The sequence below is a fragment of the Abrus precatorius genome, unplaced genomic scaffold, assembly GCF_003935025.1.
Source record: "Abrus precatorius isolate BTA unplaced genomic scaffold, Abrus_2018 Scaffold7, whole genome shotgun sequence".
Classification (NCBI taxonomy): domain Eukaryota; kingdom Viridiplantae; phylum Streptophyta; class Magnoliopsida; order Fabales; family Fabaceae; genus Abrus; species Abrus precatorius.
The window spans coordinates 20,582,748-20,654,836 of record NW_020874417.1 but is presented as its reverse complement, the minus strand read 5'-3'; the positions used below and the strand labels follow the sequence as shown (position 1 = coordinate 20,654,836).

The window sequence follows — 72,089 nt, the reverse complement described above, 5'->3', positions numbered from 1 at the left end:
TACTCTTTATTTTTGAATTATTTTTAAAATAAAAATTAATAATAATGTTATTTTATATTATTTTATTTTTAAATTATAAACTTTAGTTCATATTTAAATAATCAATTAAAATTGTAATTCATATCTCCATATTGAATAGTTCTGAGAGTTCTTCCAAATCGATAAGAGTATTTATTAGTTGTAATTATTTATTCTTTAATTTAATAAATTAGACCGGTCTATTAAGATTGAAAGACACACACACTTGTTGAAAAAAAAAGGAAGAAATGAGAGGAATCTATTATTCATATGGTAGAACAAATATTTATACCAGTTTGATATCAAACTTAAATGACATGGATTCATAACAAAAAAAATAGAATTAAACATTTTGTTTAACACTTCCCTATAATTTAGTTTTTCCTTCTTTCACTCAGCTCTACTCATAAACTTGTCTTTAATTTCTTCAAATTTATTCTTCTTTAAGGGCTTTATAAGGATATCTTCAAGTTGCAACTCAGATTTGTAATATTCCAATCCATCATCCTTGTCTCCATTCCAATTTGAGTCTGTATAACTAAGTAACTCTACATTTGAACTGTTGCTGTTGTTTGGAAATAGCACATAGTTTGAGGTTCCTTTTACATACCTCAAAATTCTCTTAGCTGCAACCAGATGTGAGGTCATAGGTTTTTCCATATACCTGCTGATGAGGCCAACACTGACAGCCAAATCAAGCCTTGTGTTGCATACAAATTTGAAAGATCCCACAATTTGTCTGTATAATGTTGCATTAACTAGTTCACCTTGACCTACTACAGTAAGCATTAAACCAATCTCTGCTCATGTAGCAGCCAAATTGCACTCAGACATGTTGAATTTCTTCAATAGTCCATTGCATACTTGTTTTGATGTATTATGATACCATGTCTAGTTTTCTTAAGCATAATTCCTAGAAAATAGGATAGATGATCCAAATCAAGCATCTCAAAGTGTTTCATCGTGATTTGTTTCAATTTATCAATTTTATCCTTATTACTTCATGTCACAAGGAGATCATCTACATCTAGACAAATTATGATCAGATCTAATTCAATTTCACCTTTCACATATACACCATGTTTAGAATAACACTTGGTAAAACTAATTTCTATTAGGACATTGTCAAGAGGTTGCTTAACATAAACTTCTTCATCAAGAGGTTTATTGAGAAAAGTATATTTCACATCTAGTTAGTATAGATTCCAGTCCTTCAAGCTTGCAATAGTAACTACTAGCCTATCTTGATCTTAGGTCAAATAGTTTATAGCCACTAGTGGAATGATAAATAGATAGAATCATTTGCTCACATTTATGCCTCAACTAATCAGGGATGTGCTTGTAACATAATGAGCCAAAAATCTTGAGATGAGCAAGGTTAGGTTTCTGACTACACCAAGCTTCTTCTGATGTGAATCCTTTCAATTTCTTTGTAGGACATCTATTTAGCATATAAATTGCTATTAATGCAGTTTCATTACAAAGATAATGTGGAAGTCCCTTACACTTTAGTATGCTTCTCATTATATTCAGAATGCTTATGTTCTTTCTTTTAGTAGTGCCATTATATTGACAGGTGTAAAGTAGGACAAGTAATGCCATTATGTTGAGGGGTGTAAGGTGGGACAGTCTCATGCACAATGTAACACCTCAAAATTTTCCATTTTGACTCCTTTAGGAAAATTTAAAAATTATTATTATTATTATCCTAGCTAACCCACGACTTTTAGTATATGTGATTAGTTTATTTCTACTTAAAATATTAAAAAAAATTGAAATCTAACAAACCATTTTCCATGTCATCTTCCTTCTTATGGTGTTAATTTGGATATCTATTACCTATTTACACATTTTAATGTATTGTACAATTAAATTAAAATTTTCTCCACCATGTACATAAATAAGTTATAAATGTCTTATCCGATTCCTTACACGTGTGATTTCATAAAAATAAAAAAAAACATAATGTAGCTTTGGAGGCTGAAAGGAAATCTTGTAGTGCAGAATTTGAAACTTGTAGTTACACCCTTTCATTTACAATTAGTGCAGACTTGGACCTTCCTTTGTTTAGGATAATACATTTCATTCACGCATTAAAGATTGACATATGAAACCTGAATAAGAGGAAGAAACCACTTGCCGAACTTTAATTACATAGTAACAACGATTGAAAATATGAAGGTAAGTGTAAGATAAGTTCATTCAGTCCCCTCATTAAATCACGTACCATGAGATGCAATGATATTCTCATCATTCTCTCTAAAATTAGCCTTACCCATTCTTGATTTCCATTACCACACTGCATGAATTGAAGATACATGACCATGCATCCAATTTACACATGTGATCTTTAGCAACCTGTCTACACCATTTACATTCTTTGTGGCTAAAAGTAATTATGTGACATGACACCTTAGAGTTGACGACCACCTTCTCCCACCCATATTAATGCAAGACAAGACTTCCCTCCAATATGTTAGAACGTCCTTCTTTTTGTTGCCCACTTAGGATGCACTTAATGAAGTTCTGTTAAGCTCCAATTGCAACACCTGGTGTCAAGTATAATGTGTATACATTCACTTCTGACTTTTAGCCACTAAATGCATGGAAACTATATAAGTGACCTTTGTCTAAACCACACGTGTATCTCCCATTATTCTCTCTCAATCTATGTTCAATAGTCGCAGGATTGCAGACTGAGGTATGTAAAATGAAAGAGAGTAGAGTAATATAAATATTCCATCTTCCCATTCAATCCAAACCCTCACAATAGTTGACTCTTACTCGATACCTAGGACACATCTTGCTAAAAGCTAGCCTTATTATTTAGAGGAGAAGTTTTCCTTATCCTTTCACTGTTGGTTGAAGTACTTAGGAAGTAGTGATATCATACACATATTCTATTACCATAACGCAGGACCATCTAACCTCCACTAAAAGTTCCATTAAAATAATATAAAAGAAACTAGGCATTCACTCTCCACCTTCATTAACACTTCACGTTCCCTTAAGAAGGAAGCTCTCAGTCCCCTTGTTCCAACTCTGTAAAGTTTAACTCAAAACACTTCCTACTCTACCTTATTCTCTCTACTCTTTCATTCAAACGAACATCACCTATTAGGAGGAGGCTACCGAGATTGCGTTAAGGCAAACAATATATATTCTGTATTTTCTACATTTAAACTCCTCCTACTCACCTTTCCTTTTTCTTCCATTCCTAGGTGATTCTTGTCTCTGTGTTCCTGTCCCTGCGCTGCCAACATCGAGCCATCCTTAAGCTCATCTTACCTCTTTTCAACAAACCTTTATAGTACTACGTAAGGATGAATCCATTTCATCTTAAATTGGTTAAAACTCTACTTGCATAGGCTTGAGATACCTTTCGAAAGGACAATGAATAATAGTGTGTGATAAAGGTTGGACAACTTTGTTTCACTTTTGCATGTGGTAGTCATGGTATTAAATAATTATATGTGATGTGTATACAACGAGTGAAACTGCGCTGAGGCCAATATAAGTGCTGGATAACCCAAATTCTTCATTGCATGTGAAAGAATATTAAATTTAGTGTACTGCACATTACATATATGTTAATTGTGTAGATGTGGACTTGCTTCTGTATGAAATAAAAGATAAGGGTTAAGTTTGATATGAGTGCAAGTCTATTTCTGCATGTGACAAAAATTGAGTTTAACGTGTGTAGTGGTATGTGCATAAAATTTTGTCTCCATTTGCCACGAATAATGAATATGATATGTACGTGAAGTAAGAGTATTCTAACGACTTTTGACTTTTGCATGTATAAATTTGAGTCTGGCATGTGTGTGTTGTGTAGGTACCATTTTTTTAGACACATTATGCATGCTAGTGCTAACACACTCATGTGCATGTGTTAATTTTATTCCTGCATAACGTAAGTGACATAATTAAATAATATTTTGTACAAAGAGTATACTAAAATTAATTGATAGAACTAGATTTCTTAAAGATCACCACTGTATGTCTATAATAAGTGATAAACTAAAACAGTAAATATGGTATGGTGAGTATTGATTTCTTGTAGATCATAAATAATAAGCTTAGTGCAGGTATATAATTCAACATTGTTGATGTAAATTCTACGTAATATAAATAAGGAACCCAATATGTGAGTGTGGCTAAAACCTGTTCCTGGAGTGCATGAATAATGAAGCTAGCACATATGTAGAGTAGGCATATTCTGATTTCACTTCATTATATCATAAATTTAAATCTAATATAGGTGTATAGTATGTGCTTGTTGAAATTGTCTTGGTATTTGTGATATAATAATTATAGTACATTTATAAAGGCAGTGTTCATATTGTTGTTACCTCTTTGTGAGATAAGTAAAGATAGTGTTACATAGTGTTTACAGGATTGTGTGTAAATAAACAATAAAACTACATATGATTGAACTTTACAAAACTAGAAATGTGCATTAAAAGAACACTCAATATCTGATTTTCTCCCTGCAAGTAATGAAGAATTTACAATACATAAGGTTAGACAAAACCATAACCAAACCTTAAAAAGTACTTAGCAGGGTATTAATAGACCATGAATAGAATAGGAGGAATTAAATTAGAGAACTTAAAAACTAAGTGTAGAATCTTATGCATAAGAAAGAATGGAGAAATTTAAGCTTTAGGGAGACTGAGAAAAAAAAAATGGGAAACTAGATCTATAACCTAAATATTTCTAGGTAACCGTAGAGAAATGAATAATATTAAGAACCTAAAATAGACACACACACACACACACACACACACACACACATATATATATATATATATATATATATATATATATTGTGCATGATAGAACTTTAGAATAGATTAAAAGTTATTGTAAGAGGACAGTTCAAGATTAACAAGCACTCAAACTTAAGAAAGGAAAATAAGAAAATGTAAATGAACTAGTAATAAACAATTCCCTTTGGATATTCTAACCTAGACACACTAAGAGAATAACATAATCCAAACAAACATAAAATGGGGCAGGGTAAAGAGTGACATATATGTTTTGTGAATATTCTACGTGTAACTCATGAAAGGTACAATGTTTGTTGTGTTGAATCAATTGTCAATTAAATGTAACAAACTTGAATTGCATAGATTTACGTAAACATGCATCATACTGTGACCGAGTCATGTCGCTAATAAACCCTTATCAATTCTAACTTGAATACTCGTTACCAAGATCGTGGTAGGTCTATTCTTGAATGACACCCTTGAGACATGTGACTAATGAATGTTTTGGATTAAAATATGCTAGACGTGATAGTATGGAATGGAGCCCTCTGATCACTTTGAGGTTTGGGGTTGATGTGATTATGAAAGAATATAGGATCTGTAACACCTTAAATTTAATTTCAAATAGATAACAATTTCGCAAAATTTGAATAATAAATTTCCATAAAATATTTCAAAACGAGGAAGGATTACAAGATCATATCAAACAACTGCCACAGGGCTAGTTTAAATACAACAAATTTCAAAATATTATCCTAAGCCCTATAACAGTTCATCCGTCCCTTCACTGTGTTCAGCGCTGATCGTCTTGACTACCTGAAAAATGAATGTAAGGGTGAGTACTTAACACTACCAAATACAATCAAACATAAAGTCTCACCTTCAAACCATTTAAATATATTTAGCAAGTAGATAGTACATTCACAACATATTCCACCGTTAGTACGTCCCCTTTCACAGCACATTACGCCAGCGATTACTCGCTCCTCTTCACAGTATTTAAAATGGCGACAACTCGCCTCATTCTCAGTATTTATACTGACGACAACTCGCCCCATTCTCAGCGTTTATACCGGCAGTTACCCGTCCCATTCACTTCATTTCACAATACACGGCTCTAGGCCCACATTCATTTATAAAACACAACACATAGCCTACTATTATCCATAACACAAAACAATTTATCCACAGTCATGTCATACCATACGGCACTTAGCCTATATATTCAGTCACAATTCACGGCACGTAGCCCACATTCGGTTCTATTATACGACACTTGACCCACACTTGTTCACACATCATCAAGCACAACAAATTTCATCAAATACTCATATTCTCATCCACACACAAAGTATTCACAAGCCCTGACACATGGCCTTCATCACCTTCTACGAACATTTCCCTTCCCTATACATTTTTTACCTTCCAACTCAGCCACATTTTCATATTCAATCAATTTCCCAATTAATTATACGTAAAAAGAGTAGGGTAGAGTTCACTCTTACCTCGGATTGAAGGCCCATACTTGGATTCAATCTTGGAAACGTTCTCCCCATAGATTTCGGCCTACACACATAGTTAATTTCATGAGAATCCCCTAAATCACCCCAAAATAGAGAAAGGGGAGGAAAAATGAAACTCTAACCATTAAAACTCATCTCCAAGCGTTCCCCACACGAATCTGAGCTCCAATCTTGCTTACGAACGACTTTTGAGGCAATCAATCGGTGGGAAAGGGGTTTCGAGTCGAGAGAATCGAAGGAATTAGGGAGAGAATTTGAGAAATAACCTTCAAATCCCTAAGCCCTCTTTTAAAACTTCTCAGCTCGCGACACTCTCACTATAGCAAGAAATTCTTGCTGCAGCAACGCCCTTTGTCGCCACAGCAAAAATCTCAGACGAAACTGTACCCTGATTTCTGCAGAATCTCGCTACAGTGAGACCCTTTTGCTACAGCGAGTCTACACCCAGAAATGCAGTCCCCACTATCGCTCTCTCGCCACAGTGAGACACCTCTCGCTACAGCGAGAAGGCGACAATTTAGCCCTCTTCTTCCCAAAAGACTCTCGCTACAGCGAGGATCTTCTCACTGCAGCGAGAACACTCTGCACCAGCTACTTAGCCTATTCTTTCTAGCTCAGTCCAGTCATACCCGCATAACATTCTCGTATTCATTCATATACATATACATATATACTTATACATTGCTACCACACATTAAAATGTCATTCGCATTCCATCATTTCGCACTCGAGTGCATATTTCAACATTCATTTTCATATAAATACTCACATATCTATCTACATCAACAATAATGATTAATATTATTAAAATTCAGGGCATTGCAGGATCCCCATGCATTGCATAAGAATGATCAAAGAACTTCATAATTAAACTTGCATCATGCATCATTCCATAACATTGTAAATTGATTCTATTATTGTAATTTGAATGTGATCATATTATGATTGTTTGATATGCAGATCCCTTCTATGTATTCACTATATTAATTTTTTAAAAACTTCTTGAGCTCACCCTTTTTCTTTTAGTTGTTGCCATATTCTTGGTTGGTGTGTATTGTGTGTGTGTGTGTAGATGGGGTTAGACATGGTAAGGATGATGATGCTTCCCATAACCAATGATCTAGGTTCTACGACGATCACACCTAGCAAACCATATACCAGGATTTTGCTAAGTTGTCCCCGGTTCAGTTTTCGAGAGAGGATGGGAACCTCGTTATACCACAGATTTACTTGTAAAAATCACCTTCCCCTTCTTTTGTATGCCACAACTATCTCATTTCCACTTATAGCTGCTAGAGATGGAACAGCTCCTGAAGTCCATATACCCAGACCATTCTCACCTCCCCCTCTAGAACCTGAGTGGAAAGACATTTAGGCAATTGAGTCTACCGTTAAACCTTGTTCACCTTCTCGACCTTTCCATCATAGCCCCTTGCCACCATTACATCCCTCAGCTTCCCACTTATCTGCACCTACACTTAGCGGGTAGAAGATGTGGACCCTAATGCGTCACCTGTCACTTCCTCAAATTTTGATCCCTCAAAGGAGAAATAGAAGTATACTCCTTTAGACTAACACTTTGGAATATTGTTTATTTTGTAGAATGAGACTGTTTAGGTTGGTGTTAGGGTTGACAACATTTTTTACTATATTATATTGTCCCCTTAGTATGTAGTGATATGTCGTACTTACTTTCATTTTTATTTTTATTTTTTTTTTTGCAAAACACTGCTGACATACTTTTACTATTAAATAGCTTATTCTGAATTTTATATTTTATGTGATAATTCCTTGAATGTGTATGCCTTATATGGTGTAGTGTATGATGTATCTTTTATTGTAATATTGTGATGTGTGAAGCAGCTGTTTAATCATGTAAAATTAAATTAAGATTAGCATAACTTAAGTTATTCACATTAACTCTCTTAATAATAGATATATTGGTTATTAAAAGGAAGTGAATATGTATATATATGATTAGAACTATATATGTTGCTATATAGTGAATTTAGAACGTTTAGGTGTCACACACAATGCTTGCTTTTTCATAGAACTCATCAAACAGTTTTGAGGTGTACTCCCCTCCACCATTATTTCTAAGAATTCTTATATGATTATCACTAAGTCTTTCAACAAGAACATTAAATTTCTTAAAGACATCAAATGCATAACTTTTTCTCTTAATCATACAAATCCATAGTTCCTACAAGTGACTCGACTTGAAATGGGCCATATACATCAAAGTAGATTACCTCCAATTTTTGCCTTATTAAAAGATGTTTTTTGAAAGCATTTTTAGCTTGTTTGTACTCTAGGCTTTTTCTCCACTTCTCAGTTGGTAACCTCAGATGTGGTAATCCCTTCATAACTTTGTACAATTGACTTAGGTCTTTGAAGCTCAAGTGACCAAGTCTGTAGTGCCACAACCATTCTTTCCTAGTCACAGTGTCTGTTAGACACTTATGTTTCGTGACCTCAATCCCTACCTTAAAGGTCCTATTGTTAGATAAGGATACCTTTAGAATTAATCTCTTCTTGCTATCAAACATCTTTAACAGTTTGTTCTCCATTCTTATCAAGTAACCTTTCTCTAATAGTTGTCCAAGACTCAAAAGGTTGCACTTCATGCCTAGAACATGGAGTACACCATCAATTGTTGATTGCTGCCTATCCTTTCTCTTGATTACAACCTTGTTAGAACCTTTAAATAATAAAGTGTTGTCATTTATAAATTTTACTTTGTTTTTTACTGAATTATCCAAGCTCACAAACCAATATTTATGACCAGTCATGTGAATTGAACAGCTAATATCTAAGTACCAATGTTCCACACTATCATCTCTAGTTTTGGTAATGACCAATAACAACACATCATCATAATCTAAGTCTCCTTCCTGTGCTAGTTGAGCTTCATCACTTTGATTCTTCTCCTTGTAATAGCATTCATTAGCAAAATGCCCTTTCTTTTCACAAATGTAGCACTCAACATTTCTCTTGTCGAACCTTTTCTTTCCTTCTCTCCCTTTAGAACCATTGAAATTACCTCTTTTCAGATTGTTTCTACTAGACTTCTGCTCACTTTATTCCCTACTATCATCCTTAGAGTGATAACCTTTTCCTCTATTACCTTTCCATTTCTGTTTGCCTCTTTTTCCTTTGCTGCTTTCTTTAGCAGCATTTCTTGAATGTTGTTGGATGTGCAGTGCTTGTTCAAAGGATTCTAACAATCAATTAACTTATATTCTTGTTAAGCAAGAATATAAGAATACATAGCATAGACAACTAGTCTCATACCCCAGTCCAATTTGGAAGAACTGCTCTGATGCTAAATTGTAACATCCTTATTTTATACAAAATCATAAGAAAATAAGTTAAAAAGAAATAATTACTTCAAATTTATTTGCGAGTCGAGTATGAAGCATGTAACTATAGAACATTTCATTAATTTTCCTTCATAGTTACAAAAATTTAGAGAAACAAATCCATGGAAATTAAATAAGTTAAAAAGGAAACATGAAATAACATTAATAAATATATGGTTCTGAAGAGTTTACAGTGGACTAATCTTATCAAATATACATCAAAATACATTAAGACTCACTTTTCAACATTTACAAAATACAAAATATGATAAGTCCTAATAAGTAATATATCCATAACGCAACCAGAGAGACGCTAGTCGTCCCCGTGTCATCCCTCTATCATCGCGATATCATCGAAGCCGAGATCATCATCTGATCTGAGATACAGGTCACCAGGGTCTGCAGTAACCTATGCACCAATGATCCGCTCAAACATCCAATGAGATGGCCTCCTAAGATGATCGTGGTTATAGTACATGAACAGGTAGGTCAAAGCTGTTAGGGTCCTCACAGTACCAGAAAATATATATACACAAATAGTATGATGGATTCTACTTGAAGAGAAATCAAAAGGGACACTAAAAGCTAATTCCATTTCCATCATAATAGTATTACTAGGTACATCATTTACATCTTTAGCAATCCTAAAGAAACAAAGTCTTTGATACTCATTAAATACATAATTCAGTCTATTAGTTACAAAGTTATCTACTAATCTAATCCTCTCAGTGGGTGCCGTCATTTGGGTTCCCTGAAATGTTTACATAAGGATGAGTCTCTATTTATATTACTAAGCATACATTCACACAGTAAAACAAAGATAATACGATAATCAATTATGTTACAAAGTCATACTCATATTCATGCAAAAATCTTTAAGTATTCAACTTATTACTCTTCATCTTTTTCTCAATACTTTGGATTCTCATTTCACTTTCATTGCCCCTGAGATCCCTCGAGGTCTTCCTTAGCATAGATAGTCGCTGGATAGCCGCAGTTACACAGATACAACATGTGCCGACCCGGCCCTTTTTAGCAAAAGCATAGTCAGGAGTATTAGTTAGGAAACGAGTGTGAGGCCTATGGTGCTCCTACTCTCATTTATTTTGCACAATTCAAAATGAGCATCCACCGCCTTCATTTTCTCAAGACTTCTCAGTCGTCTCCATCTTCCACACTTCCAGTGTACCTCTAAACTATCCATACTTGTCCTTATCATATTTCATTCTCATTTCACATTCTTTTTCCATATTTTCCATCTCATTTCTATATTTCTCACTATCTATTTATTCACGAATGATTCATGTTTTTATATCTTTCTTTTACTCTAGTTCATTATTATATCACACATAAATCAATCATTGCCTAGAGTTAGTTCCTCGAACTCAGTCCACTATGTACGTGCATATACAATCAAAATAAAAATCATACACATCATCAAACATCACAAAACAGGCTTCAAATATAACAAAAACATGCTTTCATCCAACATATACTTAAAATCATGCATTTCATCACAACCTCTTTATGAATACAAGCATACAACTTTCTTAGTAACAAAATAGAGCTCTCCTTATCTTGAAATGAAGGTTTAGTAAAGGGTTTTTGAGAGATCTTGCTTAAAAGGTTGAGTTCTTCTTAAATATCACAAGAGTTTCTCTTTAGATAAGGAAGAACAAGAAAATAACCAAAGAAATGGAGAATCAAGCTCCAAAAACTTACCAAAGAACAAGGGAAATGATCCTCCAAGCTTTGATCGGAGAAAAGTTGAGGGTTTTCAAGGATTTGCTGAGAAAATAAGGAGAGAAGTCAGAGAGAACGTATGAGGGTTGTGACTTGGATTATAATCTAAGTTTCTTAACTTGGAAACCCTTAAATACCCCTCAATTTGTGATATTCTCGCTACAGCGAGACCTTCTCTTATTACAGCGAAAAAATCAGACAAAATTGCACTTTGCTGTTTGTCATTCTAGCTACAGCGAGAGCTCCTCGCTACAGCGAGAGAGTATCAGAATGTCTGATTTTGTATGCAGATTTCTCGCTACAGTGAGACACATCTCGCTACAGCGAAAAATCCTACAACTTAAACATCTAAAACTCTCCTAATTTCAAGCAACATATATTAACAACTCATACCAAATACAAAACTAATAAATAAAAAAAAATAAGGATGTTACAATAAGTACCTATGCTTTCACTGATTTCCATTTTGAGTAGCTCAAACTTCCTTCAAAGAGTCTGAAGCCTCACTTTCTTGACCTTTTATGCTCTGCATAGGTTTTGTTCAAGTTGTCCTAAGTTTTTTTAGCCGAGTCAACACTTGTAATTATTTCAAAGTTGAATTCATCTAAATATTGATAGCGAATGAATAGAGCTTTACAATCTTTCTTTTTCATCTCCTTATATGTTGCCTTCTGAGCATTAGTCGCACTTTCTTTCACTTTTTCTACTCCAGATTCAATGATTTCCTACAAATCTTGAAAGTCAAACAACTCCTTCACTTGCACATGCCATCTGTCAAAGTTCTTCCTTGTAAGAATTGGAAGATTTGTAAGAAAATGTCCATTGGAAGTCATAGCTAATAAGGTCGCTTCACTTCGAACCTTGCTCTAATATACCACTGTTTGGATTGGAAGGCACACATACGTGTTGAAAGAAAGGAAAAAGGGAAAGTAAAATATGAAAAATACGAGAGAAAAAAAAGTAAAAAAGAATAAAAAAATAATTTTTTCATACAGTAGAACAAGTATTTATATAAATTTGATATCATACTTATCCGACATAGATTCATAATAGAAAAATAGAATTAACCACTTTACCTAACATGGTCATCTATTAGTTTTCATTATATTATTTGTAAAGATAATTTTGCAATAGATTAAATAGCAAAACATGAAATCTTCTCTTGATGTTCTCTTCTTTCAATGGGATGAATGTCCTCAAACAAACTTTGTTACATTATTTAGTTATCTAATATCTCTTTTGTTTTGTTTTTCTTTTTTCTAGCTGATAAAAAAAATCAAACATATAAATATTTTAAAAACATTTGAGGGAGGGGAGGGAATGAGGCAACTCTTGTTTCCCTTTGCATCTGCGCCTGTTTACCTGAAACATATAAATGTATGTTTGATTGCCTGAAAATATAGTTAGAAGTTTCTCAAAAAAAAAATAAAAAAAAATTGTTGACATGTACATAGACTACGAAGTGATATTACTACATTATCAATTTATTACGCTCGCGACTTCTATTGTCATACAAGTTATTTATTTATTTTTTCATTATTTAAGATTAGAAAAAGAAAAATAGAACATTGGTGTATATAATATAAAAGTATACCAACAAAGAGCTTTGAATTGTAAAAATAATAAATAATTTTTTTTAAAGAATATCAAATATAACGAGCTTTAAATTTAAAGGAGATCTAATTTTCCCAATTCTATCCCCTTTAAACAGTAGGGTTACACTTATGGCCCGTGTCATGGAGGTTGAAGCCATAATTTGTTGCTTGGCATGCATCGAGATTATGGTTGTCCTCAAGTGTAACAATGTTTGCACGTTAACATTTTCTTTTTTGTTTACTTCGATAACATGCATTAAATTTGATTGAATGTGTATTAATTTATTTCAAAATAAATTTGAATGGCTAGTTATTTGCAGCTGCACCTTAGATGTATGCTTTACATACTACGATCGCAATATGGGGTTGGTGTTACTGTTTGTAACAGTGTTTCTGCTTTTTTAGACTTCCTCTTACCTGTAGTTAGTGCATAGTCACCATATATTTTATTGAGTACTCTGTTACTCCAGGTTCAGTAAATTTAAACGTCGTTATCGTACACACTGCACACTAAGTAATAGTTATAGTATATAAATTTATTCATTTTTATTATAACTTTTTTTTCTGTAGAAAAGGTTTGGATTTTAAAAAAAATAGCATAACATGATATCATCTAATTAATTATTTTAGAATATATCAAATATAAGATTAAAAAAATAAGGCATGCTATCTATTATAGATTTGCTATTTTTGTTGGGATAAGCACTGCCTTGACTATTAGAATGTCTCTAGAGATATTTTCCATTATATTATATATTTATATGCCTATTTCTAATAGAATTTTTTTATAAAATAGAAATATACTAAATTTATATGATAAACTTGTTATATTTTGTCAGTAAAATAATTATGAAATATAAAACAAGAAAATATTTGATTATATTTATCCTATTTATGAAATAAAGCTTTAAAGTATAAATGGGTGAGGAAGTAAGTCCCTATCAAACATATTTTGAATGAAAATAGAGTAATTGGTTGGCACATGAATGCTCTCAGGTGAGAGAAAGATGGTGTTTTTGACTAATTCAACGCGAGGCAGTTGTTGAGAGGAGAGTGGGAATCCTCACTGTTATGGATGGATGTGTATTTGATTATGTGATGTACATTGTCAACGCGCCTCACATGTCATGACGATCCGTAGCCACGAACCAGTTATTACAACATCACATGTGCTTTCTGTTACCCCTTTCTCACATCTGCATGCAATCAGCTTCGCACCCTTTGCCCCCACTTATTCATCTCAGTTAAATACATATTCCATATTCGACTCTCCATAGTTAGCCTATAACCACAATGGGAAAATAAAATGTATGTCACTACTATTTTTATATCAAAGTCCCATCATATATACTGTTATAAATATATAATATTTAATCAATAAAACTCCATATCCATTGTTAAAGGGCAAAAAGGCCTTTAAAAACTTTTACGTGAAAGAGAAGAAAGAAACTTTATAATATATCATATGAACTGGAAAATTTTCAGCTGTTGGGAAAATGGCTAAAACTAAAGAGGAGAAATGTACGAATAGAAACAGCCCGTAAGCGTAAGTAAACATAACTAAATGTATCGTAATGTTTAAAAAATTCTACCGACCGGTTATTTAATTGATAAAGAAATTCGTTAAGTATTCATTCATTTCGTTGTATTTAAATTGCAGTTGGAAAATGGTAACTGAATATGGATTTATTAGTATTACATAGTATATTAAGTATTAAATTCATATAAAATTATGAAAAAACAAGGTGGGTAACATTTTAAATTAGCAAAGAGATCATAACAGATGTTTTATATAAAATCCTAACATTTTTCTAAAAGCAAAATTTAATATCATTTCGATGAACGAGTTTAGAAAATATATAATATTATTTATATTATTAATTAATTGTAAAATGTATTATTAATAATATTAAAACAATCTACTATTTAATATTATTGACTACAAATAAATTATGATATAAACCAAATTTTTTAAATGACATCAAAATAATCATTATATATATATATAGACACACATATATTGAATGAATGAATTTATTAAATACTTAGAAAATAAAATTTATGTATCATATAAAATTTAAGGATTAAAATATTATAATTTAATATATAAAATTATTTGTACAGATATTATTTCTTCCCCTTTATATTATAGTAATGACTGAATATATGTAACAATAAATTGATAAAATAAACTTATTTTCACATACCATCATAATGAATTGATTCATAGTACATGCTATAAGTTCATATTATCAGTTAGAAATTTGTCAAATCTAGTAATTTATTTTGATTTTCAATCTTAAATACTAAAAAAATTAAGACAGATACTTTCCTATTTTATTTTATTCTGTTCATTATTTTAAAATTTTAGTTAAATATATTTATTTCGTTAATTTTTCTATTTACTAATTACTATCATCAAAATAAATAAATTTTTAAAGTTAAAGTATATAACATTTTTTACCTTATAAAATTGTCATTTTAGCATTGCAATATATAAAATAGAAATTAAATATATTATTTTTAATTGATACTTACAAAAATAATTATAGTAGAGTAAAAAATTCAATAGATATTATATGTACATTTTTCCATCATAAAATATATATCATAAGAAATTATTATTTATTATAAATATTGTAATTTTTTATAACTTTTTTAAAATGAAACTATAAAATGTATATACTTTTGAAAAAGATTGGAATATAAAAGGAAAAGCGGAGATAAAATAAATAAAGTAATGAATTAAAAAAATAATACAAAAAAAATGTCATATGACATTCTTATCAAAGAACTTTAATGTATAAACATTCTTAATATACTATTTATAATTTTCAATATTTTAATGCTGAATAAGTTATTTTTATTATTTTATTAGCAAATGCACATGCTGATTCCAGATGTTAGGCTTTGATTCGCTATATGTTGTTTGTATATGATGGTGCTGTTGCCCTCTCTCTTAGGCAAATTATTTTATAAAAGTAATGCTATATTTTGTTTATCGTATATTTTTATTAATTTTTAAATCATTTATTAAAAATTAAATATAAAATGTTTATTTTTAAAGAATATAAAATACATTTAAAACTTTTTTATTTAACAAATAGAAAGTTTTATAATAGTTATGTAAGATGATTTAATATATTCCTTTTATAATTCTTTCCACATTACATCCCACCCAACCCACTGATCCCTGATATTCTTTCTTTTTTTCTTGGGTTTGGAGAAAACTGAAAAGAGTCTCTGGTTTCTATGATGTTTACAGTTTACAGATTAGCATGCTATGCATCTTCTTTCTAAATTATTAATTTAATTTATTTTTTAGTTGCAGGATGATACTATTAATAGAATACTCAGTTTTAGCCGCGGAAAGGATCCTATGGAAAGTAACATCCTTGCTACAACTCATGTCTACCTGCGCCTCAGTAGATCAACGCTTTCTAATGTGTGTTTATCTCACAATTTTATCACAGTATCTCGTTCTCACAATTTTGTTACATCATTTCAGTTTCTTTAATTTGTCATTGTTACGAGTATTACACAAATTAAGAAAGTAATTATTATTATTTTTAATTTAGTTATTTCTTATTTAAAATAACATTTTATGTATTGTTTTTTAAAATATAATTAAAAGTAAATTTTATCTTAAAATAATAGATAAATTAAAAAAAATTCTAACATAAAAAAGTGTAAAATACACTTTATACATTAAAGTAATAATATTTTCAATATTATTTACTATTTTTTAAATAATGTATATTGTACACATTGATATTTGTGAGTCAACTCTTATTTTCCCTCTGCAATCAGCTTATCTTACTTCTCTGGACGTGACCCAACTGAACGCGAGCATTAAAATTTACAACTTAGAAGCAGAAAGTTTTACATATAGATTAATTAACATTAAAAATTAAAAGCAAGACTAAGTACAATTACTTCCCACCAAGAAAAAGACCTCAAAAGTATAACTTTCATTATGGATTTTTTTACTAAGTATGATATGATTACGGACCGTTACTGTCGTTTAGATATGTAGGTCGTCCAATTTTCGCAATAATTTAAGAAAAAACTATATTTTGATTTTTCTTCTGTTATATCACTTCCATTTCCTTTACTCAGTGATATAATTTTTTTCTGTAAATTAAAGATATAATTAATACGTCAACGTTTATGTAAATTTTTAAATATTTATTTATTAATTAAAAATAGTAATTAATGTTGTTTTTGTTTGCATCTCTTAACATATAAGTAAAACATTTATTTATTGTTACTTTTGTGAGCATAGCATCAGTCAGGTGTTACAGGCTCACTCTCTCTCTCTCTCTCTCTCTCAAACGCACACAAACACTCGTTATTTCTTCACGCTTCACAGTGTCACCCTCAGCCACGCCACGAAAAAAAATGGACCTCCAAACAGCCACCAATAATGGCGTAAACGTAAGCACAGAACCCTCAAACTCCAACAATGGCGAAACCCTCTTCGAAGACTTGGACAGCACATGCTCCACCCCATACGTCAGTGCCCCTTCCAGTCCCGGCCGTGGACCCCTACCCGGTTTTTTCTACAGTGCTCCGGCCAGCCCAATGCACTTCGCCATAACCGCTTCCGCATCCTACGAAACCTCCCACTCTTCGGCCCCAATCGGTTACGAGTTCGAATTCTCCGCTCGGTTCGGTTCCTCCGGTTCGGGCGGTTCGGGTTCAATGAGCTCGGCGGACGAGTTGTTCTTAAATGGTCAGATCCGGCCCATGAAGCTCTCGAGCCACCTTGAACGGCCACAGGTTCTGGCTCCATTGCTGGATCTGGAAGAAGAAGAAGAAGACGAAGAAGCAGAGGTTGTTAATGTGGTTCGAGGCAGAGATCTGAGGCTGAGGGACAAGTCCGTTCGCAGAAGAACCAGATCCATGTCTCCTCTTAGGAGCAACACGCCTTTGGAGTGGGCGGAGAACGAGGATCATGTTCACGAGGATCGTAACGTGAGTTTGGGGAATCAAATGAACAATAATAATGGTAGTGGTTCCTCGGAAGTGGAGAACCGACGAGAGAAGGTGGATGGTCTGGGTTTGGGTTTGGAGACGGTTCCTTCAGTTTCGGGTTCCGCTTCGTCTTCTCGTTCTTCTTCTGCTGGAAGAAGCTCGAAGCGGTGGGTTTTCTTAAAGGATTTTCTCCGAAGCAAAAGCGAAGGTAGAAGTAACAACAAGTTCTGGTCCACCATTTCGTTTTCCCCTACCAAGGACAAGAAAGCCACTGCTACAGCTAACAATCAAAATCTTCACAAAAACGGGCCTTCTTCCGAAACGCAGAAGCCCAAGGGAAGTTCTCAGGCTTGGGCCAGGAAAATGACCAGCAAGCCCACCAACGGTGTTGGGAAGAGGCGCGTGCCACCCTCGCCGCACGAGTTGCACTATAAAGCCAACAGGGCCCAAGCTGAGGAGTTGAGGAAAAAGACCTTCTTGCCTTACAGGCAGGGTTTGCTTGGGTGCTTAGGGTTTAGTTCTAAGGGTTATGGGGCTATGAATGGCTTTGCTAGAGCCCTAAACCCTGTTTCCTCCAGGTAAATTTCCTCTTTGGAATTTTCCTTAAATTGTACAGATCATTATTATCACTACTGCCACTTTTATTATTATTATTTCTTCATTTTGATTAGTTTTAGCTTTGAGATCCATCCGCCCCATGTGTCCATTGTTCAGAGTAAGATGTGAGGGCTGTTCTTGTGCCTTCCCCATCGTCCCCGTTCTTGTAGACGATGCTCTGATAGAACTTATGATGTACAATATACTAAGTGAACTCGCAGCAGTTTACTATTTACACAGTTGCTGTGCAGTAAATGGATGAGGTTATTTATTAGTAATATGTTATTCACACTTACCTTTCTTAAACTTTATTTTATCCTTAAACTAGGCCTAAGCAGTGTGTGTCGTTATTGAGATGGTGCAATGTTATCAATTTATATGGTTACAGAAACCACGTGGTGTGGGGAGCCCTGATAGTTGGCTCAGGCCCCATCTTAACAGTGCAAAACACATTTCAGCTGCACCCACCCAGACCACAATTGAAAGATGCCTCTGTTTTTGTTTGCATCTTTTGCGTCCTAATATTTTTGTTGCCTATTATACAAATTGCATGAGATAGCTGTCGGGATTGTGGCAATAAGATGAGATGATCTAAAGTTTGCCCATTATTTTGGGGTCCAGATGGTATTAGGTGAAGCGTTATAATTATGCTATGATATATAGATATGTTTGGGTTTAGGAAAAAGATGTTTGCAAATCTATATACGACAAGATGTGGACATAAAGTAGATTGAGATTAATTAACATTGACTTGCTTATAAGTTTGTATATTATAAAGTTGGAGTGGAACCCATGTAATCCCCAAGAGATGTTCCATTTTCTTTTTGGTTGCTTCTATGTTAGTCTCTTTTTTTATTAATTCCTTCTACCATCCTGATGTTCGGTGCACACTCAGTGTTCCAATCTATACCCCACTGCTAAGATTGAGGGATTTATGTGGACTTTCTTAGTTGTTACTGTACTTGAAAAAATTTCGAAAAGGAGCCAAGAAATCATCTACGAGACATGAATTCGCCTGAGAGGACCCAACTCCTTAATACGCTGGGCGGCATTTAAAATTGTTTAGCGGAATCAAATGGCGTGGCAATATCACTCTCACACCACGCTATACGGGCTTCTGTTACGGAATAGTTTGGACCGGCTTTTCAAATTTCCCTTATAACGTTAAGCAATCTTGGTAGATAAGATATGTATAATTAATATAGTTCGTTGGTGTTCCAGAATAAACTGTTCACTCTTCCGTTCAGTCACGTGTTCGCCATCTGTACTGGGATTCTGCTAAGCGGCTACCCTGTACTTGCTTGCTTTACTTAGCCCCGATTTTTTTCCCCACCTTTTTGTCATAAGATTTGCCCTATTCCAATTTCCTTTCGCGAATCACGATTCTAAGTGTAGAGAATCTTAGTTGTAAAAATGAGAACAGTGTTTGTCATATATTTTATTTTTCGAGTGCACGAGGAGGAAAAAAGAAATAAATCCTGTATATCATTATGTATGAATAATTTGGGCAAAATTTTACATTTTTAAATACAAAAACACTGATTTTAGGTACTCTAAATACTTGTTTAAGTACATATATTTTTTAAAAATTTAACAATTGAACAATAATTTTACTCAACTCTTGCATCAAATGTACCCATGATTGTTGTAAAAACAGTCCGTATAAATTTGGATTTTTGGATCACAACTACACCCTTCCTTTGCCTTTCCTTCCCCTTTTGCTGAGGTTTGCATTTAACATGTTCTAGTTAGGATTTACATTGAACACCTCAACTTGACCGAAGTATCGTGTTTTCGTTGCCATAGGGATTAGCTTTTTGGTAATAGAAAAAATGTTGGAAGCAAGTTTTGAGTGGCTTTTGCTGGGGGTATGTAAGTCACAAAGACAGCAGCAGACCAAATAAATTGCTTGTCTTTGAAATATTCAAGTAACGAGATAAGCATGATCGAGGCTACAATAATATCCAAGTTAAACCTGAAGACATTACGATACGAATTATGTGATGAAAATAAATCGTTCCTTTGCTTTCTTTTGAAGTTTTAACTTAGTGCATGATATATGGAAATAAATGATGGGCGTGGATTTATAGGGCATCGCCAGGGCGGGAAGACCTTGGAGATGAGGAATTATAAACCACATCGCCGAGAGCAGAACTCTTAAATGCAATGAATCTTCCATCGTCATGAGATCAAGCAAATGGCGATGCTGAGAGTCAATTCATCTGTCTATGAACAGACACAAAAATTCAAACATGTTCAGACCGGACATCTTCCACATTAATGTCAATGATGAAAGCTTTTTCAGACGCCAGTACATAACAGAAAATTTATATTAGACAACCATCATTTCCTTTATTAGTCAATCCCTTGCTACTTCATATCCACTGTTACAGGCCAAATCTTTCTAAATTATAACTTATGTTAATTGATTACAGACCGTTAGACATGGACATTTCGCCACCGAGCCTCCTTTAACCTTCAATATACTACAGTTGTAAGAACTCCTGACCACAGAATATTTAGCCGCTCAATCTTTCTGACGTTAAAAGAGCATCTTCACTGTAATGTATTGCGTTGTCATAACAAAAACAGTATGAAAAAAAAGAAGAGAAAACTCAGTTCAGTTGAAAATATTCAAGATATTTCAGTCCTATCAAAATTTTCCGAAGCAGAGTATGGGTATTTTATCTGAAATTCTGAACCATTAACTATCCTCCCCAAGACTTTTATGTCATTGGTCTTGGGCCCACCTATAGAAAGGAACCCTGTCCAATCAGATATGATGTGATTCTTGTTCCATGTTAAATATATTTTCATGGATTGGGATCATCACACGATATGCTTCTACTACTAGAGCGAGAAAGATACAGAAGAGGGATAATACAGTTAATAAGCTACCCAACCATGGCAAATTTATTATAATATTATAAATTAAAAAATAATTTATCATTTTATAGCAAATCTGAAACAATTTTTTAATATGAGGTCTTTTTGTCATGTGGATCAATTTTTTGCTATAATAATTGGCGAAAGTAATTAATTTTTAAATTTTTTAATTTTTATTTCGCCACAAAAAATACGAAATAAATAAGATAATAGCACGTGTCAAACACATATTAGTTTCACAACCTGATTGGCGAAATAATTTCTAAGTTTCGCCACAGCCAAAGCGCAATTAATTGCATGTTGACACGTGTCTCCAACAACTATTATTTCGCCATTTGAATAGCGAAAGTAAATAAAATTAAAAATAAATAATAAAAATGAATTTAAAATAGACGGCTGGGGAGATTTTGATACACGTGGCAACATCTGAGATGATTCGCGCTGCTACTGGCGAAAGTTTATTTCGCCCTGCAGTTGGCGAAACCGTTCAGGCATTGACACGTGGCCAATTGTTAAGTAACTTTGACCGACATCCTTCTTCCTCCTCCATGACGGTCCTCCTTCGTTTCTATTTTGCTTTTCTCCATCTCTGCTCCTCCATCATCGTCTAGGCTGAAGTTTCAAAATTTGTTTTGATTTGCAGTGTAAAGGGTCAAATATTGTTACTAATTTAAGAGGTATGGAGCTATAATATGCATTTATATATTATTTTTAGTTTGATTTTGTTAATTGGAAAATCTGATAATAATATTGTAATTTTTTTAAACTGTATGTATGCAGGTGATTTGGTAATTAAGTGGGGGTGAGTGAAGAATTTGCTGAAAGTTTATTAAAGGTTAGTAAAAAGGAATTTAAAATTTAAATAGTTTTTTATTTATTTGTATATAGATTAATATGTTTTTAGAAAAAATGAAATGTGATATAGTTAATTAAAATGTAAAATTATAATTAATTGTTAAGAAGAAAGGTTAAATTAAGATTTATAAAATTTGTTTACAGAAATTATTATAGATATTTATTAAAATACAGAATAATAAAAATTGAGTTAAATAAAATAATTATATAAAACTAAATATAATAATTTATACTTAGTTTGATTGTAATAAATAATTTTTACACTTATATTGTAAAAGAAGTAAAATTTTAAATGCAGTAATCATAATTTATATGAAATGTATATATAAAATTTGTATGTAAATAATAAAAAATTTTACTTTTAAAAACGTAATATTATTTATATAATTATAAACTAAAAGTAATTTATGTAGATTTAAATTAAAAAAATGAAAAAATAAAAATGTAATTTAATTTTATACTAGTAATTAGAGTTTTGTATTTATATAAAATTTATGTAGATTTAAATTAGAAATATAAAAAAAAATGTAATTTAATTTTATACAGTAAGTATAGTTTTGTATTTAAATAAAATTTGTATGTAAATAATAATATTTTTTACTTTAAAAAACGTAATAGTATTTATATAATTATAAACTAAATGTAATTTATGTAGATTTAAATTGAAAATATGAAAAAATTAAAATGTAATTTAATTTTATGCTAGTAATTAAAGTTTTGTATTTATATAAAATTTGTATGTAAATAATAATATTTTTTACTTTAAATAACGTAATATTATTTATATAATTATAAACTAAATGTAATTTATGTAGATTTAAATTGGAAATATGAAAAAATTAAAATGTAATTTAATTTTATGCTAGTAATTAGAGTTTTGTATTTAAATAACGTAACATTATTTATATAAATTATATTAAATTGTATTAAATACAATTTAATATGAACATTTAGAATAATTAAAAATTTATATATCTTTAGTTATATGTATGAAAATGTAAAAAGAATTTATTTATTTAAAATAAAACTGATACTGCATAAATTATAATATGTATAGAATATAGGTTAGTATATTTAAAAAGAATTTATTTATTTAATTTTGTTTATATACCTAATTTTTGCATTTATAATATATTGCAATGAATATAATATGATGTCATTACAATGTGATAATGATTTGTTAGAAAATTTGTTTAACCTTTATAAAATTTGTATTATTAATATGTTAGTAAAATATAAATTATTATTATAATAATAATTATTATTATTAAATGAAATTTTTTTACTAATATTTTTTATTGTTGTATAGATGACATCATCTTCACAACAAAGTAGGGTTATTAATTCCGGGCCAGAAGATCCATCACTTCTTCGGTTTCAGAGTATTCATGTTTCTGAGCATATTTGGGATGGACATGATCACCCGACATTGAGGGTTAGGAAGAGTCCAAACATTTCCGGTGGATTAGAAGGTGTTCCGGAAGAAATTATTCCACATCTGGAGTTAGCGGATTTTGTTGGAGTGGCTAACTTGTCTCAGCTTCCTATAGACGTGGGATTGATTACTGCATTAGTAGAGAGGTGGAGGCCCAAGACACACACCTTCCACATGCCCCCTAGAGAGTGTACTATTACCCTTTAGGATGTTGCTGTTATCTTAGGATTACGCATAGATGGGAGACTTGTTATAGCACCCACTGGGGGTGATTGGACTCAGATTGTGGAAGACAGCCTAGGTATGAGACTAGGATTAGAGGCTTTTGTAGGGAGTTTCTTGAAGATGAGCTGGTTGGACGAGCACTTCACTCATATTGCCATGCATAATCAGACTCCACTGCAGATTACTCAGTTTGCTAGGGCATATATATTGAGGCTTATTGGAGGGTTCATGCTTCCTGATCACTCTAGCAGTAGGGTATCTGTGAGGTACTTGCCTTTGCTTGAAAATTTTGAGTTGACAGGTCAATATAGTTGGGGTTCTGCAATTCTAGGTTATTTGTACCGAGAGCTATGCATGGCCACCAACATTGATCGTGTTGCTATTGGAGGACTGACTGCGTTAATTGTGATCTGAGCTTGGGATAGATTTCCCCAGATAGCACCTACCAATCCTCCCTATACTCGTCCTTATCTTCCGTACGGTGTTAGGTAAAGTTGGTATTGTTATTGTTTTTCTACGCATTTGTAGGTATTCTATAATGTTATTTGTTTGGCTTCATGTTTTTATGGTCAATTACTTGCAGATGGTTATCCCACGGTATCAGAAAGGGAAAGAAAGATGTCCAGTACTACAGATATATTTTTAATCGTCTAGCACGTGATGAGGTATTATAGCCAACTTTTGCTGAGTTACTTATTTAAATAACATGTTATAAATAGGGTATATTACACTAATTAATTTATTATTTTATTATTAATCTTTTTTTTTATGTCATCATACAGATTGTGTGGGTGCCATATAATATGGAACTCATCAATATATTACCACCTATTTGTAGAGACGTTATGGACTTATGGAGGGCAGTGGTGCCACTTATATGTTTTCAGGTATGTGAGTGGCATCAACCTGATAGAGTAATGCGTCAATTTGGTATGGTTCAACACATACCAAGGACTCCTTACCAGCCTGACCAGCTACATGACCTTACCCTCAGAGGGAAGACTGGAGAAGATTGGTCAGCCAAGTTCAGTGCTATGTTAGAAATTTAGGAGAGTAGACAACTTTGGGTATTGACTAATGAGCCTCAGTATGGTTTACTTAGCTAAAATTCAGAGTACATGCGATGGTATGTTAGTCATACTCGTCGTTGGATGACCAAGGAGACAGCAGTATCAGCTTTGTCGGTATGTTTACAGAAATATTTTTTTTTCACTATAACTTTCTGTTTTATATACAAAATTACAATAATGGTTACTTTTGACTATTTTTAGGGTGATGTGATGGAGAGATTGCATTACTTGAGCACTGATGGACAAGATTCTTTTACCTTTAATGAATTAAAGGACTTGTCTGAGACTCTTCTGTCACTGAAGAAAGAGCAAGATCGCATATTAGAGCATGTTTCATCCTCAGATCCTCCAGTACAAAGTGGTAATCCCGTCGATCCAGACTTACACATAGATCAGCCGCATCAACGAAGAGAAGGAAGAGGCTTGGCACGTCGATGGAGACAAGTGCAGGCAGCAGAGTGGGTTGTCCCGGTTATGCTAGAGCAACCTGATGGTGTCTTCCCAATACCATCACAGTTTCCTTTTCAACCATCTAGTTTGACGACAGCCCCGACTTATTTCCATTCATCACAGGTTACACACCATTCATCACAACACCCATCATCACCTTTTACAGGAACAGAAGATTACATCCCACGACCTGATTTCTTTTTCACACCTCCTCACGAGCACCAATCGCTTTTGACTCCAGGTGCCCTATACAGTCAAGTTGACCCTATACCATCAGACATACATCCTATAGAGTCAGGTATTGATCTTAATGCCGAATTTAGTGCAGTTGTTGATTTAGGATATGTTCGTCAGAACCCTCATCGAGGAGCTCGAGATAGACAGAGGCAATGCATATTGACGCCAGAGGATCATCATCATCAGGCACACATGGGGGGACAGCAATGACATGTTTTTATGTAGCAACTTATTTTAGTTAACATATATTACTGTTCGTGACTTTAATGCTTACTCTAATTATTAATTTGTTTGTGCCTTTACTTGATATAACATTAATGGTTTCATTACAATAATTAATGACAATTACGATAAATAACAATATCACAAGATTAAAAAAAAAAATACAAACACCAACATTGTATGATTTGGTTAACCAACATTGTTTTGTTGAGGACAATGATGTCGACTATGACCTACTTCGTTACACTTGGAACACCTTTGTCTAGTTTGTGACTCAACCCAGTCCATTTCATTCCTAATGCAAGTTGATTTTGGTCGACCTGTACCTCTTGCTCTGTCAACATCAGGCACTAACTTCCATTCACAGTTTGTAAGGATGTTGCATTCATTTCCCAGGGGATTCCACTGTGGGGAGTATGCATTTACAACATATTGCATTGAATAAACAGGATCCACATATTGCCAAAAATTGATACTCACGGCTATACAAGCGGCTATCACATGTGAACAAGGAAATCGATAAGACTGAAATCTTCCACATTCGTAGAATCTTCTATCCAATATAATTGTTCATTTGTGTCCACCCATTTGTGTTATTGGATTAAAAGCTTCTTCAACCTCTAAACTTTTTCTTTGTATGTCATACCGACGAACTTGGTGTGATGAAGCTTCTTGTTGATTTTTTTGAATTTGCAACATAACTTTACGACAAAACATGCTTCCATTGTGAAGGTCAGACATGGCCTCTTCTCCACGCTTCACAAAATATTCAACTAATCGTCCATAGGTGGCTTTAACTAGTGCACATATGGGCAGGTTTCTAGCACCTTTCAACACTTTATTTACTGATTCTGAAAGATTTGTAGTCATGTGTCCATAACGTCGTCCTTCATTATCATAAGATAATGCCAATTTCTCTTTTGATATACTATCAATCCACCTTTCTATATCTTCAGATTCATTGTGAAATCTAGTTAACTTTTGCTGAAAGATGACCTTCGATGGTGTATAACCTACATATACAACATTCAAAACATTAAAAGATCTATCCACAGATTCGATGGATATCTAATAATTTAACAATAATTTAGATAAAAAAATAAAATATACCCAATTTAATGAGCTCTTTCTTCAATGCTATATTCTTAAACCGGTGATTAAAGTTGCTGGCAATATGACGAATGCAATATACATGATACGCATTTGGAGGTTGCTACCCAATGTGTTGATTTGACACAACCCCTTTTATACTTTGATGTCTATCTGATATCAAACAAATTCCTGCTCTATCGGTAACATGCAAACGAATCAATGCCAAAAACCATTCCCATGCTGACAATGTTGCTCCTTCAACAATTCCAAAAGCTACTGAAAGAACACAATTGTTTCCATCTTGAGTTGTTGCAATGAGCAACTTATGACGATACTTACCATATAAGAACGTCTCATCCACTTGTAATATAGGTTTGCAGAATTTAAAAGCCTCATGACATTGTTCAAATGACCAGAATAGTCGTTCAAATACTCTACACCTGTTATTCACTTGATGACCAACCACATACTCTTTTGTTTCAAGTTTATAAACAGATCCAGGAGAATGTAATTGCATGTATTCTAACCAACGAGGCAAGGTAGCATATGATTCATCCCAATCACCAAATACTTTAACAATGGCTTTTTGCTTCGCCTTCTAAGCTTTTTTATATGAAATTTTATATCCAAACTGAGCACATATTCGCTCTTGTATCAATGAAATATGTACCGATGGTTCCTCATTCACCATTCCTACATAAAATAAATTTTCTCAAGTTAATAACAATGTCATTGTAAAAATAAAATAAAAAACTTGATATTTTACTTACCAAGAATGCATGAACAAATTAAATCAGAATCTAACTTTTGATGATCTTGAGAAATTCTCATATTGACACATGTATGTGAACCACCCCACCTAGTAATTTTTCACTTGTTTGAATTTTTCAACAATGAAGCCCTCACTTTCCATGGACAACCAAAGGTATGATTTAAGCATTTAACGTACAAACATGTTGGTTTAGACTCAGCCACAAAATAACTTTGATGAATCTTCATTGCGTAATGTTTTAATGCATTCTTCACATCTTCTTTACTGTCAAAATATAAGCCAACAAATAAAGGATCTCCTTCAACCAATGAATTGACTTCTTGAAGATGTTTTTCATTCATTTCTTGATCAGGATATTCTCAATTAATATACTTATACTTTGGAGTAACATTCCAAAAAGAAATTACAGTATCTCCTGCATTATATTTTATCATTAATATATAAATAAATAACCACACAAAAAAATTCTTTATAATTATTTCACATTACCTCCTACATTTTCGGTTACTTGTATATGTAAGTTGGAATCAAACTCGCTTTCAACATCAGTAGAAGAAGAACTGCCTAACAAAATTTCTGCTTCATCATCTCCATCAGTGTAACTCTCATAATCTGAGTGTTCATTATCTTCATCAGCATCATTCCTAACTCCTTTATTTCAACAAATTTATCAGTTTTAATTCAATCAATTACATATATTACTTAAAAGATATTAGAACAAAAATAATTTTACCTTCATTATAATCACGACTCACAAGGGTCCTATCATTTTGTTGTGAAAGTGATAAATTTAAATTCATCGTCTGTAAGGACATTGATGAACTTCCACCAACAGTTAATATCTACGTATAACTCAATAATATTTCTACTAGATTGTTGTTAAAATGCACTTATCATGCAATCAATATCTTCATCATCACATATATCCAAAGCTGTATACTGTCTAATATTTTCATCAATTAAAAAATGAGAAATTAATCTAGAAATCACTTGATTATGATTAAGATTGAGTTTCAAATGAATTTTTCTTTTCAATGTTTCATAACTTATTCATCGTTTTATTTGAATTACTGTTTTACTTCCTTCAAAACTTACTCCTTTATTTCCTTCATAGATTTTACCATTCCAATATATAATAATAACAATCCCACTCATCCTGCATTTTGTACAAATAAACTTTATTTAATATTTAAACTTTACAATAATTAACATAAATAAAATAAACAATACTCATTAATTAAATATAACTAAATTCATACATTCAAAATTAAATAATAAAATTATTAAATAACACATACCTGATTTTCTTCTAATATGCCCTTCTGCGGTGAAAATGAGAGGAGGGTTGGGGTATATATAGTGTTTAAATTTCGCAATTCGAATGTAAGTTTCGCAGTATTGTGGGCGATTTTTTGATAATTTCGCCACTAAAATGAGGGATTTAGACAACCTGTTGACACGTGTCAGTTTCTTATTTGTTTCATCAGTCCAGTGGCGAAATTAATTTAAAAATATATTAAAAATTTTTTTTGCCATCAAATATGCGAAACTGTGTTAAATTCTTATACATTTCGCAATTCGGTTGACGAAATTAATTTAAAAATATATTAAAAAAAAATTTCGACGTCAAATATGCGAAACTTTACTTTACGTGATACGTGTCAAATTCTTATATATTTCATAATTCGGTTGGCAAAATTCAAAATAATAGTATAATTAAAAATTACAATCGTCAACGATTTGTCAAAACTTGTCGACACGTCACTCAAAAATCCCCAAAGTGGGAAATTGTTTCAAATCAGCCATAAAGTGATAATTTGTTTTGTAGATTACAATATTCAGATAAATTACCCACCCAACCATACATGGCAAAATAAAATTTGTCGCCTAGGAATTACGGATGCATTTATATTTTATAATTTTTAAATTTTTTTATTAATAAAAATTAGAAAGCTATAATCATTATATAAATAATATTATTTTCTTTTATTATGTTTAAAATAATTTGGGTTAAAATTAAAATTCACCTTTGCTTTAAAATTAATGTTTCTATATTAGTTTACTAATTTTATGTATTGATAAATTTATCGTCGGAACTGTATCATATCTGTGTTTTGTGTGGTATGCATGCTTCCTTCATTGTCACTTGGCACCAATACGAGTGAAGAGAGACATGAGCAGGCACAACCCTAATTAAACTATAAGCGTATAAAAAGAAGAATGGACAACAACCTTACATTTTCAGTGGCATCGGCTTTGCAATGACCATACATGCAAGACATGATTCAATTAATTTAAGATAGGCATTTCGATAAAAATTTAAAATGCAGTAAATATTGCTCCGCATATCACGATATTGGCAATTTTAGAAATGTGAAGAGGAACAGGCACAACTCAATATATACTCAGGTCAGGAGAAGAATGATTTAAAGTATTGCAGCAGAGTTAGTTGGAATTATAGTTTACACTTAATAGTAACGTACATACTTGAGCAGTTGGAGTCCGTTTTCTGCTATCGAGTTAGTTAGCTTTTTTGTTCCACGGCAGTTATAAAGGAGGCTTTCCTTCTCAGTTAACAGAACAGAACTTGGATTTTTATCGATCTCTCTCTCAAAATCTCTGCAAGCTTCTTGTTACGTTGTACTCCCATGGATGAAGGTTCCGATTCCAATCCCAGTGACCAAGATGATAACACATCCATGCTGACGTTTGAAGATTCCACGCCATCACCACCTGAAAATCCACCTCTACTAGTCGTTTCTCCACTGCTGAATGGCGAAAATTTCTGCTCATGGTCGAGCTCGCTGAAGCTGCTGCTGATTTTGGAAAACGCGATGGGAATCATCGACGGCGGCATCCCTAAACCTTCCCCAACGGACCATTACTTGCCGCTTTGGGAGCAAATCAACACATCGGTGATTTCTTGGATGCGCAGTTCCGTGACTCCACAAATTGCACGGAGCATTGCTTGGAATACCATGAATGCCGCTGAAGTTTGGGCCGAACTCGCGCGTCGTTATTCGCAAGGCGGGGCGAATAGAGTTGCTGAGTTGAAAGAATCCCTAGGCGCTTTAAAACAAGGTGAATTAAGTGTTATGAATTACTATAATTCGTTGAAGCTTATCTGGATCGAATTGCAAGAATTGAGGCCCGTACCACGATGCAGTTGTCGTATTAAATGTTGCTGTGGTGCAGCTCCTTTGGCGGAAGTTTATAGGATGGAAGATCGTGTGATGAAATTTGTGAAGGGACTGGATGCTTCGTATCATAGATTGGGGCTGCAGATTTTGAATGAGCCATTCCCTGCTATCGACGTTGTTTTCCATTTGGTAGTTCTGAAAGAAAGGGAACTGTTTGGAGGATTGGAGCTGCCTCTTATTTGTACGGGTTGTGGCTGGGCTTATGTTGGTGGTCCATTACCTAATACTCAGCGGATTGACCATGTGTTCATTTGTAAAGTCCCTGGAGGAATTGTGTGTACCACATGTGGAAGGAATGGCTTTCATGTACTTATAGAAAGACGAAACGATGATCCACCCAACTAGGAGCCCAGGCCCAAGTAACCCCAATGCTGACGCTTGAGCAAACAAGCCCACCGCCCCAGTACAATTTAAATAAGAGCCCCCCGACGGCATCTAATTCAGTATTCATTGCATGTCAAAACGTAATAATGAATGTAGTTCTGAGGGATATTAGCACCTTTTTTCTCGGTCTTGTCTTTCCATCATTTTTTTCCCCTTGTTAGTTAGTTTCTGCCTGCTGTGGGCTTTCCCAAAATTGTTGATAGCATAAGTAAAAGTGACATCTAATTCAGTATTCATCGAATAACATTTCTCCTTCGAGGAGATTTGTGTTGAGAAAAGTATAATAATGAATGTGGTTAGAGAGACGTATTATAAGGTTGTATACATGTACATGGTAGGGAATTATTTGGTAACTATTCGGAACCCAAGGTTTGTGAAGGCGGTATAAAGGAAACTGAGGGAGAGGGTCCATTACCGCAAAGGGTGTGTACCTATTATAGGGAAGAGGGAAATAAAAGTTCTGGCTACAAGAAGCACAGAAGTTTAATCACAGCAGATCCGGAAAAGGAAGCAAAGAAGCCCGAGATTTGGACTCGTGATCAAAAAGAGAGGGGTGTTGCGAGAATCGAACTCGCGACCTCTCGCACCCGAAGCGAGAATCATACCACTAGACCAAACACCCAAGTCTAGAAATAAATGTGGTAAATATTTATAAATTTCTAAACCTAACTATGGCTGTAGACTAAAAGCAAAGGAATATAACAGTAAAGGAACGAACTAGTTTTACATCCGAATAAGCAGAAGTCAGCCTGATACACAATTTCCACCACTTACCTGATCAATTAAGGAATATTTGATGGAAATTCTAGTGAGAAATGAACGGATGACCAACAAAGTGAAGGGTGAAGTGTATGTAAGTGAGAGATTAGACAGAGGAAAGTGGAGAGTGAAAACAATAAAGGGAGAGAGAGGTAGGTAGCTGGTGAGAGCAGATGTAAGAAAATGGAGAAAATTAAAAGGAGAGAAACGAAGAATAGAATGGGGCGAGGTTTGTAGGGAAAGGTTTGAGTATTTATTTTTATTTTTATTTTAGGATGAACGCAGGATGTAGCAAACGCATTATATGTGGACTAGCTTCTTCCATATTGTGTTGCCTGTGGATAGAGAATGTTGAATCCCAATTACATTATCTGTTTTACAGAAGAAAGGTGGTGTGAATATAAGGTGTCGGTGACTAGGGGTGAACATATGTTGCCTACGCGGCAAAAATCACGTAAATGAAACAAAAGGACAATTTAAAGTTAAGACTTACCAGTTTACGAAAAAAATGAGCGGTCAAAGACGAATCTTATGAACGCATGAGAATATACTGATCAACTATGATTCAGGAAGATTTACAATAATAATTTTATTTAATATTTTTCATCTCTTATTTTTCTTTCATCTTATAACAATATATGATTTAATTAACCATCAACTTCTCTCTTGATAGCATTGGAGATGAAATTGTGGTGACGTTAAGCAAGTGAATGTTTTGTAGGGAGGAGGTTGAGCGGAAAATTCTCCGTCTACTTCACGGTAACAAAACCCGCACCCAACTCACCCAAATCCACGCCCACTTCCTCCGACATGGCCTTCACCAATCCAACCAAATCCTGGCTCACTTCGTCTCCGTTTGCTCCTCCCTTCATCAAATCCCTTACGCCACTCGCATCTTCACTCACACCCACAACCCCAACCTTCTCCTCTTCAACGCCATCATCAAAGCCCATTCCTTACACCCACCCTTCCACCTTTCCTTCCACCTCTTCTACCTCATGAAGACACGCGCCATTTCCCCCGATCACTACACCTTCCCCCCTTTGCTCAAGTCCGCTTCCAATCTCCGCCACTGCTACCTCGGCCAGACTCTTCACGCCCATCTCATTCAACTCGCCCTCGCGCGCCACGCTTCCGTTCGCGTTGGGATTATTCAGTTCTACGCGAGTTGTGAGAGAATGCATGATGCCCACAAGATGTTCGACGCAATGCGTGACAGAGACGTCATTGTTTGGAACTTGATGATTCGTGGGTTTTGCAAGGTGGGTGATTTGGAAAAGGGGGTGAAGCTTTTCAGACAGATGAAGGAACGGAGCGTGGTTTCGTGGAATATGATGATGTCTTGCTTGGTACAGAGTAAGAAATACGACGAGGCTCTTGAGCTTTTTCGTGAAATGTTGGAGCAGGGTTTTGAACCCGATGATGCCTCCTTGGTAACGGTGCTACCTCTCTGTGCTCGCTTGGGTGCTGTGGATGTTGGTGAATGGATCCATTCCTACGCAAATGCCAAGGGATTCCTCAGAGACGCCATTAACGTGGGAAACTCACTTGTGGATTTTTATTGTAAATGTGGCAACTTGCAAGTTTCCTGGGGCGTTTTCAATGGCATGCCTCGTAAAACCGTTATTTCTTGGAATGCAATGATATCGGGTTTGGCTTATAATGGAAAGGGTGAAGTTGGTGTTGAATTGTTTGAAGAGATGGTAAGAGAAGGCGTGGAACCTAATGATTCCACTTTTGTGGGGGTTTTGGCATGTTGTGCTCATGCTGGTTTAGTAGATAGAGGGCGTGAGTTGTTCGCTTCTATGGGTGTCAAGTTTCGGGTTTTGCCAAAACTGGAGCATTATGGCTGTGTTGTTGACATGCTTGGGCGCTGTGGGCACGTGAGGGAAGCACGTGACTTGATTAGGAGCATGCCCATGAAGCCAACTGCTGCTTTGTGGGGTGCATTACTTAGTGCTTGTCGTACTTATGGTGACAGGGAAATGGCAGAGCGTGCAGCCAGAGAGTTGGTTCATCTTGAACCGTGGAATTCGGGAAATTATGTGTTGTTGTCCAACATTTATGCGGAAGAAGGGAGATGGGATGAAGTTGAGAAAGTTAGAGTATTGATGCGAGGGGGTGGCATCAGGAAACTTCCAGGACAGAGTGCAACAGGATAGTCGAAACACAGGATGATTAGTGTCATAAAGATTGGAGGGGAGCCATCAATCTAATTTATGAATATGGCAGAACGAATACCAATCAAGCCCAATTTCAGACAATTTTGACATTTCATTGTTTTCAATTAGAAAGGAACCAATGGTCTGAGATATGTCAGACGCAAAGCTGGATGCAGTGATCCTGTTCTTGAGCGCACGTTACTTTATCATGTATCAATATTTACAATGTTGATTAGCAGATTTTAATAAAGGAGAATCCATGTAGTTTCAAATGAATCTGAAGCACGATTGTTTTTGAAGAATGTTAACTAGTAGAAAATTTTTATGAAGTGTCACAAACACTCCTCTACTATGATTTCCAATGTAGAAATAATATATGAAATACATTACATTTTAACTACTCTTTTTTTGTCTTTCTGTCTCTGGGCGTCTATTAGGTAATATATATTTTGTTGAGCCATTCAGAACTGTTTCTGACTGACCGAAAATATTTCATTTAAAGCTTTGCTTCACACTGTAGGATACCATTTCCATACAGACTTGCACATTAAGACAAGAACCACGCACGATACAAGGAAGTAGGAACCTATCACTATCCTATAAAAAGTTGAAAATAATTCCCTCGAGTATCTATTTCTTACTGCCAATACATCAGATGTCACAGTAAATAAATCGCTGCCGCTGCTAATGCGGTGATGAAAAGATAGAATCTATTCACGATTGGTGATTTGTGAGCATTGTTTGCCTCTCCTCCAATGTAGTCTGCCAAATTGAAGTTCCCTACACGTAGCTATATTTTGTTAAAGGAGTAAAATGTTTAAGAAAATGGGAAAAGAAAAGGAAGTTCAAGCTGATTTAAGTCCCCGTGGAAAGTAACTAGCATCCTAACCTCTTTGTCTGGAGTAGCTGCAGCCAGCATTTAGTGCATATCTCATTTGTTGTACGGTGGCTTTGTTGTAGAATATGAAATTGGACAGTATGTTATCAATGCAATTGAGCACTAATTGTGTTTCAGTTAGGCATGGCCCACTACAGAAAAAATCAGTGGCATCTGGTGGTATGTTAATATTCCCAGAAGGGTTTAATCTATATGCTTCATTACACCCAACATAAATCTGGGAGAGACTCAAAAGCAGCCAAAAGAAATGGTAAAAGAATATCTTAGAAAGAAAGCGAGATTGATGGCCAATAAGATGACCAAACATGCCTGTAATAGATTGAAATTATGTTGTATATGCTAGGGGAGAGTGGAAATAATTAACAATTTTCACTCGAGAAGGAAAAAACAGAATGTTAACATGAAGTCACACACTTCCAACAAATGCAATCAATACTTGTTACTTACGAGCTTATTGTCGAAGCATGATAAGGCCTTTACCGTGCCTTGGCCCTGCAAATCACCCTCTGCAGCATCTGTTCATTTTTTCCCACATACACACGTCATCAAAATTGTAGATATAAGGATCAATAGAGCATATAATATAGAACAAATGGTTAGAAAGAGAACTTTGTTAAATCCACATATGATGAAATTAAAGGGAAATAACCTGAATTAAAGCCAAAAACTGCAAGGGAAACTAAAGTAACTATGATGAAATTTCCCTTTAGCATGAGTGCAAACGCCATGACTATACACGTAGTAAGTGCATGCGGGGAAAGCAAACAGCTGAAACTTAATATGAATGTGATGACGTTGGCATTGAGATTATTCAACTGTTTGTGTTTCTATGATGAAGACAAATTGAGGAAAAGTGGCAACTGGAGCTGAATATAGTAGGCCACCTCACGGAGGTCTAATAATGGAAAACAAGAAAATGAGGAGGAGGTTGGTTAACAAATAGCACCAGCTTATATCATTAATGGATGCAGACAAATTGACTGCTATAAAAAGTGAAAGCAATGTATTAGTATTTAGTCACCAACTCCAGCTTCCTATCTATCTGACTCTTTGAGCATGTGACTTGAGAACTTCGTTCTGGTCATTGGGGAATGGATTTGGTATATGGTATTATTAAGAGTAAGAGAAGATTTTCTACCTTGAAAGACAAAAAGGAAGAATCAACACAAAATTGTAAAACAAAAAAGCACTTTTGGAGATGCGGGGTATCGATCCCGCACCTCTCGCATACCAAGCAAGCGCTCTACCATCTGAGCTACATCCATATAAGATATTGTGTTCGTTTATATAATTAGTTATACACAAAGTAAGGTTTCACATGCAAATTAAACAATGGGCTGGGAATACAGCCGTGAATCTCTGATAATTTTTTTTGTCGTTGCTTTATATGCAATGTGAGTTTGAAAAGATGTGTAATTTCATGGAAATCACAAGAAAATGGATCAAGCATAATAATCTGAGTCAAATTCTTGTGTGAAATAAAATAAAAGACTTGGTATTGAATATTAAATAATTTAAAAGTAAACAATTCATGACCTTTTAATAGCTTAAAATTTTTTTTCAGGATGTTATTTAGAGATCAATACATGTCCAGCATGATGGAGATAAACAGGTATGCCCAATATCTAATCTATTATGTTTTTATATATACAATATTATTTATTATTAGTTAACATGGTAAAGTTCTTAGTTAAAATTAAAGAGTTATTATTATAATAGATATTATTAAAAAAAATTATACTTTAAATTTAAATTGTTCTTTATTATAGGTCAATATATACGTAATATTTTTTTTGGATAAAAATTAATACATCTTATTTATTAAAATTATATATAGATTATACATACAGCAATATGGTCATTGAACTAACTTAAGTAAAAATTTCTAATGGTTAATATTACTTAAACTATAAATAGAAAGTTCCAATAAAAACATATATTATTTTACTTAAATTTAAGATAATTATAGTAGTTAATAGGTTATTTATTATATTTTGATTCGATACACCTAATACCTTTATGTGCCAGTTGAATGATTGTTGGATATAATTAAATTTTTGTAAAGCTAATGATTAATTAAAAAAATTCATCAACTATCGATAATAAATATAAGTTCTATTATAAAATAAAGACTTAGGTCAAGACAATTTGATTAATATAAAAATAAATTTCTTGAGTCATTTATTACATATTAATTTATTGGAGTTTAATGATAATATCATACTCTAAAGTTAACATAGATTTGAATAAATGAAGGAAAAAAATTACATTAATCTTCTAATAATTCTTGAAAGTAAAATATATTATTCTATGCTGGATGAACATTGAAAAGTATTGCTAGATGTCAACTTTAATTACTAAATTAATAATTATTAATTTATTATGAATTTAATATTAAACTTACGAGGTCACACATTAATGAATTTTTTAAATTTACAAAAAAAAAATCTTCTTACTTGATAATTAAAATTGAAGAATTTAATTTTATTAAATAAATAATATTTCTTTTAAGTGAAATATAATTATATCCTTTGCTATTATCAAGAATATTAATAATACATAGAGTATTCTACTTATTAATGGAATTTGATTTATGATAATCAACTAAACTCACTTAAAATGTTGAGACTCCAACTTGTTAGTTTTTGGTCAATGAATTGTTAATAAAAAGAGGAAAAACAAATTTGTTGTTACAATGTAAAGGAGCAAAACATAAGGAAACATAAATTATAATTTTTGAACATGTACATATATGGCATGTTAAACTATTGCAATATGGTGCTTTATATATTAAACAAATTGTTGTATGATCTAAACATAGAAAAGAAAAAAGAGAAAAATTTTATTTTTTTTCTTTACTCATATTTTGTTCTAAATACATGTATTCTAGTGGTGATAGTTTCACAATTAAAGAATTGATGCAAAAGATTGATCTTGGTCTGAATACATGTATTCTGGTGGTGATAGTTTCACAATCAGAGAGTTGATGCAAAATATTGATCTTAGTGTGAATACATGTAACATATCTATATCTTTGAGGGAAGAATTTTAAACTTTCAAGATTATTCTCAGGTAATTTTTTATTCTATTTTTCACTATTATTGTTATTTGTAACATCCTTACTATTATTTAATAGTTTTCCTTAATAATATATATTCTTTTGAATAAAATTTAATAAAATTGTAATAGTTTGAAATGATTTTAAAAAAGTTGTACAAATATATGACCATAAATTAATAAAACTCGATGAACTTTGAAACTCTGTCCCCTAAAAAAAATTCTCATTGCTTCTATATATACAATGTGTTTTATAACTTAGATTTATAATTAGAAAAAAAAAAAAACTAAACTTCATATTACATAATTATATATTTCGAGTTCTTGATACAGACGAACTATTTTTTAGTAAAATAAATTTATAACTAACACCGAATATAAATTAAAATTTAAACAACTAACTGTTAATTATTACACATATACCTTGAATCATCATTTACAATAAGTTTATCAAAATACATTAAGTTCTAATTAGAAACTTAATCAATATAGTTACATTCTTCAAAATAATCAGTCTAACAAAGCAGTTTCCTTCCTTACAGTCTCGTACGCGTATGATCCTTGAATGGATCCATCTTTGGTTATTTCTTCTTTACTGGAAATTGTTTGTAAGGGTGAGTTTCCTTCATCCATCAAGAGATCACAAGATAATGAATGCTTATTCCTAAGATATCATAGATCTTGACATTCAATTCAGATATGAGAAATTCATTCAACTTCTATTTATGTAAACTCTCTAAGTTCACCTTAATTGGATAGTTAATTCAAGAATTGCATTGAGGAAAGAATTAAATATTCAATACAATCAAGAACCTAGAACTCAGATTCACAATCAATTTACAATGTCCAAATAGGTTCCATAAATTCCTAACCAAAGCAAATCAGAACATGATTCTAAAAGAAAAAGAGAGAAAAAAAGTAGAAGAAGAGGTGCAAAAATTCTTCATGTATTCAAGTCCCAAGCCTAATTCTTCAAGGATTAAGCCTTGAAATTCATCCACAATCTTCTCTCTCTAGCTCCCTAAGAATGTAGAAAAGAAGAAAAAAAATGAGAAAAACTCCTTTTAATTTTGAGTTTCTAGCTATTTATAAGTTTTGTGCGCTTTTGACATGATCACTTTTGGTTCAAAAAGTGTTTACGCCCAACCATTTTCTCCAAGACAGCTTTTGAAACACTCACTTTTTACACTGAAAGTGTTCATAAGCATGATCTTCTTGTGATAACTTTTAGAACACTCACTTTTTGCACTGAAAGTAATCATGCGCAAGATCTTCTCTCTTGACAGCTTTTGAAACACTCACTTTTGATGCCAATAGTATTTATGCACACCATATATCCTCACATTTGTTCTCTAAAACTTCCAATTTTGGTAGAGAAAGTGTTAACACGCAACACATACTATCTCAATATCCTCTACAACATTCACTTTCGATAGGGAAAATGTTTACACACAACATATACCTTCAATTTTGGCTATGCAACATTCACTTTCAGTAGGGAAAGTGTTTACGCGCAGTGTATATCCTTTCAAAAGCCTTTCCAATTATCACTTTTGGTGGAGAATGTAACATTTTTTCATTTATTTGTTATTTGATGATTTGTTTGATTAATAATTATATTGGAATATGTTTTAATTTAAGTTTTGAATGTTTTAGAACAAGTCTAGTGCACAGAGTCTCACTTAGGCGAGGCAAGTCTCGCTGAACGCTCAGAACCACAAGATTTCAGGGTATTTTCATTCAAGCGAGATGAGTCTCGCTCAAGCAAGAATGGGATAAGCTTAGTCCAACTGTCCTCTCACTCAAGTGAGAGGTGATCATGCTCAAGCAAGAAGGAATCTCGCCTAAGTGAGAAGAGTTGCTCAAGCAAAGACTCATAAAAAAATATTCAACTCTCTAGATGTCTTCTCACCCAGGCGAGAATGGCTCTTGCTCAAGCAAGAATAGCAGAAAAAGCTTGATGTAACATCTTAATTTAAATTTTCTAAATAACTAAATTTTGCAAAATTTGGAATAATAACAATTCATTCGAACCATTCCAAATACATAGTTCAATAAAGTATTTTAAAATAAAGATGAATTACAAATTTATATCAAATGATTGCTATAGGACTAGTTTAAATACATCAGAGTTTTCAAAATAACTTTCTAAGTCCTATAGTAGTTTCATCAATCCCTTCACTGAAACCAGTGCTGATTGTCTTGGTCTCTTGAAAAATAAATATAAGGGTGAGTACTCTACACTGTCACACACATATACAAGCATAGAGTCTCACCTTACTCATTCCACACATTTTCTAATATAATTCAATCGTGCATCAAACAGGCAAAAGTAATAATTTCAACATTTCATTCTTATTCACACACAGGTGCTCTCAATGCATCATCAAAAAATCCACACACATGTACACTCGCTGCATGTCAGCCACGCTCACTGTGATCACAGATTCCTGATACCCTCAACCTTAGGAACTTACTCAGTTTCACACCATGGATGGTTATTGGATAGCTCCCGCTTCACGGATACAACGTGTACGGTATTGAGCCCCCAAGTAAAGGTGTTAGTTAGAGGCCAAGTCAAGAGAAGAGTGTGTGGCCTGTGGTGCACCCACGTTCATTGTTGGTGTCACCACCACCCTCTCTTCCCCAAGGTATTTCTACCGCCTCCATCTTCCACACCTCCAGTGTATCGCTAAACCATTCATAGTTTTTCAACGACTTTTTTTTATTTAAATATTGTAAAATAAAAAACTATTTCTTAAATTACATATTTTTTCAAACTATTTCCCTGTTTGGGGTAAATTTGCCATGTTGGTGTTGTGTTTCGCCAAAGTGGCTGGCGAAATAATTTTATTTTTATTTTTTTAAATTTGTTTCGCCACAAAAAGAGCAAAAATATAAGATCGTGACACGTGTACGTATCAGGATAGTTTCGCATTTCTGATGGCGAAAATAGGAGCTACTTTCGCCACTTGCAGGGCGAAACTTATTTTTCTTCATTGGACTGGCGAAACTAATGTTTCGTCAATATATTGGCGAAACTTTAATTAACATTCGCCATTTGCAGGGAGAAACTTGCGTAGCTCTTCTTTATTTTTTTCCGTTATCCCTTTCTCTCTTTCAATGCTTGGCCACTCTATTATTGCTATTGTCGCCTTGGAGCCTGCCCTTGCTGCAACTTCTTTCAGTCATATCTTTTTCAATCAATAAAAATGCGGGTTTGGCACACTTGAATCTGGACTTTGATTGGAGACCAACATCAGGTACTAGTTTTGCCTTAGTTTAGTATATTCTTATCTACTTCAATCGAGCCGTTCATTGAGCAGTTGAACAACCAGCCATGTTCAATATTTGCACCCTTCTCCAACTACATACACACCACTTTCATACTGCAAAATTTTTGTCGACTAACACATTTGAAACAAAACAGGTTAGATTTATATTTTTTTTTCTTCATTTCATGTAAATTTATGAATGTAGTTATTGTGTATTTTATTTTAAATAAATAAATTGATTAATAAAGAAGTAATTATTTTGTTGATATTAATTTAAAAAAACTTCGATAGTAATTAAATTTGTTTTGTAAAAGTGCAAAATGAGTGGACATATTATAATGATATATTGGAATGGTAGAATCTATGAAGGGAATAAAGGTGTGAGTTTTGAAGGAAGAAAGAAAATGATTCAGATAAAGTGAGGAATAAGTTTTGAAGCCTTAAAAAGAAAAATTCATTTGAAGCTTAATCTTGATCGTAATGAAGTTATTTCTAGATTAATTTCACGTTTTTTTATTGATAGAAATAATAGATAGTATACAGTTTTAGATATTTGTGATGATGAAGATATTGATTGTATGATAAGTGCATTTCAACAACAATCTGGTAGAAGTGTTACAGAGTTGTATGTGGATATTGCTATTGGTGAGAGTTCATCAGTGCCGTCGCAGGTGATGAATTTAAATTTATCACTTTCATAGCAAAATAATGGGACGATTTTGAATAATGATTACTATGAAGGTAATATGAATTACTTTATAAAATAATTTATTAATATATGTATTTGTTAGATAATAATTTATAGATTTGTTGCAATAAATAAAGGAATTAGGATTGAAGTTGATGAAGATAATGAAGACTCAGATTATGATAGTTACAATGATGAAAGTGATGAAGGAGAAATTTCACTAGACAGTTCTTCTTCTACTAATGTTGAAGGAGAGTTTGATTCCAACTTAAATATACAAGAAAATAAATTAGGTGGAGGTACTATGGAATATTGTTTAATTTTTTTTGGTTTTTCATTAAATATGTTGATAATAATCTTACAAATTTTTACAAATTATAATGCAGGAGATACTATAATTCCTTTTTGGAATAGTACTCCACAATATAAGTATATTAATTGGGAACATCTTGATGAAGAGATGATTGAAGAAAACTCTTAAGATGTAAATTCATGGGTTGAAAGAGATCCCTTATCCGTTGGCTTATTATTTGATGGTAAAAAAGATGTGAAAAATGCATTAAAACATTACGCAATGAAGATTCATCAAAGTTATTTTGTGGCTGAGTCTAAACTAACATGTTTGTATGTGAAATGCTTAAACCATACCTCTAGTTGTCAATGAAGAGTGAGGGCTTCATTGTTGAAGAATTCAAACAAGTGAAAAATTACTAGATGGGGCAGTTCACATACATGTGTCAATATGAGAATTTCTCAAGATCATCAAAAGTTAGATTCAGACTTGATATGTTCATGCATCGTTGGTAAGACAAATGTTTTCTATATGTTCATAATTTTATATTTTAATATCTATATACAATTTCAAATGTTTTTAACTAAATCAATTTAATTTGATGTAGGAATGGTGAACGAAGAACCGTTGGTACATATTTCATTAATACAAGAGCGAATAAGTGCACAGTTTGGATACAAAATTTCATATAAAAAAGTTTAGAAGGCGAAGCAAAAAGCCATTGTTAAAGTTTTTGGTGGCTGGGACGAATCATACGGTATGTTGCCACATTGGTTAGAATACATGCAATTACATGCTCCTGGATCCGTTTATAAAATTGAAACGAAAGAGTATGTGGTTGGTCATCAAATAGATAACAGGTTTAGAGTATTTGAAAGGTTGTTTTGGTCTTTTAAACAATGTCATGAAGCTTTTAAATTCTGTAAACCTATTTTACAAGTAGATGGGACGTTCTTATATGGTAAGTATCGTCACACGTTACTCATTGCAACAACTCAAGATGGAAACAATTGTGTCCTTCCAGTAGCATTTGCAATTGTTGAAGGAAAAACTTTGTCAGCTTGGGAATGATTTTTGGCATTGATTCGTTTGCATGTTACAGATAGAACAGAAATTTGTTTAATATCAGATAGGCATCAAAGTATAAAAGCAGCAGTGTCAAATCCACACATTGGGTGGCAACCTCCAAATGCATATCATGTATATTGCATACGTCATATTGCTAGCAACTTTAATCATCAGTTTAAAAATATAGCATTGAAGAAAGAGCTCATCAAATTGGGTATATATTATTTTTTTTTACATATATTATATTTATATTATTTACCAACTGAATTACACTCACCTAATGTGGTTGATGAATTGAATATTGTGCATGTAGGTTATACACCATCAAAGGTCATATTTCAGCAAAAGTTAACTACATTTCGTAATCAATTTGAAGATATACAGAGGTGGATTGATTGCATATCAAAAGAGAAATGTGCATTATCTTATGATGAGGAAGGGCAACGTTATGGACACATGACCACAAATCTTTCAGAAGCTATGAATAAAGTATTGAAATGTGCTAGAAATCTACCCATAACTGCACTGGTAAAAGCCACGTATGGACGGTTGGTTGAATATTTTGTTAAGCGTGGAGAACAGGCTATGTCTGACCTTCATAATGGAAGCATGTACTCTCGAAAAGTTATGATACAGATTCAAAAAAATCAACAAGAAGCTTCATCACATATAGTGCGTCGATATGACATACAAAGAACTAGTTTTGAAGTGTAAGAAGCGTTCAATCCAATAACACAAAGGGGTAGACAAAAATGGACAATTATATTAGGTAGAAGATTTTGTGAATGTGGACGATTTCAGTCATACGTCCAGCGGAAATTGTGATAAGTTAGCCACTACAATAAAATCGGCTAACTCTAAATGTGAAATAATTTCCTAAGAAACACCTTCTAATCCACCAGGAATATTTTGACTCTTCCTAACCCTCAACATCGGGTAATCACGCCCATCTCAAATATGTTCAAAGACATGAAAACTCTAAAATTGAAAGAGTGATGAATCCTCTAGCCTGGGATTAATAATCCTATTTTGTCCCGAAGATGATGCCATCTATACAAAAAAAAAATAAAAAAAAAATAACATATAAATAGAAATATCAACTTCATTCGTCAAGTTAAATTATTAGTATTTCATGTTTAATGGAAATATAAACATACCCATAATTCTATATAATGCTTGTTATTACACACAAATCATTATCACATTTAACAAAATATCCTAACATAATTAATTAGAACTTTTTTGAATTTATTATAAAATTATTATCACATTTTAATTAGACAAAAATTCAAACAAAAATGTCCTACTATTATAAAAATATATTTTTCTTTGTACATACAAAAATTTAAATTAAAACAACTTAATTAAAAGCATAATATCATAACATATCAAATGTAATTTTATTCAAATTAAAGAAAAAAACATATGACTAACATAATATCATAATTTATTTTTTATATTCACATACAAATTACTAACTTAATTATAATATATTTAATTAATCTTATTTAATTATAATAATTTAATGAAACAATTTTTTTTTACATTTTAAAAATTAAAATAAATTTTTTACATAGTACAATTAATTTTTTTTACATACAAATTACTAATAGTGTTAGCCCAATCAAATTACTAATTACTAATTACTAATAATACATAATAATGAATTTATCTTATATTATAATAATAATAATAATAATTAAATTTAACAGTATTTTACCTACAAATCACATTTACACACGTAATACAATATATTCCATACAAATTACTAATACATACAAATATTTAATTAGTCTTAGTTTTTTACATACAAATTACTAACATATTTATAATAATGAATTTATTTTTATTATTTTTAATAACATAATAAAATAATATCTACTTAATTTTTACATACAAATTTTTAATCCATTTTAATAAAATACAAACTACTTACATATTTAGGATACATAAATTTAAAAAATTTTATAATCTTCCTATCATAATTGAAATTTATTTACGTATACAAAATATTTTATACAATTAAACCAAATATTTCTTATTATTATTAAATTAAAATTATTTAACTAATTTTGTATTATTCTCTAAATAAATATATAACAAATATATTATACAACATCATATTAATAATATTATACAAACATATAATTAACAAATATTATTATATTATTCTTTCTTTACAAATTTTTTTAATAATTTAACATAATCAGTCAAATTTTATTTTCTAATCCATTAATTTAAACATAAATTAATGAAATAAAATTTAAAATTAACTAAATCAATTTTACTAACTTCTAATTCTTCTAACTCTTCTAATTCTCTCTAAACCGTGTTTAATTGCAAAATAAAAAATATTTTTTCAGCATTTTAAAATAATAAACAGAATATAAATTTACATATAAATATAAATAATATCATTATCTTAATTAAAATTTTAAAAACTGTAAAATCTTATCCAAAATTTTTCACTGCAATCTTTTAAAAATGGAGAAGAGGAGGCGTCGAAAGATGAAGAAATGGAAGCAAAAATATGGAAGCAGAAATGGAAGAACGAGGAGCGAATGGGAAGAAGGGGTCGGGACGGTTACTATTCTGCCTACCACGTGTCAGCCTCCTATTGGTTTTGTCAGTTTTGTTGGCGAAACACTCTTTCACTACTCACAGCGCGAAATAAGTACGATGTCGCCACCTGTCTTCGCCACTCCCCAACCGTCCATTTTCTATTTTTCAAATTTTTGTTTTATTTAATTTTACAGATTTCACGTTTTTAGTGGCGAAACAAGTTGGTCGTATCCACATGTCATTTCCCTATTAGTTACGCGGCGGTGGTGGCGAAACTCGTAATTAATTTTGCCAATTAAATGGCGAAACCGTTGATTCGCTGACATGTGCTTCAATCTAATGTATTTCACTCTTCTTGTGGCGAAAAATTTTAAAAAAAAAAAAAAAAAATTTATTTCGCTAGCCGCTTTGGCGAAACACAACACCGACGTGGAAAATTTACCCTAAACAGGGAAATAGTTTGAAAAAATATGTAATTTAAGAAATAGTTTTTTATTTTACAATATTTAAATAAAAAAGTCATTTTTCAACATATTCAAACACATCCACATTCATGTTCAACATGCCATTCCACACACTTTCAACCATTTCATATTATTCAACATCAATTAATGGCATGTCTACACACACTTCACCCACATTCTCAATCACATCACCATTCAATACTCATCATCATCATCATATAACTCAAGCACATAAACACATAGCAATCCATATACATTTATATTAATAAATTAAAAATATTATTATTACAAAATTCGAAATGTTACACTTGAGTGAACCACTATCTGGTATTCTCGCCCAAGTGAGGAAGGGCTCGTTCAGGCAAGAATAGTCTTTCTCAAGCGAGAGCGCGTGAGAATTGAGGGGTATTTAAGGAATTTCAGCTTAGAAACTTGCATTATACAATCTAAGAAAGCTTTCTAACTCTTTTTGTCTAAACTCTCTCTTCCCTCCTCCTAGAGAAAAGCCTCTGAACTTGTTCTAAATTCAAGCTTGAATCTCCACTCTATGGAATCACCAGTGAGTATCTCAGAGCTTGGCATTTCTTTCTCACCTCTATTTTCTCTGTTTTCTTTCTTCTCAAAAATACTCTTCTCTGTAATATGTAGGAAGATCTTAGCTTGTTGAACCACCTTTTTTATTAATTCCATCACAAAATTAATTATTGAGGTAAGAAGAGCTCTATTTCATTGTTAAGAACATAATATGTGTATACTCATGAAAATGCAGTTATGGGATTATTTGATTGTGAATATATGTTTGAATGAAATATGTTTTCCTTATGTTTGATGATTTGAATGATATGTGTGTTGAACATATATGTATGCATGTTTTGGTTGAGTTCAAAAGTAACCAACTTTCGGGAATGAATGATTGGTATATGATATAGTTAGTGAACTTGAATAAAATAGAAAGAGAAAATGATGAACAAAATTTTAGTGTGAAAGTATCAAGTTGAATTATGATGAGAAATTTGAAAAGGGAAGTGGTGATGAGAAACGAAAGATGATAAGGATAAGTGTGGATAGTTTAGAAATACACCGGGAATGTGAAAGATGGAGGTGAATTTAAAATTTTTTGAGAAATGAGAGTGGTGGATGTTTTTCTTGAATTATGCATAACTAATGAAAGTAAGAGCATCACAAGCCTCATACTCATTTCCTGACCTAAACATCTAACCATGTTTTTTCTAAAAGCAGCTAGGTTGGCACACGTTGTATCTGTGTAACCGTGGCTATCCAGCAACTATCTATATCAAGAAAGACCTTAAAGGATCGCAAGGGCATTAAAAGTTTGAAATGGAGAATTTGAGAATAATAGAAAAGAAAATAGCATAAAGTCATAATATTAACGATCATTGTATATATATGAAAATGAAATTGTATTTTTGACTTATTGATGTATTATCCATGCTTACATTGCTTGATCTTATTGTGAATCATGTTTTGTAATGAGAAAAGAGGCTCATCCTTACAAAACTTTTCATGTTAGGTTATCAGAGCTGCTTATTAGTAGTAGACTAGACTTTGTATCTAGGGAATTATATATACACTTTTCTGGATCATGACCAACATGGACGACTAAGTTGTTTTATAGTAAAGCGAATCACGAGTAGTGAATTTGTAGCTAACATAGGCGATCTTGGTGAAGACAAGGACATATCTCCAAAGGAACTGGCAGAGATAGAGGGATGGTTTGGGGATGACGACTAGGATCGTCTTCAGTCCTTTGGTGTGGATATACTGCGCATTAGAATTTAAACTATATTTTGTATCTTGTAAATGAGTCCTAATGCATTTTGAAATTATATTTTGTAAATAATGAGACCAGTGTACATGTTTGTTATTTCAACTTTTTACCTAAATTTATTTATTTTTCATTACTTTATTACTGAGAAATTTTACAAGTTTGAGTAATTTATATGAAAGTTTTACATTCTACACTTTTCATTCTGAATACAAACAAATTTTAATTTAATTTCCTTTTCCAACACAAAATTATTTATTTAAACCATATAAATAAATAAGAATGTTACAGAGAAAGTGACTATGCTCAACATATTTCACTCCCAAAGTCTCTGGAATGTTTACTTTCACCACTAGGAGTGATTACGCTCAACCTCAATCGACTTCTAGGCCTCTAGAATGTTCACTTTCTGCTCTGAAAGTGGCTACGTTAAGCCCAATTGACCTCTTAATACTTCTAAATCATTTGTTTTTTCTTAAATTTTTTTTACAAAACTCATTTAACAACAAAAATTGCATAAGAACATAAACAAAATTGAACTATTTGAAAAATTATCATTTTTGTATGAGATTTTAATCTTCATAACTACAATTTTCTATTAAAAAACTACTTGAAAACTAACTAAAAATCCAATAAATTCTGGATTTATAAAATATTCTATTGCAAAAGTAAGCCAACCACATAATAATGATACCAAATGCCTATAATATAGGAGATACTAAATACCTTAATTGATTTACCAAATAAAAAAGGTATGCTTGCATAGATGGAAGTGTAAGAGTAACATTTGCAAACCATGTTAATATGCAATAATTATTTTAGTACAGATCCTCCTAATATAGTAATTAAAAAAATTTATAGTTAAACTTTTTTCTTATATTCAAGTGAAGTAAAGTAGTTTAACATGCATACATAATAGTAACAATATCAATTTCCTATAATATAATATTTGACTAATAAGTTCTATAAAAGTTATGAAAACATGCCTTCACCAAGTTATTCACCAAGTTATAAGCTAATAGATTTATATTTTTATTGTAGAATATGTGTTTTAATTTGTCTCTGAAGAATAGTTTACAGCTATATTATATTGATACAATTAAATATAATAAGCTAATGGATGAAGATTTCAATTTTAAAGAATCAAGCCAAAAAATGACACCAAGCAATAGTAAAAAAAGTTTTGCAAGAAAACAATTTACAAAGAAGTAAAAAATATGGTATGTTAGTATATTTTATTGGTCTTATTTTAATATAGTAAATTTTTTAAAACTATTTTGATATTCAAATCATGTTATTTTATTGTAAGAGATGAAAATACATATCTTTCTATCAACTAGAAGTTGACAATAAAGTTATCTCTTTAACCAAAACTCAAGTTAATAACAATATCACACTATTATGATATTAAAATTGTAATGAACTCATATTTAATTTGTGTTAATTTTAATATATTTTATTTAGATTGTTTAGATTACAAGAAAAAAAAATCTTTTAGCATATTATTGAATGGTATTCAAATTATAAATAACATAGTTATTATTACTTGATATAATTTATTCAAAAGAGTTGCATTTTTAATTATTACAAATAATAAAAGTTCAACGTCTCAAGGTTATTCTCCTACAAGTGATTCTACAATTAGTAAAGTGAAGAAGGACAAATCATCATTATTTAGAATCAAACACCATGTTTGGATGAAATTATTCTTTAATTGCTTTTATAGTAGTAAACAAGAATGATATTTATATGTTATTATACCATATGAACAATGTTGTATGTCTAATATAACTCAAGTGAAAAATAACCATTTGTAAAATTTTGAACCAAACTTTAACGTATTAGAACGTAATTTTCTAATATTATTTTCATTCAAAATTTGTCAATAAATTTAATTTTTTTAATCAAATATTTTTAACTTAAACTAAAATATAGGTTTGTGGTGATCATAGTTGTTGACTCTTTTGAATTATCAAGAGATATTTGTCAATTTATATCTAATCTCTATATGGATGTTGAAAATCAAGATAACAAATTAAAATTTATTTGTACTTCGATAAAATTTTAGCTATTACAAGTAAAATATTTTTTTCAAAATTTTACAAATGCAAATATTTTAGATGTTGGAAATGTTATGTACACTTGTTATTCATATAAAATAGTGATGTTGTATGATGAACGTTGTGACAAATCCAAAACTCTATTAAATCTAATATTTTCATAACGTTATATAAAAGGAAAAGTTAAATTATCAATGTTGTCAAAACCTCTCCTACTTTGGAATTTGATGTCAAGAAAAGATTCAAGGAGCAAGAGTTATAAAAAGAATATTAGATAATATAATAATATGTTTTCATTTATATCTATTGATGGAAAAGTTGAAACTTTTATGATTGATGAATATATTGCTCCTTAATTTATTTTGAACAGTCAAAATATTCATAGAATTGATAACTTACTTCCATATGAGGAAAGAATATCAAGGTATGCTCAATTCTACATATTTTATACACATAACAAAGTTATAAATAGAATGAGATGTTTTAGGTATAAATAATGACAACTCATCAAATAATAAAATTATACATAGCTTTTCTTTTCATTCATTTTTCATACATATTCATTTTATGGATGTATATTTACAAGAAGAATAATTCAAAATTTCATTTAGAAGATATAACTTAGTTATAGAATTGACCAAAATGATTGATCATGTATTAGATCAAAGCTTCATAAGAGTTAGAGACTAGTTCTCAGACAATTGTAATTCTGAATTCGGCCTAAGACTATTTCTAAGTAGGAGAAGAAATGCCATGATGTATAATCTTTGTTCCTCAGATGAAGCTGCAACATTAATTGTTGGAGATTTTGACACTTCAAAAATTGGTAGCAATATAATTGTAAAGAAACACTTTGGAGATTTAATGAAAATACATGAAACTCATATGAATTTTATACTATTACAATATCCTCTATTATTTTCATACAAGAAGATGAATGTCAAGAAGATATTCCTATTAAGGAAACTAATCATGGAAGTAGAAATAGGAAAAGGTTGAGAATAACTCAGAGAATTTATAGCATTTAGAATTCAACAAAGAAATATGGAATGAAAAATATAGTGAATGCATGAAAGTTATATCAACTTCTTTTAGTTGACACATATAATGTGATAGAATCTTAGTGATTGTCATTTACAAGAAATAATCAATCTTCTATCATGTCTAATGTTTTAAATGGCATTGAAGAGGTCGTAAGTAAGAGTAAAATAAATCCATCATATTGACATGTGATATTAGTTGCTTTTTTTACTAAAAATTTGAGATATATGTTTAATAATAACAAAGATGCAATAACTCTATAAAAAATTTAGATATCCTGATTTGTTCATTACATTCAGTTGCATTTCAAGTTGGGTAAAGATAACAAGAGTCCTTGCTAGTTACAGAATAAAAGCTAAAGACATACTAGATATTTCATGCAAATTGTTTTAAATGATGTTAAATAGAATGATTACATATTTTAAGAAAGGAAAGAAGTTTGGAAAAGTTGATGCAAGTAATTTATTACTTTGTTAATACTTTATATTTGTTTTATTAAAGTCAATACATCATGAATTTTGATTTTTAACAAAACTTACATATATTATTTTAATAGGCATGTATACTGTAGATTTTTATTTTTTTAAAAAAAGGACTTCTGCATATGCATATTCTGTTGTGGTTAAATATAGAGAATAAGTTAAATACAAAAAATCAAATTGATAAACATATATATGTTGAATTGCCTAACCCCAACTCTTGCACAAAACATTTTCCTAAAAATTTATAGAATGCTACTTTTAATGATGAAGATGATTATCTTTCATACAAAGAGACAAATTCGAGAATTGCAACAATAAAAAAGGAATTGAGATGGATAATAAAAATATTGTTCTTTAAAATCCAATTCATTTAATAAAGTATCAAACATATATTAATATGGAGTATTGTAACAAGTCAAATGCTATTAATTATCTATTCAAATATGTAAACAAAGATTCAGATAGAGCTACCCTGAAAATATCTGAAAAATATAAAAAAGATAGAAATGCCTCTTTTGTTGATGAAATCAACCAATTTTATGATTGTATATAGATTGCTTCATGTGAAGCTGTGTAAAGGATCTTGGCATTTGATATTCATGAAAGATAGCCAAAGTTCATAGGTTAAATTTTCATTTACCAAATTACCAAACTATTTTGTTCAAAGATGATGAAAGAATAGATGATGTTCTTAATAGAAATAAAGACAAAGACACTATGTTCATAGCTTGAATGGAAGCAAATAAGGTGTATGTAGAGGCTAAAGAGTTGACTTATGTAGAATTTCATAATAAATTTGTTTTTAATAGGGAGAATTCTAAATGGAAACTAAGAAAGTGAGATTTCTCAATTGGTAGGCTTAATTATATCCCTCCAGGGACAAACGAGCTTTACTATTTATGTTTGTTGTTTACAATGCAGCGTGATGGTTGTAATTATGAGAGCATAAGAGTTGTTAATGGAGTTATAATTAACAATTTTCAAGAAGCATGGTATTTATTGGGACTTTTATATGACAACAAAGAATTTGTTGATGGAATAAAGGAAGCCAATGAGCTTTGTTCAGGATGTCAGTTGTAACACCTTAATTTAATTTCTAAATAATAAATTTCGCAAAAATGAGAATATAAAAAAAATCATTTAACTAAAATTCCCATCACATGGCTTCATAAAACAGTTTAAAAACATTAAAGGATTACAAGTTTATATCAAAGACTTCTATAGGACTAATCCAGTTACATCATAAATTTCAAAATAAATTCAAAGTCCTATAGCAGTTCATCATTCCTTTACTGAGTCTAATGCTGATCATCTTGGTTACCTGAAAAATGAATGTAAGGGTGAGTACTCTACACTGTCCCACACACACATGCATAACTTAGAAACTCACCTTGCATAACTATAGGTATTCTAATATATTCTACTCAAGTCTAAGTAATCACAAACAACATTTTATTTCAGTTCATAATCGATGCATTCATGGCACCAAACAGTTTACACATGTGCACTCACTGCACCTAACCACGCTCTGTGTGTCACTGTGGTCACAGATTTACACCATGAATGGTCGCCGGTTACCCCCGCCTCACCGATACTACGTGAGCAGTTACGGGTCACTTAACAAAGGTGGTGGTCAGAGGTCTAGTCAGGAAGAGAGTGTGTGGCCCATGGTGCATCCACACTCACTGTTGGTGTCACCACCACTTTCTCTTCCCCAAGGTATTTCTACTGTCCCCATTTTCCACACTCTCAGTGTATCGCTGAACCATTCATAGCACAATATAACGACGTTAACATGCCCCATCCACACACGTTTCAGTATTTAGTCACAATTCATAGCACAAACCCACAATCATTTATTTTACACGGCTCTCAGGCCCACATTTGTTCGTAATAATCATTCTCAATACATGGCACACGTGCCCACATACATTTACAACATAATTCATTTCAACACCACTCAATATTCACCATTCACAGCACACGGCACAAATATTCATTCACATTCCATTCAACATACAACATTTCCAACACACACAACAATTTCCACTGAGTCCGTACTTATTAAGTCACTCAAGCAAACACAACTTAACCATTTCGGCACACCTAATGCTAACCGACTTCCACCACTCCATGTCCAACATAATAAATTTGTCAAAACACACATATTCTCACATTTTATTTTAGCCACATTATAATGCATAGAGAATAAATGAATTTCTAAACAAAATGAGACTCACACACAAAATCGACAATGAGAAGGCTCCCCACACGGACTTCATCCTAAATACACGGAAGAATTCCATGAGGACCCAGAGAAATCGCAACAACAAGGAAAGGGAAGGAAAAATGAAAACCCTAACCATTAAAACTCACCTCCAAGCGTTCCCCACACGGATTCAACCTTCAATCTTATTCCCGAACGGCTTTGGAGGCAATTTAATCGGTAGAATAGGGTTTGGGGTCGAGAGAATCGAAGAGATTTGGAAGGGAAGGTGAGAAATAACCTTTCTCAAACCCTAACCCCCTTTAAATCCTCTCTGGCCACGACACTCTCGCTACAATGAGCGGCTCTTTCCCTCACTACAGCGAAAAACTAAGACAAAAATGCACTTTAATTTTTGCAGAATCTCGCTACAGCGAGACTACACCCAGATATACAGTCCAAACTGTGGCTTTGTCGCTACAGTGAAAGACCTCTCGCTACAGCGAGAAAGACACAGTTTCATGTCTCACGCCTAGGGGCCTCTCGCTACAGCGAGAGTGCCCTACAGCAGCATCCATGCTTAGCCTGTTTTCAATCCAATCTAATTATATATATTTATATACACACATCCATACACATTATACCCATAACATCATCATTACGCATTCAAGTGCAAATTACATCTTTCACATTTACACGTACATATAAACACATATACATATATCAACAATAATTAATATTACAAAAATTTGGGGCGTTACATCAGCTACAAAAACTATTTCTGATGTTACTCATGTCTAATACTGTGACCAAACCAGATTATGTGTGGGAGAAAACATGGATGATACTATATGATGACAATCATTATCAAAAGAAGAAGAAAAATAAGAATCTAGGTATTACTTTTATTTAATTTAAGAGTACATGGTGTGACACCCTAAATTTTGACTTCTCAAAATACATTATAATTTCATAAACAAAGGAAATAAAATAAATTTTAATTAAAACATAAATAAATTGTGAAAAAATTAAAAAAAATTTACAAATAAATCCATTCACAAAATTAACCAAGGGAGTAAAATGTGAAAAGATATATTATGACTTAATAATTACATGTAACACCTTAAATTAATTTCTGAGTAATAATTTCACAAAATAAGATAATAAAATTTTCATTTAAGTAAAAAGATCCCATCATAGAGTTTCATAAAACAGTTAAAAATAATAAAGGATTACAAATTTATATCAAAAATTGTTACATGACTAATTCAGTTACATCATAATTTCAAAATACAATCTGTCCTATAGCAGTTCATCCTTCCTTCACTGAGTCCGGTGCTGATCGTCTTGGTTAACTGAAAAATAAATGTAAGGGTGAGTACTCTACACTATCCAATATATATAAACATAAAGACTCACCTCAAATACTACACATTTACTAAAATATTTTAAATCATTCATCCACAATACAAGCATCTCAATCTCAATCACAATCATCATTCATCATCTATTCCAATTCAAAGCAGAACCGGTGCTCTTACTACACCAACAGTTCACACACGTGCGCTTACCACACATAGTCACGCTCACTATGGCACTGTGATCACAGTTTTACATAATGAATGGTCGCCGATTACCCCTGCCTCACGGATATCGCGTGGGCAATCACAGGTCGCTCAATAAAGGTAGTGGTCAGAGGTCTAGTCAAGAGGAGAGTGTGTGGCCTATGGTGCACCCATGTTCACTGTTGGTGTCACCACCACTCTCTCTTTCCCAAGATATTTCTACCGTCCCCATCTTCCACACCTCTAGTGTATCGTTGAACCATTCATAGCATATCATACACGACATACTTTGCCCACATTTATTCACATTACACAACATAGAGACCCACATTCATTTACAGTACACGACACATAGGCCCATAATTCATTCACAATACTCGGTACATATGTCATTATTCCATCACACAACATATCAACAAGTCATCCATATCCATTTCTAACCATTTACATCATTCAATCATCATTCCTCAACATGCTCACACACATTCTCAATCAAGGGTATGTCAATCCCACAATCAATTCACATTTCACTCCAAACACACAATAATTTCCATCAAATCACCCATTTCTTACTCTCTATCTCAGTCATATCACAACATTCAACGAAATAAATGGTAGTTTAAATACAATGAGATAGGGTAGAGTCCCCTCTTATCTCAAATGAAGAGCCACACACCAAATCAACAAGGTAGGTGCTCCCTCACACTAGAGCTATCAAAAAGCCCAATTGGTCCAACCCTAACCCTAGTCCATGTGGGTTAGGGCCAAAAAGCCCTATAAATCAAAAGTCCTATAGGCCAAAAAGCCCATTGGGTTAGGGTTAGGGTTATGGTCAGGGCTTTAAGGACAAAAAAAACTCTAAAAATTACAAGTTTACAACTCAAATTTAATTTCATAATTAATTATTAATCATGAGTGCAATAATAGCAAAATAGAATATCAGTCTATCTATAAACAATGGTGGAATAAGTTTAACAATAAAATTCCAACAAATTCAATTTCCAATATTAGTCCAACTACAAACAAAACCAATTCCAGCATTACTTTTCAACACAAGTAAGAAGCAGATAACAACAAAATATACAAAGTCAATGTGTAGGACTTATCATTATCAATTCTTGAAATTGTCAAGTGTCAATTCACCTATGTTATTTTCTCTCAGAAAGAGACAAAAAAAGGTGATAAAGCAATTATAACTTGACATATTAATTCTTAATAGATTCATACTTTACCTGCTTGTTAGTCTTCAACATCTTGTTGCATACTAGATTATAGTGTTTTTGTCTCATCATTGTCTAAAACTCAAAAGCAATAAAAATAGAATTATGATTGTACAAATTATATAATAATCATAATCATAAAAGGTGATTATAATAAATATTACCACTTGGATTTTCAACAAAGTCATGCAACCAATTCCTAATACAAATTAACATTTGTACATTTTTTGGAAGTGTAGAGCTTTTGTATTTAGTGAGAATACGTCCACCAATGCTAAAAGCAGATTCTGAAGCAACTGTAGTGATTGGAATGCTAAGCACATCTCGTGCTAATATAGATAGTGTTGGAAATCTCTTTTCATTATTCTTCTAATAATGAAGCACATTAAATTATTCAGTATCATCATAATCAACTTGTGACTCATCCAAATACACATTAAATTCACACTTACCAATGGTAGACTTAGTTTCATTTTGAAACATTTTAAACTCCTGCAAAATATAACATATTAACCCCTTAAACAAAATAAAATAAGAAAAACCATAATTAAAATGACATAAAAGAACATGCATTGAACAATCTTGATTTCTTTGACCTATTTCCATCTCCATGTGACTTTGGCAATAAATTGGATTCATTGGAAGGTTGAGAACTACTTGCAGCATTAAAATTATTTGCATATTCTTCATAAAGTCTATCAAACTTATCCTTCATATTGTTCACCTTCTTGTGAGAGGTTAAAGGATCAGGCTTGATGTAGCAAAATCTTAAAAAATCAAGCTTTAAACGAGGGTCAAGAATAGCTCCAAAAGCTAATAACATACAATAATTCTTCCAATATTTTTCAAATTTTTCTTTCATTATTGCAGCCATATCCTTTATAACATCATCTTCGTTCAATAAATATCCATTCAACAAGCATTCAATCTTCCAAACTTGCATAAAATATAAGTTTGAAGTCGAATAACAAGAATTATAAATCATATTTGTAGTCCCATAAAATGGCTCTAAAAATTCACTTCATTTCTCTCATTTCCTCCATTCCTCATATGATGGACAATATTTATAATTCATATCAACCACATGAAGAATATCAAAAGCTTTTTCATACTTGATTGTACTCTCAAGCATTAAATATGTCAAATTTCACCTAATAGAAACATCTAATCTTAACCCAATTGTTGTGTCTATTCCAACATCTTACACACAATCTTGAAATTTAACCATTCTTCCATCGGATCCTCTCACATACTTAACACGCTCTCTAATTTTAAAGAGTGTTTCATTAGTTACTTTTAGACCCTCTTGTACAATTAAATTGAGTATATGAGCATACCACACATGAAAAAATTCTCCATCACATAATAAACTATTCTGCACACAAAGATGATTTTTCAAATATTTCCAAACATTTGAAAGGTACTTCTTATGTGTCTTGACACTTGTAGAACATACAGGAGGAGTTTTAGAAATAACTTCATCATCGATATTCATAGTCTTATTTATAGAATCCATAATATAATTTATAGTTCATATGCATTAAAATAAATATAAGATAAAAATTAGAATAAACACATTTAAGTATTATTTGATAAATGTATTAAAACAAAAAAATTTAACTAAGGCATATATGGTCAAACTGGATCCATGGTTGATGTATAGTTGTGTACATTTAACATAATATAAAAATAGGTTACATCATTGATGTATAGTTGTGTACATTTAACATAATATAAAAATAGGTTACATCATTGTAATGAGATTGACTCACAAAAATCCACTTATTTATTAGAAAGAATATATTACCAATGTATAGCTTTGATTTTCTTACATTACACCATTAAGAAAAGATATTAACATAAATAATAAATTACATAATTATATAATACAATTACAAACTGAAAAATAATTCTACCTACCTTGCTAGTAAAACTTATTGAATTTCACCAAGCTTCTTCTCCAAAATGTCTAATTGTACTGCTAATGCTCTAGCAGCTTTAGAATTCTTCTACGCTAAAGCTGCAATCTTTGAGAAATGAACAAATAATTAGACCATTTTTAGTCAGTTTTTTGTTAATTCTTTATATTGATCCAATAAATTAAACTTTAACCAATCATTCAAAATGTTACTAAGGGCTAATAAACAATCAATTAGTGTGCACTTTTTATTTTCTACCAACAAAAAAGCATTTGCAAATTTGCTTTTAATTTACTAGTGTTAAAATCAAGAATTGAACATAAATGGTTAAATTTGACTAGAAAAATATGGTTTATATAATTGTACATAAATAGTAAAAAGTGAAAAGTTATGTTTTTTATTTGTTATATAAATATTTAGAAACAAAAATAAATTTAAACAGAATGGAATATTTTATAATTATTTATAATATGATTATAAATAATTATAAAATATTATTAGTAAAAAAGTGACACTCCCAATCAAAGTCAAAACAAAGCAAATGCTAACCAGTCATTGAAAATGAAAAGTTTTTACCATAAAATATTATTGATATATTTTTATAATTATTAATATATTAAATAAATTTTAATTTTTTATTCCTTAACCAAAATTTTCAAGACACTAATTAATAACATCATTAAAACAATTTAAAAGTTCTTTCTATGGAGACGAATCCCAAATTTTTGGGTCAAGAAAGGAATTAAATTTCCAAAGACCGAAAGCTAAGATTGAAAATTCTAATTTATGGTTTTTACAAAAGGCCTTCGACAAGGGAACTTCTTTTCTGATTAGAAGGGATGTATAGTTCTGTAAAAGATATATAAATCTTAGAAATTTTTAACTGCAATTATAGAAGTCATCTTCATTCAGAGTGAGAGAGAAGAATATCAAAACATCAATTAAATCATCTAGATTATGTTCTACAAAGAGAATCAAGTGGAATCTGTCTTGTGCCAAATATAAATATATACATAATTCATTGAATGACTTTTCCATTTCATTTATTCTTGGTCACTTTGTAAAGCAGAAGTATACAGAGGGAACCTGTCATACAAGAGTAGTAGAACAGTGTAACAATAAAAATTGCTAATAACCTATTAGGTCACATCTCATATTCACCACATGAACCTATTAAGTAAAAGATTTGAACACTTAAGAATTAGCCTCAAACTCCATTTCTAGACATGAAATACATCTCATACATTCCTTAGAGCATCACCATTTCCTCTTTTTTAAGGCAAACCAAGCCAAAACCATGACCCTTATGCACCAGTGCAGTAAGGTCTCTCTCAAGCATTTTCACAAACAGGCCATAGGCAATACCAAGATAGCCCCTTCTAACTTGCTTGAACAAGACTCAAATAGGATTATTTACACATGAAGCTTAAAGAAAAAACCAAAAGCATTGCAAAGGGAATAAGATTATTAATATGAATCAAAGTTTGTGTTTAGAAGAATTACCAATTGCTCTTTGATCCCTCCTCAACCGTCATGCCAAACATCTAAGTGTGTGAAATCTCGTTACTATTTATTCTTATATAGGTGATTCAAATTCTCAAAAAGACCCAAAATCTTACCAAGACAAGCAACCCAAACTTAGATTCAAGCAATCCTAATCTTGAGTCATTGATACATTAAACCATAGACAAAGAAATAAAGTCAAAATCTAATTTGGAATAAGATTTCACAAGAGCCAAATAAGTTACCTTTCGGGTTTAACCAAGATTGTTCCTTGGATCAACTAGACCTTAAGAGTTTAGGTGTTTGTGAGCAAATGCAGATTACACCTTCAAGCTGCGGGAATTGAAGTGTTTGTGCTATAGGAGTTTAGAATATTGAAAAAATTGGAATTAGGGTTCTGGAACAAAATTTAAGAATATTTTCTAGGTCAGAGCTAACCCATGGGTATTCCTACCCTGACCCATATATTATGGGCTGAATTACTAAGGGCTAAATTAAAAGTTTTAAATTAATATTAAAACAAGGCTAAGTAAATTATTTTAGGGTTGGGCAGGGCTGATCCCAAGGCTTTGGCCCTTTTTGACAGCACTACCTCACACGAACTTTGACCTAAATACATTGAAGAACCTTATGAGAACCCAAGAAAATTGAGAAATCAGAGGATGGGGATGAGAAATCAAAATCCTAACCATTAAAACTCACCTTCAAGTGTTCCTACACAAATCCAACCTTTCATCATGCTCCTAAGCGGCTTGAAGGCAATTTAATCGGTGAAATAGGATTTGAGAGTGAGGGAATCGAAGAAATCTCGAAGGGAAAGTGAGAAATGAAACTTTCCCAAACCCTAACTCCTTTAAATCACTTTTTGGTCGCGACACCCTCTTTCGCTACAGTAAAAATTTTAGAGGGAATTGCATTCTGATTTCTGCAAAATCTCACTACAGCAAGACTACACCCAAAAATGCATCCCAAACTGTTGCTTTGTCATTACAGCGAGGGACCTCTCACTATAGCGAAAAAGTGACAGTTTCACGTCTTCCTCCCAAGGCCTTCTTGCTACAGCGAGAATGCCCCAGTATTACACTCTTAACCTGTTTTTTTCAATCCAATACATCATATACAAATATATTTATATGCGTCCATAAGCATTTATACACACCAGCATTCAAAGTTCATCACAGGCTCAAGTGTAACTCCAATATCCATTCACATCATACATATATATGTTTATATATATTATAAATACACAACACGGAAAAGTCAACACAAACACTTATATTAATAATCAAACTATATTACAAAATTCAGGGCATTACATTACACATTACTGAAACATACATGTACAGAATTTCATTTACACATATATATATACAGTATAATATTTACAAACTATCAACAAAATACCCTAGGACTTAGAACATACATTTACAATATCAAAATAACTAAGTCCTAAAAGCAATCTATATCCATATCCATACGTTGAGGGCTCAGTTCTAGTCCTCATCGCTATACCAACCCTATATCTCTACAAGATCCTCAGTAGTCAAGTAATCATCCTCCACAAGGTATAGATCTCCTAAATCAGTCACAACCTCTATACTTTATAATCGCTCAAAAGTATATCGGGTGGGTCTCTTAAGAAAGTCATGATCAAGGAAAGTAAAGATATTATTACAACTCTCGGAGGCCTAATTGTTCCTCGATAGATATAAAGACTAAAGATGTGGTGAATACAACTATTTACAGGGAAATCAAAAGGAATATCATGACATAAATTTATCTCTACAATCCATACATTACTAGGTGCATCGTCACAATCCATATTAAAATTAAAATACATGAAACGCTGATACTCGCTAAATACATAATATGCATATAATCAGGAAAATATTGCTACTACAATCCCAAAACAATATATTAGCAATTCTTACACAATCATGTACATGTTTTATCACGCTCTCTTCAAATGCGTACTCTTAGTGCACTATGATAACATGCATTTGATGCCTCCAACACTTCTTGAAGTCATACAAGGCAAGGTAAATAGTCATCGGTTAGCCTATGTACACGAATATAACATATACAATAACAGGCCCCTTAGCAAAAGTATAGTCATAAGTCTAGTCAGGAAATGAGTGTTAGGCCATATGATGCATTTGCTCTCAGAAAAAATGTAGGCATATATGTACACGAATATAACATATACAATAACAGGCCCCTTAGCAAAAGTATAGTCATAAGTCTAGTCAGGAAATGAGTGTTAGGCCATATGATGCATTCGCCCTCAGAAAAAATGTAAGCATATACACGAATATCGCTCACCATCCTATGTTTCTCCTAGATTTCTATATCTTTGTAACTATTCACACTAGTTCCTTTCATCACTTTGAACGCATCTCATACTCTTTTTCATGTCAAACTCATTACTCAGATAAAATATTGTGCTTAGTAAAGTACTTCTAGACTAAGTCCAAAATATATATACTATAAGAATATAGTAGTAACACTTAAGATTAGTCAAATATACTTCATTCTTTCACCACAATCTAATATCATTTAACTAAAGAATTATACTTGCTCAAAACATTTTCAGATTAAGTCCTTATCATATACAACAGATATACAGTACAATCATCTTAAATCAACCAAATATACATCATTATAACTTTTCACAATACCTACATGTCATTCAATCATATATTTACATACAAGAAAACATACAAAAGTACTCTCATGAGTACAAATAATTCACTATGCTTAAAATGACGAAATAGAGCTCTCCTTACCTCAAAATGAAGTTTTGAAAAGAATTTGTGAAAGATTTTGGTGAAAGAACTAAGCTTTTCCTAAGTATCACAAAATAGAGCATCTTGAGAAGAAAGAAACAGAGAAAACAAATAAAAATTGGAGAACTAAGCTCCAAGAACTTACTTGGACTCGATCAGTTGAATTTCAAAGCCCAGATTTGAAGGAATATTGAAGTTTAGGGGAGGTTTTCTAAGAGAAGAGAGTGAGAGAATGGAGAGAATGGAGGGAAGGTCAAAACTTGAATTGTAATCCAAGTTTTCTAGGTTGTAAACTATTAAATACTCCTTAACTCCTGACATTATTGCTACAACGAGCCTTTTTCTCGTTGCAGTGAAAAACTAGATAACATTTTTATTTTTCTGTTTGTCATTCTAGCTACAACAAAAAATTCTCACTATGGTGAGAATCCTGGTTACAGAAAAAGTGTTGTTGGATCATCCTTATCCACTTCTCGCTATAGCGAGACTACCTCGCTACAATGAGAGGGCTCTAGAAAGTCTAATTTTGGATGATCTATCTCCTTACAGCGAGATATCCTGCATTTTAAACCAATTAAACTCCTCTAAATTCAAACAATTTACACACAACCAATATACAATGCCATAACAATAAATATAAAAACAAGGATGTTATACATGGTCATTGTTTGTATACATTTTTTTTATTAAAGTTATTTATACATAAAGACTAAAAACATTCAGTTAGATTTTTAAGTAATGTGAGAATTTGTCCTGTTTTTACATATTTTACTTTAAATGACCAAGACTTGAAAAGTCTTTGTTTGGTCAAGGTTGAAAAATTACTTCAAAACAATGGAAGATCTTTGAAAAAGTACACTTGTATGTCCATTGTAAAAGATTCAATTTTCAGTTTGGTTGAAAATAAGTTCATAGTAAATGAGCTCAATTACAACACAATTGAACTGGTTGAACGATATCACGGACTTCTAGATTCTTTAAGATTGGAGAAAAATTATTTACCATCAAATAATGAGCTCGTATTAAATCAATTTGGTGATTTTATCTTCTTATATGGATATAGAGGAACAAGAAAAACATACATTTGGAATACTTTATCAATAGTTCTTCAATCTAAACAATTGATTATTCTCAATGTGGCTCTAAATGATATTACTTCTTTACTTATTCTTAGAGGAAGGACAACTCATTCTAAATTTTTAATTCCATTACTAATTAACAATACCTCTACATTTAACATCAAGTAAGAAAGTTTGAAAGTTGGTCTATTAATCAACACAAGTTTGATCATATGGGATGAAGCTTCTATGCTTAATAAATTTTATTTTGAAGCTGTAGATTATACATTAAAATATTTAATGACAGTGAAAAATTCAAGCAATGTGAATGAACTTTTGGTGGAAAAGTTGTATTAGGAGGAGATTTCAGACAAATACTTCTAGTTATTCCAAAAGTTAGTTATGAAAAAGTTCTTGAAATTCTCTTATCTATAGGCTAATTGTAAAGTGCTCAAATTGACCAAAAAAATTTGAGATTTATCAACAGCAATAGAAAAAACTTATACTATAATTGAGACCAAGTTTTTTACAAATTAAATTCTTTAAATTGGAGATGGAGAAATTAGAGTTAACGATAATGAAGTTTGTACACTTGAAAATTCATAAGAGTTTCTCATTCTTAAAATAGATAATAGTCTTGTGTATTTAGTAGACTTTGCATATCCAAATTTAGTAGATATTTGTGTTGATTTTAAATTCTTTGAACATAGAGCAATATTAGCGTATACTTTGGAAAGTGTTGAGAAAACAAATAATTTTCTCTCTCTTTGATGCCCAAAGAAGAAAGGGAATATCTAAGTTCTTATTTAACTTGTTCATCTGATGAAAATGTTGAATCAAAAGGTGATTGGGTTATTACTAAACTTTTGAATGAAGTTAAGTATTCAGAAATTTCAAACTACATATTAATTTTAAAGACATGTGTTTCAGTTATGCTTTTGAGGAATATAGATAAAGCAAATGAATTATGCAATGAAACTAGACTGATTGTTAATTAATTGAAAAGAAACATAATTGTAGTCAGTGTTTACAGGAAAAAATATTGGTGATAAAGCATTCATCCCAAAAATGAATTTAGTTCCTTTATATTTGCAATTATCTTTTTTAAGTTTCAAATAAGACAATTTTCCTTAACTTTTTATTTTGCAATGACTATTAATAAGAGTCAAGGACAAAAAATTTTTAATGTTAGTCTTTACTTACTAAGACTAGTGTTTTCTCATGTTCAATTATATGTTGTTGTTTTAAGAGTGAGAAAGAAAGATAGATAAAAAATATTAATTTTAGACAAAGATGAAAAGCCAACATAATTTACATCAAATGTAGTATTCAAAGAAATTTTTCAAAAGATATACCAAGATTTTTAAATATTACTTAATGTTATTTAGATTTTATTTACTAAATTTCTTATATATTTAGTTATTATATATTTATATGTGAATCTGATTGCTATTTTTAGATATTTTCAAGAATTTACAAGATTTTATTTATTAAACAGTTATATATTGAAATACCTATGTGCTATCTAAATTATCTTATTAAACAAATAATAAGTATATTTATCTTATTAAATTATTTTTTTACATAAAAACTAAAAAAACAACAAAATTTACCTTAATAATCATAATAATTTTTTATACTAACTAATTGTCAAAGAATAAAATTTAACAAAAATTCATTCACTATAATTAAATCTTATATCAAATTTATCTTATTTATATTATTGTAAAATAATAGTATATTTAAATAAGATTAAAATGTATTTTATTTGAATAAAAAAATTAATTAATATATTTATATTATTAAATTAACTTCTTTTTTAAAAAATGAAAAAATAACTATGTTTACAATGATAATAATATATATAAATTTACATTAGATAACCATCAATTTTGTTTAATAAATATATTATATGTTTATGTGATAAACTAATCTGTTGTAGAAATATATCAAACAAAATTTATTAATAAAACATTCATTTTTACATCATAGGTCAAATTTATTTAATTTCTAATATTAAAAAATCATAATTCATTTAAAATATATTTATTATATTTATATTATTAACATAGATTCTTTTTCACTTTGTGATAAAATAACGATATTTACTTTAATAATTATAATAATCATATGATAAAATAAAATTTATTAATAATATTGATATCATCTTATTTAAATTTAATATACTTAAAAATAATTTGTTAATTTAAAAATTAAATAATTTGAATTTATTTTATATATATATATATATTAGCCATCTCTTTCTCCCACTATGTGATGTAAAGAGAAGCATTTGAAACCATCTCCGTAACCCATTTTCTTAACAATAGTGCCCATGAACACCCCCATGGGGCGGACATTAGAGTCTGACAAATTTACATTGGGCCTGGCTGTGGTGGAGTTGGTGAGGCCCAAATGGCAAGAGGCCCAAATGGCAACATATGTAATATCTGTGTTGTAAATAAAAAGGCTTAGTCCTTGATTACAGCTACAAGTGCAAGTTCACCTATTCCAAGTCAAACCTTGGCATTCTACCCTCTTTCCCCAATGTGCTGACCCCCATATCAAAAGCTTTCATTCTTATGCTAGGCTTATGCCAAACCAATTCCCATTCAGAAAAAACAAAACAAATAAAAAACAAGCCCATATTATCCACACAAAAATTAATTATGTTTAATGTATTTTTAGGTTAATTCTCCTTTTTTATTAGTTACATTACACATTTTAATAAGTTAAGTGATATCAATAAAGATAATAAATTAACCATAAATTTCTGATGCCGTTACATTACGAAAGATTTGAGTTTGAAATCCCTAATTTAGAACAGTATTTTGCCAGCTAATGTAGATGTTTTTCTAATGTAACTGTAAAATACTTAGTTGCAGATATTCTTATAAATTAACCGTAAATTCTAAAAATTTTAGGCTTAAATTAATATGTATTTACATGACATCATAATATATAAACATTTGCAAAAAAAAGTTAAAATTAAAAATATTTTTTATGTATTATTAATATAAAAATTTTATATTATCAATCAGTCAAAGTATAATATCGATATAATTTTTATTAAATTAAATTTTAATTTTATATATATATATATAATTAAAATTTAACAATAAACACCTGAGAATAGCAACAGACATTTTGCTTAAGATCTGATATAGTAGCAGTATTATGTATTGAGGGAAGATTTCCGTGGGCTTGTTCGTAAAAGCAGAAGAAACTATGGAATGGTGGCTGAAACTGGCAACTCGGATTACGCGGAACCAGAGATACGGTAGATATCTGCAGTGTCCTTATTCAACGGCAGCATCTGAAATATTAACCTTCAAAGCCCACTGTGTTGAAATACCACAAACCAGAAGCCCAAACCCAGAAACCGCCAACAGATTCTAGAAACAACCCATTATCCATTCGGGAAAATATCGGATGCTAAATATCAAGCGTCCACGTCAACTCGCGATAAGGACACGTGGCAAAAGCAAAAAATATATATATAAATAGACACGTACGATTTACTCATCCGATTTGAAGCAGCTTTAGTTTACAGTTTACCCAGAGTTCCGAGTTGTGGGTTTTAGTTTGCTGAACCTTTGTTCTGATCTGAAAGCAAATGGCTGAGATGGCAGAAAGCGAACGCCGGGTTCTGGTGGCGGTGGACGAAGGCGAGGAGAGCATGTACGCTCTTTCATGGTCTCTGAAGAACCTTGTTTTCCAAAATTCCAAGGACACGCTTATCCTCCTCTACGTCAAGCCTCCTCGTGCCGTTTATTCCGCCTTCGATGGCACTGGTACCGTAGACAGGACTAACCCATAAACGACATGGCTTGTTGTCGTTTATTATTGTGATTAATTTATGGGGCGTGTTTCCTTTTCAGGTTATTTGTTTTCCTCTGACATAACGGCAACCATGGAGAGGTACAGCCAACAAGTGGCTGATTGCGTCTTAGAGAAAGCGAAGAAATTGTGTGACAACATCGAAAACGTACGCATATGTTACTTATTTAAAGTTGGAATCTTTAGTAACTTGTATGTTCTTATCATCAATGGTTGGTGTGGTGGTTTAGGTGGAGACGAGGGTAGAGCATGGCGACCCGAGGGACGTGATCTGTCAGATGGCTCAAAAGTTGGGTGTTGATGTCTTAGTGATGGGAAGCCATGGCTATGGTCTCATCAAGAGGTGAGTGGCCACACTTAGGATTACCCTTCTAATTAAATCAAGCGTATGTGAATTGTATATTGTGAATGGGCTTTTGGATGTTGAATCGCAGGGCTTTCCTTGGAAGTGTGAGCAATTACTGTGCACAGAACGTCAAGTGCCCCGTTTTGATTGTGAAGAAGCCAAAACCAACCTCCGGAGATATATAATAATATCTGCTATTTTTTTTTTTTTCTTGTAAAGAGTTTACTTCTGTCGCTTATGTGTGTCATTTGGGTTATGTGGATTTTGTTTCTTCCTCCTCAAAGGGAATCTCTTGCGAAATATTAAACCTTAAGAAAGGCTAAAGTGTTGGGTTTGTATATATTTATAAATAGTTTGAGAAAGCTCTGAGAATTGAGGACGCATGCCTTGTGGACCAAAAAGCACATGTGCTAGACCCATATTTATCCGAACATTTTTTTTCCTGTTTGATTTTGATTTTAATTAATTTTTATTCCAAAGTTTGCTACAAGTTGATCCCATTCGTGGTTACTTTTTACTATTTACACTCCCAACTTGCATATTGATAATGCTCTTAAATCATAATCAAGTTTTAAGTATGGGAAGTAAAGAATAAAAAGAATATGTCCAGTATCATTCCGATCGATTTTTCGTTCGACTAGCGCAAATCTCCACATTAGAGGTAGATTATAATTACAAGTCATTTAAGAAATTCACGTTTATTATTATTAACAGTTGAGATTTATGTACTTGACCTCTATATATATATATATATATATATTTGTGGGTTAAATATGTATACACGAAAAAATAAGCCCATAAAGTGAGAAAATAAAAATTAATATATTATATCCTTAAAATATATTAAGGGTAACTTTGTTCGCTTGATTTAAAATATATTAAAGTTTAATTTGAAAAAGAAGACGGATTTTCAATCCTTTTATTCTCTTATTTAAGATTTTAAATTAAATAAGTTTTTAAGAAAATCTCTTTCCATTTTTATTTAATCAAAAACTATCATGTTGTTTTATCTATTTTCTTTTAAAAATATAAAAAAAAGTTTAATACTTCTTTTTGACAAGATTGTTATTTATATAATTGAAGTATCATAAGACTCTATCATTTTTTGGGTGAAATCAAGAATTCAAAACAATTGGAAAGGGATAATTTATTTTTTAATAAATTTATTACAAAGATGTTTAAAGAAACCTGAATTTTAATTAAAAAAAAAGCATTTTGAGAGGATTTGACAAGTTTTTCAGTGCAAATGCTAAAATTTAGGTGTTTATGTTCAAGTAACGTATAGTCCAAAAGATGATAGATTTATGTTAAAAAATTTAAATATATTTAAAACAGTTATTATTAGCTGAAATCATTAATAATCTGAAAATTCTGAAGATCATAAAGATTGTGGATGACAAGTAACAGTTGTTAAAATAATGTGTTTTATACAGTTGTAACTAAAGTTAGTTTTACAATAAATTAAACTTGACAAACAAGAAATTCATAGAAAAATCGTGGACGACAAATAATATCGGTTACAGATGTGACTGAAGTTAATTTTACAACAAACAATAAATTAAATCTAAATAGACAATTAATAGTGGTTACATTTGTAACTAAAGCTAGTTTTACAATAATTAAATTTAACAATTAAGAAATTAATAAGTAATTGTAGTTATAGTTGTAACTAAAGTTAATTTTACAACTAATTAAAATCGACAACTAAGAAATTGACAAATAATAGCAGTTATAATTAAAATTAGTTTTACAAGAAATTAGTTGGTAATAGTAGTTACTGTTGTAGATCTAACAATTAAGAAATCAATAAGTAATAGTGGTTACAGTTGTAGATCAGATAATCAAGAAATCAATAAGTAATAGTGGTTATAGTTGTAAACACAACAATCAAGAAATTGACAAGTAATAGTGATTATAGTTGTAATGAAAATTAGTTTTAAATCGATAAATTAGTTCGGAGGACAAGTGTATCATCGAGAAGTAATAAAGAATTTTTAAATTAAGTTCCTGAAATATTGTCTCACAAAAATTAATTTTCAATTACAAAAAATTTCCTAATTTAATTGTTTAAACTTTAAAGATATAAGATTAATTAAAATAAGAATTTATAAAATTAATTATAAAACTAAGAGTAAGGAATACAATACACATCTTGGTTAAATTTATCGGAGAGGAACCTAAGGCATATGAGTTTTCTCATTCAATTCTTTATGTTATTTTTCTGTTTAACTATAAATCTAATTTTCTTATAATTATCAATCATTCATACGAATACTGTTAATACCCAATGGTCATGCAAGACATCAATTTAAGAAAGCTTAAGGAGCCTATGAACTTGTTAATTTAATAATGATTAGAAGAGAAAGATTAGTTTGGTCCACCTAATCCTTTGTCTCGTTTTATCCTATAAATTTATTAATTAACAAAGGTACAGTCGTCTAACGATATAATTAATTTAGGATTAAGAAAGAAGCACAATAGGATAAAATCTAATTACAAAACGAAAATCAAATTTAGATTCAAACATCAAAATTTTATAAATTCATAAACGATAGTTCTCATAGTCCTAGCTATGGACTTAGTTACTCATGCTAAAGAAAAGAACTAAAATAATCATAAACAAAGCTATAAAAAAAATAAATTAGAATGAGATGAGTTCTTAATCTTCAAGTACGGTCGCTCGAAGTTAGAAGCCTCGCCAAAAATATGCCAAAGATTCCCCTAGAAGAGAGATGAGGTAAAAGAGAAAAAGCCAAGGTGTAACATGATGTCAAAAACAGTGTCCTTGCAGGATGCCTCAGGGCTCGAAGTACCCCCATACTTGTTGAAAGGATCTGGACGTGCTGACTGCTGTGAAACTATAATAATTCATCAATTTGGGCCTAAAACGCATCCATAGTCTACTTGCAGCATCTTTAAACCAAACTACATAATTAATATATAAATTAGTGTAAACTCCAAATAAAATAAATGTCAAATATGAATATATGGGCTGTAAAATAGAGTCTAATTACAGACTTATCAATTCTCTCATACTTATCTGTTTGCTTGTCCTCTAGCAAAGTGCTGGTTAAGAGAATATCAAAATAACTTGAAACAAAATACCACATAAGAAAGCCGAGACAACAGAGATAAAAAGAGCAACAAGAGTAATATCACTGAGCATAAGCAATTAAAAGGATTCCCAATTAGAATCTTATATTTTCATACTTTTCATTCAAACATCAGACTAAGGTACTCTACTTTCCTCTCTTACTAAGGGACAAAATGAGATATCACTCAATTCTCCTAAAGAAAAGTGTATTACCATAGGCTTGACTATAAACTGACTCTCCACTAAATAAATTAAATGCAAGTAAAAATTATGAGATCTTTTTCAAGTTATAATGTGGCCAAAGAATCATAATAATTGAGGTGAGATAAATGAAATGAAGGAGATACACAAAGGGTAATAAATTATAAAAATTATGAACATCTCCTAAGTTTACAAATGAAGTTCTTAGAATAATTTTTATATTTTACATATAATCAATATCTTTATTCCTCTCTTCTTTCATTCATATATAACCATTTTTCTTTTCTTTTTGCTATGTTTTTTATACTTAATTTTTTTTCTTTTTGCATTTGAGATATATAG

The 72,089-nt window shown here is 31.7% G+C and overlaps 4 protein-coding genes and 1 non-coding gene across 5 annotated transcripts; 3 read left to right on the top strand and 2 right to left on the bottom strand.

The window, feature by feature from the left end:
* Positions 1-17,311: 17,311 nt before the first annotated feature.
* LOC113873088 lies at positions 17,312-18,737 on the top strand. Its single transcript, XM_027511063.1, has one exon. It carries the CDS (start codon positions 17,415-17,417, stop codon positions 18,570-18,572), a length of 1,158 nt encoding a protein of 385 aa, XP_027366864.1. The 5' UTR covers positions 17,312-17,414; the 3' UTR covers positions 18,573-18,737.
* A 13,228-nt stretch (positions 18,738-31,965) lies between these two features.
* Positions 31,966-32,037, bottom strand: TRNAP-CGG. Its single transcript has one exon. It is a non-coding gene; the product is annotated as a tRNA-Pro (tRNA).
* A 417-nt stretch (positions 32,038-32,454) lies between these two features.
* LOC113872927 (pentatricopeptide repeat-containing protein At1g09190) lies at positions 32,455-36,293 on the top strand. The gene has a single exon (XM_027510818.1). The coding sequence runs from the start codon at positions 32,885-32,887 to the stop codon at positions 34,334-34,336; it is 1,452 nt and encodes a 483-aa protein (XP_027366619.1). The 5' UTR covers positions 32,455-32,884; the 3' UTR covers positions 34,337-36,293.
* On the bottom strand, positions 34,995-35,962 carry LOC113871603. The gene is made up of 4 exons (XM_027508700.1): positions 35,884-35,962; positions 35,682-35,749; positions 35,226-35,451; positions 34,995-35,116 (listed from the first exon to the last, which is right to left on the bottom strand). Exons 1-4 carry the CDS (start codon positions 35,960-35,962, stop codon positions 34,995-34,997), a joined length of 495 nt encoding a protein of 164 aa, XP_027364501.1.
* A 31,495-nt stretch (positions 36,294-67,788) lies between the features above and the next one.
* Positions 67,789-68,937, top strand: LOC113872744 (universal stress protein A-like protein). Its single transcript, XM_027510540.1, has 4 exons — positions 67,789-68,060; positions 68,148-68,254; positions 68,337-68,449; positions 68,541-68,937. The coding sequence occupies exons 1-4, from the start codon at positions 67,883-67,885 to the stop codon at positions 68,635-68,637; spliced, it is 495 nt and encodes a 164-aa protein (XP_027366341.1). The 5' UTR covers positions 67,789-67,882; the 3' UTR covers positions 68,638-68,937.
* Positions 68,938-72,089: the final 3,152 nt, after the last annotated feature.

What these genes read in the sequence shown, in the direction of transcription:
- LOC113873088 (XM_027511063.1), top strand. Translation starts at nt 17,415, where the DNA reads ATGGACCTCCAAACAGCCACCAATAATGGCGTAAACGTAAGCACAGAA.
- LOC113872927 (XM_027510818.1), top strand. Translation starts at nt 32,885, where the DNA reads ATGTTTTGTAGGGAGGAGGTTGAGCGGAAAATTCTCCGTCTACTTCAC.
- LOC113871603 (XM_027508700.1), bottom strand. Translation starts at nt 35,962, where the DNA reads ATGGCGTTTGCACTCATGCTAAAGGGAAATTTCATCATAGTTACTTTA. An exon ending in CATGCTTCGACAATAAGCTC is followed by an intron (nt 35,452 to 35,681) that starts GTAAGTAACAAG and finishes AGTCTCTCCCAG; the next exon opens with ATTTATGTTGGGTGTAATGA. An exon ending in CAGCTACTCCAGACAAAGAG is followed by an intron (nt 35,117 to 35,225) that starts GTTAGGATGCTA and finishes AGCTACGTGTAG; the next exon opens with GGAACTTCAATTTGGCAGAC.
- LOC113872744 (XM_027510540.1), top strand. Translation starts at nt 67,883, where the DNA reads ATGGCTGAGATGGCAGAAAGCGAACGCCGGGTTCTGGTGGCGGTGGAC. An exon ending in TTCCGCCTTCGATGGCACTG is followed by an intron (nt 68,061 to 68,147) that starts GTACCGTAGACA and finishes TTTCCTTTTCAG; the next exon opens with GTTATTTGTTTTCCTCTGAC. An exon ending in TGTGTGACAACATCGAAAAC is followed by an intron (nt 68,255 to 68,336) that starts GTACGCATATGT and finishes GTGGTGGTTTAG; the next exon opens with GTGGAGACGAGGGTAGAGCA.